The sequence below is a fragment of the Cebus imitator genome, unplaced genomic scaffold (assembly GCF_001604975.1).
Source record: "Cebus imitator isolate Cc_AM_T3 unplaced genomic scaffold, Cebus_imitator-1.0 Scaffold682, whole genome shotgun sequence".
NCBI classification, from domain to species: Eukaryota; Metazoa; Chordata; class Mammalia; order Primates; family Cebidae; genus Cebus; species Cebus imitator.
Window position 1 is genome coordinate 115,092 of NW_016107997.1, and position 72,089 is coordinate 187,180.

Genomic DNA, 72,089 nt, shown 5'->3' on the forward strand with positions numbered 1-72,089 from the left:
CCTTAAAAATCATTATGTTGAAGTCTTAAAAGGCTCATACCTTAGAATGTGACCTTATTTCTAAATAGGGCCATTGCAGATGTAATTAGTTGCGATGAGATTACACTGAACTAGGCTGGGCGCCTAATCGGGTATGACTGGTATTTTTATAAAAAGGAGAAATTTGGACACAGATGTACACATTCAGGGAGTACACCCTGTGAAGATGAAGGCAGAGATCAGGGAGATGATTTAACAGAACAGGGGATGCCAAAGATTACAAGTAAACCACAGAAGATACGGGAGAGACACGGCTTCTCTCACAGCCCTCAGGAAGAATCAGCCCTGAAAACACCTTGATCTCAGGCTTCAAGCCTCCAGAGCTGTGAGACAATACATTTCTGTTGCTTAAGTCACTCAGTCTGTGGCACTTTGTTATGGCAGCCCTAGGAGACTTACATTATATCTCATTCTTCTAGTCTAAAGAATCAGAGGTAACGAGAAGGGACTAAAGGCAGTTGACACGGGTTCTTCAATACCTATTCTACTAGTTTAAAGATTTGCTTGGGTTAATATATTATTTTCTTAAAATATATATATTTCCTTAAAAGGTTATGATCATCAGTTATTTACACGTGATGTCATATTGTAATTTCAAGAGATGGCCACAGTGATAGCTCTTACCCCACATTGCCCTTCTAGAACATCATCATTCTCTATTAAGAAGTAACTTCAAATTCCCTTCTCTTGAATCTCAGTGGGCTTGTAATTCACTGGTAACCAGTATCTTCTGAGGCTAGGTCACAAAAGTGGATGCAACTGCTGTGTTGGGAGCTGAAATACTTGCACTGGAGCATTTCACCACTCTGAGGCTGCCATATTGTGAAGAGGCTCAACTAGCTCTTATGGAGAGAGCATCTGTGAAGAGAGAGATGCCTAGCAAGACTGCAGCTTCTTCAGCTCCTCTGCTGTCCTGGCTCCAGCCTCTCTTCTGACAACCACTTGAGGGACTCCAAACCAGAATCTCCCCACTGAGCCCTCTCTGAATGCTTGACCCACAGAAACTGGGAGAGGTTAAAAATGACTGTTGCTAAATCACTATGTTTTGGGTAATTTACTGGGCAGCAATAGATAATTAACACACCTTAATGCATTATTCTGATAATCAAATTTCTTGACTTTTAAATTAACTGTTCTAGAATTTAATTTTCTCTAGGAAAGGGTGAAAAGCTCAGGAAAAAAAGATGACTTTGTTAACCTAAAAACAACTGCTTTGCAGACGTCCCCACAGCCTCGTGGGCAATTTTGTATGGCACCGAACACTGTCCGTGTTGCTCCCCTTGGCATTCTGCCCTGTCATTAATCAGAATGTGAATGACAACAAGTACCTTAAGAGTTGAAACCACTAATCACACTAATGTTTATGTAAATCAGTCAATTGCAGATTGGAGGGTCCTTTTTTACTCCCTATTGTCAAAGGTGTTCTTATGCAAAATTGTGTCATCAACTGCCTTTGCCAAGAACAAGATCATTATCACGTGTGCCAGTCTTGCATGTTGAATTTGCCAACTTCTGAAGACCTCTATTGTCAATCAGAACCTGGCACTGATTCTAACGATTCTTACTTCATTTGTGATGGGGGTGGGAGGACAGGATAATAAAGGTGTTTGCACTTTGAATAATCCCCAACCCTTGGCGCATAGCGCTGACATAGCTCTGCTCAATTATGAAAGGCCATTTCCCCCAGTCACTTCCTTCCCTTCAGAACAAGCCCAGATCCTTTTGACACTCTCATGTTCTAAATATTCCCTATCTGCCTGCGGCTTGTTTTCTATGGTGTCTTTGATTGGGCCTTCTTCTATGGGGGCATTTGAATAAATAATCCCCCTGCCTCTCTTTTGTTAAGGGAGTTCTTGCCTGCCACTTCTGGTCACCAAGACAGCCCTCAGCCTTTCCTGCCAGGAATTAAGATGCCTGTGAAATCCACTCTTACCCTTCAACTGCCTTGCAATGGAGTCCTTAGAAAACACTGACTTCTTTTCCTTTTTCAGCCACGAAACAGTGGTTTCTGGAAAACAGTCATTTGCAACATGGCTATTAGTTAAGAATCTCTGCAGACAATAGCCAAGGGGCAATAAAGAAAATGAAAAGAAAAGATTTCATAATCTCTTACTTGTGATTTGCAAGTGGTAGCTGCTAAAGTGACTTCTGCGAGCAGGCAGCTGCCTCTGCCATTTACACTTACCCACATAATCATAGAGCTGAGAGAGCCCTTAATTCATCCTCTGCATTTGCCAGGGCCTGCAAGGCTGTCTGAGGAGTGTTCTAGAATCCTCAACTGCTGTCCTCACACCTACAGTCAAAACACACTGGGGAGGAGACATCTACTCCTTGTCAGAACAGAAACAGAATGACGATTTTGTCGCCTAAACTTCGAATTTTCTTGGCGAACAATCTTTGAATGCACATTGACCCTAGTTCTCAAATACCATATGATGTTATCATTCCCCTCATTTCACATATGAGGAAACTAAGGCTCGAAGCGGGGAAAGTACTGGCTAAGGCCTGAAAGAGCTGGAACAGGGTGACCAAGCACCCAGGTTTGCCCAGGACTTAAAGGCTTTCTTGGATTTAGGACTTGCAGTGCTAAAATCAGGACAGTTACGGGAAAACTAAGAAAAGTTGATCTACCTAGGTTTGAACCCGGTCCAGCTTGTCCCTGTGCTGGCCTAGAGCCAGAACCTGAGCAACGCCATTTTATAAAATACAAAACTGTTTTTAAAATAAGTTGCAACGGCTGCCCCATTCTCCTCACAATAACTGCTGGCCTTGGCTTCTGTAGATAGAACTGCTAGTTTGTTCTGCAACCTATGTAAAGCTGCTTACCTTTTCTTATCAGTAACTGCCAGAATTGCTAGCCTTTGCTTACCGGTAATAACTAAAATAAGCAGCCCAGGCTAATTCCATCCTGGCTTCTGTGACTTGTAATAAGTAACTAAGATCTGTGACTTCCACCAGTATCCAGACAATGTGTAAACTAACTTCTGCAAGCCACTTAGGTAACAATTGAAGTGACAACATGTCCTGTAGCCCTTGGAATGTCTGGAGACCCCCACCCTCATCTCTGCCCAGAGGGTGATTTACAGAATCCACTAGCCCTCGGAATGTCTGAAGCCTTTCCATCCCCATCCCCGCTCCTCACGCCCACTCCCAGGGTGGTTTTCGGGTATAAAAAGTCTTGGCACCCTCCTTTATAGGCCACAGGTTGGAGAGACGTGAGTCCTCTGTGGTCGCCGGCATAATAAATGACCCCGCAATCTGGCATACTCTTGTCTTGGTGCTAACTTTCTACGCTCGGTCCAGTATAACATCCCCAAAGCCTTTTCCTCTGAACTCAGACACCACCCTAAGTTGTCTTCAGGCTGAGATTTGGGTCTGGCATATATGGGACATTGAATGGCTGCAACATGAAGAGTCCATTTTCCCCTGTCAGAGAACAAAGTCAGGGGTGTCAGCCTCACAGGATCAATCCAGGACACCAGGTCCTCTTGCAGGTTATTCAGAGCCCACTAGAAAGACTAGTTTGGGAGCTGACTCTCTAGAGAGGTGAAAACCAGGTGCAAAAGTGTGCACCATTACATAACGTGCCACATCAGAAGACATTCTATAAGGGACTCTAAATTATCACCCACAGCACTGGCAGGCCTGCCTGGCTGCAGAAACTTCAGAGATGGCCACGAAGGAGGCAGGATTTTCCTGAAATACACAGAGAAGAATTTCACTGAATTAGTTAACAAAAGCTGACCACAGCATATTTTTGCCAAAAGCAGAAATCAAAACCTTTAGACATTTTTCAGTGATGATCTATAGTTCCTTCCCTCCCTCTCTCCTTCCTTTCTTCCTTCCTTCTTTCTTTCCTCCCTCCCTCCCCTCCTTCCTTTCTTCCTTCCTCCCTCCTTTCCTTCCTCCCTCCCTCCCTCCCTCCTTCCCTTCCTTCCTTCCTAGCCCACCCCAGTTTTCTCTTTCAGGTTGTCTCCCTGGTCTGCAGTGGAGAAGCAGCCACTGAGCAAATGCACTGTTGAGAGGGTTGTGGCTGGAGCAGAGTCCTGGTTGCCCGCTTCCCTGCACATGCACCATGCCAGGTGTCGTCCTCTAGTTCCCGGACCCTAGGAGGTCTGGGGAGGGCCAGGAGGTTGGGGAGAGAACTGGGAGGGAGGCATGGGGGTGGAAGTAGTGTCTCAATGTTGAAACAAACAGCTGGGAAAGCTGTACCGTGCATTAGGCTTTCTCAGCCCTGAATGGGAACAGCTGTCCTACTTAGGTGGTGCTCTGAGGCCCTCCTCCCCATTCACCTGCCCCTGACTCTCTCCCCTGGGAGGACAAGAGATTAAGACTAAATGGAGCTCACAGACATCACCTCTGGTTCATCATCTGGCTTGACTTTTTCCTCATAGAGTTGAGGGACTGAGGCATGGAGAGGAGAAGTAAGATTTTCGAGGTCACCCATGAGTCCTTGTGAGTCCGCCTTGATGCTCTGGGTTAGAGGAAGGAGGAAGAAAAGAGTCTGTAGATTCAAATCAAAACTCTTTCTCTTCCTTCAGCTGCTCCATGATGTTAGCCTAAATAATTTTCAGCCCTCTCTTTCTCCACTGTGTCATGTCAGGCAGGCAATTTTTTGTTTTGTCTTCAAATTATATTTTTGCTAGCTCAGTCCTCCTTTCCGTCTCCTCTCTGTATCCAAGTAAAATCATTCACAGAAGTCAGTGTCTTAAAGAGACAGAACTTGGGGTTGGGGGCACCTTGTGCAGAGGAGGTGGTACCTGCTCTTCCATCCTACCTGGGGCTCCCGTGACACTGTTAGAAGTGGCTGCAAAGGCCATGCAGTGCAGTCGTTCAACCATGGACTGTGGAACCAGAGTGCCTGGGTTTAGTGCCCAGTCAAGCAAGCTTTTTAACTAAGTGATTTTGTTTTTCTTGTCCCCAGCTCCCCACCCCCTAGTTTCTACAAGCACAGGGCCCATCCCTGAAATTTCAGTGGTGGGTGTGGGGATTCTGTCCTCACCCTGTGTATTAGGGAATTACAATCAGGCCAGGTGGCCTCAATCTGCAACATCTTTCCATCAGTCATGGAAGAGGCCACCTCTTAGGTGAGACACCACCCCCACCCCTCCTGAGAATGTCGCCACACTGCTTCTCAGGCAGCCCGGCTGACAGCCGTGAAGTGAAACATTCATTCATAAGCAAAGAAAGAGGCCTCCTCCCCAACTCCTTTCACAGATGAGTGATGCCCCCCACCCCAACCATTGCCAAGGGCCATCCCCTTCTCTAGCCAATCACAGGAAGGGGATCAAGAAGGAGAACAATACTTGTGACCTCCTCATTCATTAAACCCTGGATGAATCTAAATGGAATGAGGAGAAACTGTGTTTCTTCAGCAGAAGAACAAATTCAACATGGGCCACACCAGAGGCGACAACCCTATCCAGGTACAGGTGCTGTTGATGGGATAGAACGTATAACTCCTGGTCATCAACTCACCTAACACTCCATAGGACCACAGATGAATTAGAATCCACAATTAGAATCTAATATACATAGGAGGCCAGATTACAGGCTTGTGCCTGTAATCCCAGCACTTTGGGAGGCCAAGACGGGCAGATCACTTGAGGCCAGGGGTTCAAGACCAGCATGACCAAAATAGCGAAACCTCATCCCTACTAAAAATACTATATATATATATACACACACACACTTTAGCTGGGTGTGGTGGTGGAGGTTGCAGTGAGCCCCGATCACCCCACTGCACTACAGCCTGGGTGACAGTGCAAGACTCTGTCTCAAAAAAAAAAAAAAAAAGGATCTGGTATATACAGTTCCCCGAAAGGATGACTTAATCATTACTATGCCTACAACAAACCACAAAGAATACAGAGTGTGACTATGTCATAGCTTCCACTCCCTCCTCACCAGGGAGCCTGAGAAATCCTCTGCCAGGAGGAACCAAGGGAAACATCTCTATCCTCAGTCGGTTGGCATCCTCTTCTTTGTCTAAGTTCTCTGTGATCCCCTTGGCTGATCGTCTTCTGCTTCCCCTGTCGTTCTAGGTTCCAGCCAGGTTGGGCCAGGAAGGGCTCTCAGGGAGTTCAAACTGCCACAGCATCTGCAGAATTCTCAGCCTCTCTGCTTGCAAGTTCACACCTCGGGAGCAGAGCTCTCAGCAAGCTCGCCTCTGTCCTCTGCTTACCCTCTTCCTCATTTGTTTCTGTACAGGTCAGATTTGGGCCCTTGGGAGGCTTAGAGTCTTCATTGTGAATTTACTGACATGTCTTTGGTAGCTTTGCGTTCCCCAAGGAATGGCTTCTCTCTCTTTGCATCATTTCTCAGGTCCAATGCTCCCTATTCATAAATCAAATTCCTGCACTTCAATAATCTCTAGACTTTGGTAGGAAGAGAATAGCTGTCCTCACTATCCAGACATCCCTGCGTTATATGTGGCTCTACCAATGTCCTGTTCGCTGTGGCACCTGGAGGTTTTGGGTTTAACTATTTTGCCTAAGTTCCACACAAATGACCAAGGGTAGGAAAATCCAGCTTCTTCTTGTAACTTTTATCAGTAGCTACCATTTATTCATTTATTGAGCTACTACTATGTTCTGGGTATTATTCTAAGTGCTTTACAAATCTTATCTTTAGTACTTACAACAACCCTGTGAGATAATTCTTATTGGTCCCATATTACAGAGGAGGAAACAGAAGTTATATAAGTTACCCTTGATCAAATTGGTGGTAAGCAGAAGTGGTGGGACTTCATGCAAGTCTGTAGCATGGAGAAGCCCATACTCTTTCCTTTCCACCATTCATCCAGTCACAGTAAACTCTTACTGAGCACCTTTCTTCTCCCAGGCATTGTTCCCCTCTTGTGGAGGAACATCTCACTACCCTATTCTTCCTCCTAATTCTCTTGATTTGAGACAATAAAGAAAAGAGTTCCTAAAACCTGTGGCAAGGAAAAGGTTTAGAACAGCAAATAGAAAGAAAATAACACTTAGTGTGGGTGGTAATTTGAAGTTCGTGAATCACCAGGAGGGAAAGAACTGTGTGAGAATTACCGTCTCGGCCATACGTCTCTAGTTTACATAACCCAGGTGGCAGCTGGAGCTCTCAGGCAGAGGCAAACATGTGGGATTCTGGAATTCCACTGCAATAGACTAGACAACAGGAGGAGCAGGAAAATGAGTCTGAAACCCCTATAAATTGTTTTTCTTTTGCCATGTTTTTATAATTAGTTGTGGTATTGGACCCAACTTCTCTAAGAAATCGACAGCATCATCCAATCCCATCTGGTACAGAAGACGAGAGGCTAACAGATTGTGTGTGAGTTCCTGGAGACGGTGGTGATGTAAAGACCTGGGATCTAAACCTGCAGGAAAAAAATCAGTGGCCAGTTACCTCCCTTATTTGCAGGCTGTTGAAATAGTCTTAATTTTGCTGACAGCCAAAGCAACTTTATCTCATTGGGAAAAAAAAAAAAAGCACGAAAAGAGAGAACTGACATAGTAAAACCCAATTGCCACCGCTGGACTGGTGCCAAACATGAACGCAGTTTAGACTATGGTATTTTCAAGGCTGTCTTAGATTGGCAAAACCATGGGTAGCACTTTTCTGCTTCTTCACTGATAAATGAATCCTGATTTTGTTCAGATATCAGAGTAATTTTTCTGGAGAAGGTGGATTCTTCCCTTAGGCCCAGGAGAGGAACCACGATCAGCCTGATCCCTTTCCTCTTTGCAAATGATGGATTTCGCTAATGTGTTGGCTAACATAACCCCGTGCTCAGCAAGGAGACATAAGTGAAAGACTCCTAGTGACTTCCTCTCTAACAAAGATAGGAGAAAGCCTGTACCACTTTTCACCTGTCTTTGGATATTTTGTTTAAAGATATGATGAACGGAGCTACTGCAGCCACCTTACCACCATGAAGAAGGACAATGCTGTCACCCTGAGAGCTACAAAATGAAAGATAGAAAAAGCTAGAAGTCTTGGTTTCATCATTGCACCCCTGAACAACTGGCACCACATACCTGCAGAGTTAAGTGAGGTAAAAACTGCTTCATGGTGTCAACCACTTTTAGTTTCATCTCTATGATACACTGGATAAAGAGAAATAACTTGAAGCTGACACATTATGGAAGAGAAAAAGAAATGTCTCATCTGAACCAGGATGAGAGACTGTTGATGCCAGGACGTCTATCTGTTGGGCTGTACTGCCTCTGAAGGAATTTAGAAACTGAGCAAATGGCACATATTTATTGAGCACCTACCAAGTGCCAGTCACTGTGATGGATCACAGGAGTAGACAATGCAGAAAGGAAATTGTCGTCACCGAAATCACATGGAAAGACAGATGACAAACAAACAAACAATTAAGGACAGGTGAAAACACTCCTGGGCTACTTTCTAAGTATTGGTTCAAGTCAGTCCTGAGTGAAACCGTGACTCTGGAATCAGACAGAACTGGATTCAAATTCCACCCCCACCATTCACTGTGACCTTGGGAAAGTTATTTAGTCTTTCTGAGTATCAGTTTCCTCATCTGTAAAATGACAGTAATAAAAAACTAACTCAGCCGGGCATGGTGGCTCACAGCTGTAATTCCAGCACTTTGGGAAGTCGAGGCAGGAGGTTCTCTTGAGCCCAGGAGTTTGAGACCAGCCTGGGCAACATGGCGAAACACTGTCTTACAAAAAATACCCAAATTAGCCATGTTTGGTGGTATGTGCCTGTGGTCCCAGGTACTCAGGAGACTGAGGTGGGAGTGGCTAGGAGGTCAAGGCTGCAGTGAGCCAAGATGGTGTCACTGCACTCCAGCCTGGGTGAAAGACAAAAAACAAACAAACAAAAAACCTCCTAGGGTTACTGTGAGGATTACATATTAAATAAACAAATAAATTCTGTAAAGTGCCTTACATGGAGCCTGACACACAGTCAGTCTAACTAGATTATGGGTCATCGCCATTGTCATCATCATAATAATTTGTGCTGTCATAATAGTAATTTGTGCAATAATAATAATAATAATGCAGTGGGTATCAAATGATAAGCAAGACATAGACCCTGCATTCAAGAACTTGTGGCAGCAAGAACCCAGATCTGGCCATAGACAGTCAGAAGTTAGGCAATGAATTAGGCAGCAAACAAAAGAATTCCTCTGGTAACCAAGGTTGGGTTAACCTGGGTCTCTGTCTCTACTCTTTCCCACACATGTTTTATAACCATCAGCCCCTTTTCTAACAGGGAAAGAGATACTCTAAATGAGCGCTGCTCTTCTTTCACATATGGCTACTGTTCCCAAGAGATTCAAGTGGGCTTTTTCTTTCTCCGGTGAAGTGAAAAACATTGGGTGTGGTTATCGGGATGGCGCTTACTGGGTTGTGCTACGAACCAGCAAATGCACACAGATACTCCGAGATGATCTCACCAGACCTTGTCTCCCTTCCCTCATTCCCTCAAAATCATACCCACCTAATAATGTGTTTAGTGCACTGCAATTGAGTAGTAACTCCCGTATCTAGCTAATAAAATAGATAAACATCAAACAGCTGGGTCCTCACACCCACACACATACCCTCGCCTTTAGAAACTTTTCCACGGACTGTCACCCGAGCCCCTGAACTCTCCGTCACACTCTGCATGCATCTTCCCACAGACTTGCTCACACACTGGCTTTTTATTTGCAAGCCCATGGGGAATCTTTCACCTCTCAGACAGGAATTTCATTAACGAAGGGGAAGGGATGGCAAGAGAAAAGCATAGATGCCGGGAAAGAAATGAGAATCATTTTTGAAGGAGACCTAAAATTGTATCATCCTAGCCCAAATCTCTCCCTTTTAACTGTTCTTTATTTGTACATTCTGTGCCCAAAAGAAAACAACTTTTCATTAATTGGGCAATTGTCCAAACTCTTAACTTGGCATCCAGCCCACAGAGCTGTGAAATCAACCGCACCAGATCTACGCTTTGAAATGCAACATCTAACTGGAAACCCGTTCAAAGTAAGGAGGCGGGTGAAAAGACTCAGGGTCCCTTTTCTCTTCCCCGTCTTCTCTCAGCCACATCTCTCTTATCCAATCTTGGTGAAGAAGCTTGCTTGGCTAGGAGAGAGGTCAAGGATGAGAAGGTAGTGACCAGAAATTTCCATGAAACTCTCAGAGGTCCCAACCTGAACATCAAACCTGAATAACCAGGAGAGACATAACCTTGGCATACTTTGAGTCGTCTTCCTCCTGCCCATGCTGCAGGTTTTTCAGGTCCTTGCTCGAGCGTGCACTCACAGGCGTAAACAAACGTGCTCTCGCAGCCTGCGTCAGCCAGCCTCAGCTATTTAAGCAGGCTGGCATCAGCAAGCACAGCTTCCAAACCCAGCACTTGTCTTTGCCTCTTCCACGTAAGTACCTTTCAAAGGTCTGCCTTTTATGCAGAAGAATGAGTTTGTGTAGGAGCTAGACCAAAATACTCTCATTAACCGTATTTGCTCTTCTGTTGGAAAATGGTAGAGGTAAAAGGGAGAATAGGAATGAAAAGCTTACCCCCAAGGAGAAGCCAGAAAATGCTGCTGGGTGTAAGACATCAGCCTCTTATAAACAAATCTGCATGGAGTCGAGGGGAATTTAGAGGAAGGGGTGTCTGTGCTGGTCTTTTGGCCAGCAGGTGAGATGTTTTTCTTTCTCTCTCCTATTTCGGAAAGACAACTTTGAAACCAGCACTTGTGTGACTGTGTCGGATGCCTATGATTTTCTCATTAAGAAGCAGATTATTGTTACTCTACATCGCAGGCTTTTATCCAAAACCCAGACTTAATATCATTTTAAAATATGTTTTGTGTGTGACGTAGGGAAGTGAGGGAGGTGTCTTTGGATGGAGAAGTGGCTTGATTCTGAATTTGCAGTGCTGTTTATAGTTACTTCTGGCATTCACAATACTTATTTATAACAACAAAAACATTGTTTTTTTTTTTTTAAGATAAAAAGAGATCCCAGGCTCTGGGGTTTAGAGGAAATATTTGTGGTATCTGAGTGGCATCTAAATATTCAGGGTAAACTGTTAAGTAAAGTGGAGTAAGGTCATTGAATAAAAAGGTACAATCTATTGCATAGTTTAGAGGACAAACTCTTAAAGAAAAGAGGAATGCAAACAGTTCCCATGCAGTGGCACTGCCACGGGACAGGGCCCGGTAGTGTGTTTAGTTAAGTAGGGTTAAGTATAACCAGGGCAGGCAGAGAACAAAACAAAGGTGCTGGAGAGGAGGGAAGGGAGGAGAAGGGAGGAGCAGATAGTAAAAGATTTATAATTAGACATCAGAGTCACAAAAAGCAGATAAGAAATTATAAGGAATAGAGCAGGGCATTAATTCCATAGTCTATCCCTTTGTGTCAAGAATCTGGTGAAACCCAAGGGCCTTTTCCAGGTATTCATACCCTGCATCCTGAGCCTTTCCCTCCACCCCACACCCTAACCCACACCATGACTCTCACTTTCTGGACTCCTGGAAGTCCACGCACCCTAAATTAAACTCATGTGCTTATTTTTTAAACTGGGCTGAAGCTGCCGACTGAGGAGTCTCTCTGGAAGTGGTGGGGAGTTAAAAACCTTTAATACGGCAGGCACTTCTTGGCCACGAAACAGTTTTAAGTTCGTGAAGTTCTTATTTCAATCAAGCAAATAATGGGCTGTATCTGAGCAAAGATAAGTTGAGGGCCAAGAGGAAGAGAAAAGAAAAAGTGGATCCTATTCTCAAAGAGCTTGAAATCTAAAGTCCAGGGAGATAATTAGAAGTTATATCCAGGCACAAAATAGGATGTGTTAAGTGATTACATATGTATAAAATGATAGAAAATGCAAACTAATCTATAGCAAAAGAAAGACGATCCATGGTTACTTGGGAAGGTAGGGGCAGGAGAAAAAATGGTTGGGGGGATTTCCAAAGGGCACAGGAAACTTTTGGGTGATGGATATGTTCATTGTGACTGTGACTATTTCTTATATGGGAAGATTAATCAAATTGTATACTTTAAACATTCAGTATTATAACTGATTACCCCCAGCAAACAATACTTTAACAATATAATTTTTACTTTTCTCTCTCTCTCTCTCTCTCTCTCTATATATATATATATATATATATATACACAGAGTCTTGTTTTGTCACCAGGTGCCAGGCTGGGGTGGATTGGTGTGATCTCGGCTCCCTGCAAACTCCACCTCCCGGGTTCAAGCAATTCTCCTGTTTCAGCTTCCCGAGTAGCTGGGACCATAGGCGCGCACCATCACACCCAGCTAATTTTTGTATTTTTAGTAGAGATGGGGTTTCACCATGTTGGCCAGATGATCTCGATCTCTTGACTTCGTGATCTGCCCACCTCGGCCTCCCAAAATTTTTACTTTTTTGAGACAGGATCTCACTCTATCACCCAGGCTAGAGTGCAGTAAGTACCATGAACTCTGTCACTGCAGCCTCTGCCTCCCAGACTCAAGCAATCCTCCCACCTCAGCCTCCCACTCAGGAGGGACCATAGATGTGTGCCACCACACCCAGATAATTTTTTGTAGAGATGGGGTTTTGCCATGTTGCCCAGGCTGGTCTCAAATTCCTGAGCTTAAGCAATCTACCTGCCTTGGCCTCCCAAAGGGCTGAGATTACAAATGTGAGCCACTGTGCCTCACCAACAACATAATTTTTAAATAAGTAAAAGTGTTTCTAAAACTCAGCCTATGTAACATGCCAAACATAAAAGATGAGTATTTATGGGAAAAATTAATTCAATAAAGCATAGAGACCAGACAGTAAGGATCATAGACTTTTATAGAACTGGGAGAAGATTATCTAACCTAGTGTTTATGGGGCCTGGAGAACTTTAAAATTTAAAAAAATCAGCAACTTGAGTGGGGCACAGTGGCTCAGGCCTGTAACTCCAGCAGTTTGAGAGGCCGAGGTGGGTGGATTACCTGAGGTCAGGAGTTCAAGACCAGCTTGACCTACATGGGGAAAGCCCCATCTTTTTTATGAATACAAAAACTAGGCTGGGCATTGTGGCAGCTGCCTGTAATCCCAGCTACTTGGAAGGCTGAGGCAGGAAAATCGCTTGTACCTGGGAGACAGAGGTTGCGGTGAGCCAAGATCACGCCACTGCACTGCAGTCTGGGTGACAGAGCAAGACTCTGTCTCAAAAAAAAAAAAAGTGACTGGGCCCCACCTCTGATCAATTAAATCAGAATCCCTTGGGTGTGCAGCCCTGGCACTGGTTTTTAAAGTTCCCCAGGTGAGTCTAATGTGCAGCTAGGGATGAAAACCAGTGAAATCAAAATCATTCACTTGACAGATAAGGACAGTAAGGCCCAAAGAGAGGATGGGGATGGCCCTATGGCACCTGGCCACCAAGGCTGGGGGGAGGATGAGGCTGGGACGCTCAGGGAACACAGCAACAGAAGCTCAGAGGTAGTAGAGGAAGAGGCTTCTTCTGGGTCCTCAAAGCCACACTCCCAGCTCCAGCTAGGATAGGGTATCCAGCACCTTCCAAGCGAATCCATGGAACCCAGACATGCTCCGGGGCGGCAAGCTAGAAGAATTACTCAGGGCCTCCAAGGTGCATTATTAAAGGATTGTGTTGAGTGAGAAGAGATATTTCAAAACTAAAGCTTCCTTTTGTTCCTTATTAATATCTGGCATAAGCAGAGGATTAGAATTATTGAAAGGAATCTCAGTGTACACACCAGGCACTCCGCTCTGGGGGACAGCCAAGTTGCTCTTTCAAGAAATAGCATTGGCCGGGTGCGGTGGCTCAAGCCTGTAATCCCAGCACTTTGGGAGGCCGAGGCGGGTGGATCACGAGGTCAAGAGATCGAGACCATCCTGGTCAACATGGTGAAACCCCATCTCTACTAAAAATACAAAACATTAGCTGGGCATGGTGGTGCGTGCCTGTAATCCCAGCTACTCAGGAGGCTGAGACAGGAGAATTGCCTGAACCCAGGAGGCGGAGGTTGCGGTGAGCCAAGATTGCGCGATTGCACTCCAGCCTGGGTAACATGAGTGAAACTCCGTCTCAAAAAAAAAAAAAAAAGAAAAAGAAAAAGAAATAGCATGCGTGCGTTCCCAGCATCCGGATGAGTCTATCTGGCAGTACAGGGTCCTTTAATTAGGACTTCCAGGTCAGGCCCAGGCAAAAGCATGAGTGGGTGAAGTTCGTCTTTGTGACTTCTGTCCTTCCTGTCTACGGCTCTTGAGCTCTCTCTCAGCACCTATATGGGTGCAGGTGTTGGTTCAGAGGTGTCTGTGCGACCACAGAGCCTCACTGGCTCCACGCTGGCTGTGTTTCCAATGGGTCCTCATCTCCCCTTCAATCCAAATGTGGCACTTTCCAGGTCTCATTCTCTCAGGGCTTGTTTCATCCATCACTGGAAAACTAATTAAAGTTACGATGTTAACAGACAATAATTGTTTAATGAATTATGTCCCTCCTTGGTATATTAAGTAGGTTCCAGCAAGATCACATATCTAGGAGTTCTTTGAAATGTTATGTAAATATCGGTACTATTTGAATTTTAAAATGGGGCAATCAGGAGAATCAAAGTTTTATGCAAAATGTATCCTCCTATTGGTCAGAATTCCAAGCAACTTGCTGGGGAAAAAAATACCAAGATTGTGGGTTTTCAGTATAATTTTTCAAACCATATCCAGTAGACAACCATCTACAGATTGTGGGCACTGTTAGATTTCTTCTTCTGAATTAGTCCATTCTTTATCAATGCAGTCGAACTCATCAGAAGTAGCCGTATTTCCTGAGTCTTTCTGAAAAACGGAGAGCCACCTTAAGGTTACTATAATGGAGACAGAATGTCAAGAAATTCTGCTGATAGGGATTTTAAAATATTACCTGCTTCTTTCTTGGGAGCAGAAGGCTGGCACCAGCAGAGCAGCGTGGCTAGTCTGAGCGGCCAGGAGCCTCATTCTCTAGGGACCCAGTTTTGCAGCTGGGGCAGGTCCCCTCACCAAGTTAATGTGGCTGTGGACCCATTCCAGTACTTTTGTCCCATTTGAAAACCAGATTGCTGCAGCTCTTGAAAGCAAGTGGCAGCTGCCTGTGGCCAGTCCTGCCTCTGAAGAGGGGCGTGGCCGGGTGTGTAATTAGCATCTCTTCTGGGGAGGCAGAGTCTGCAGGCAGTTGGAGCCCAAAGCAGCCTGCAGCCAGAGGACACATTTTGGGAGCAGCAGTGGGGAGGAGAGAGAGAAGGCGAGCTCCATCCTGAGCCCCTGGGAGCCCTGGCACTCTAGCTCTGGGGAAAGGATTAGGCCGTTGGCATCAGGGTAGCAGTCAACACCAGTTTAATGTCCCTGTTTGGAAGGCAAATGCTTTTTCCTGTCATTCGGAGTTTCTCCAAAATTTAAGAACAAAGAAAAATGAATGACAAATTTTCATGACTGATAAACAAGTTTGTATGACTGATAGAATTTCTTCCTTCCTTGGATGACTTTTCTTTCAACATTTCCCCTTCATATTCATTTCCAAATTCTCTCATTATACAATGACTTAGGTCAAGAGGTCACTTGGACATTTTAAGGCTGTATTATGACTTAACAGCTTAATTTCTGGATGCTGTTGATGGCTTCCTTAGAATTTTTGTTGTTGTTGAGATGGAGTTTCACTGTCACCCAGGCTGGAGTGCAGTGGCACAATCTTGGCTCACTTCAACCTCTGCCTCCCAGGCCCAAGCCATCCTCCCACCTCAGCCTCTAGAGTAGCAGGGACCATAGACATGTACCACCACCCCTGGCTAATTTTTTGTAGTTTTGGTAGAGACAGGGTTTCACCATGTTGCCCAGGCTGGTCTCAAACTCCTGAGCTCAAACGATCTGTCCACCTTGGCCTCCCAAAATGCTGGCATTGGAGGTACGAGCCACCGCACTCAGCCGGTTTCCTTCAACTTTTAAAACGTCAAATGAATAGGGACAGTGGACAGGGCTAAGGAAAGAGGACATTGTTGGCAGAGGGTGACCTGTGGCTTGGAGTGGTTTATAAAGCAGTAACCTGCCCTTTTAAAAACCAACACCTGAGGATCCTGAAGCAGCCCTTGTGTTGTCCTGGACCACAGCCATCCTGCACACTCCTTGGGGCATCACCTGGCAGTGGGGAACAGGTTCGACAGAGGGGCAACAAGCCCGATGCTGCAAACAGAAGGCTCATGTCTCCTGGCGCAGGAGGTGCATGTGTCTGCTGTCTTCCCGGGCCAGGGTCCTGATGTGTTTTTGGCTTTCCGGTGTTGTTGAGTTTGAACACACAGTGCAGCCAAGCAGGTGCAGGTTAGGCTCTCCTTTTTAGGTGCTGGGAAAGTGCCTCCCTCTACCTTTTGCAATATGCTGAACAATCTTCCCCAGAACTCCAGGCTGAGCTATCTCCTCCCAGGGAAGCAGAGGACAGGTCTGTCCTCTGCAGGAATCTGGGTCCTATTTTCTCAGCTGTAATGGAATTTTTAAGCAGCTGTGAGCCTGAAAGATTCGTTGTCCCAGTGGAATTATTAATAGCACCCCCTTTTACTCTAAAAAATACCTGACCTGAGCAATAAACTATATGGTCATCTGTGAGTGCAATCCATGACGATTCAAGATCATAAAGTGACTTGCTGGGAATCCCAGGATAAGTTGGTGTCTGAGCTGGCTCTTGAACCCAGGCAGCCCCAGGCCTCGTTCTGACCTCTGTACCAAGTCATTTACTCTCCCTGTGACTCAGGGTTCCTGCGGGAAGCATTGTATCCCCCCCGCCCAGGCTGAGAACTCGTATGTTTATGTTGGCTAAACCAAAAAGAAGTTCGGTATAAATGTCGGCAGTTCAAGGAATTGTTTATCACAAGATCAGATTACTCTGATATTTGCTTCAGGCTCTTATTAGCTCATGGCCATATTTAGGTAGCAACAGAAGCTCTTCTAAATGTAAAAAAGTTAGCTGGGCATGGTGGTTTGTGCCTATAATCTCAGCAGTTTGGGTGGCAGAGGTGGGAGGACTGCTTGAGCCTCATTGTTGCATTTTTTTTTTTTTAATTAGCCAGATGTGGCAGCACACACTTGTAGTTTTAGCTGTTTGGGAGACTGAGGTGGGAAGATTGCTTGAGACCAGAAGTTTGAGGCTGCAGTGAGTTATGATCATGCCACTGCCCTCCAGTCCAGACAACAGAGCAAGACCCCATCTCTAAAATAAATAAATAAAAAGTAGAGAAGTTGATTTTACCCATCTCCACATAATTTCTTGTAATTTGCTTCTGGTAGTTTTGATAAAATGTGACCTAACATGAAAACTCTGCCAGACTTTTTACAAATGATCTATTCTGTCCTTGCATGTTTAGAACAAAATGAAACAAAAACTTGATGCAGACATTGATTGGTTGTAATTTCTTACAACCAGTGTATACTGGGCAGGAAGCTAGCGGTAGCCACTCTGACTGTTCGATCTAGTCATTCCATCTAGGATCATGAGGAAAATTTCCTGGATTCTTAAGGTCATGAGAGATCTGCTTAGGTAGTCTAATCATTGTTGCTGACGTGTTTTTATTTTCTTCCTGTGTGGCTTCCCCCCAAGGAAATGTACATAAACAACCCTCCTTAGCATTGATATCCCCATCAACCCTTTCCAAATTTTCAGTTTGCTGGCACGCAGGAGCGAAATCTGTTTTACAAAAAACTTTAATTCAGTCGCTAATATTGAATTCAATAACTAATGTTGGAAGTATCTATTACTTTATTATGTATGCCCTACCCTCTTCCTGGGAAGTAGATTACCATCTTTGGAGATGACTGGAACTGGGATTTATGAAGCAGAAATGAAGAAAGCAGGAGCTACCCCTACTTTCATTAACACATTGTACCTGGCTCAGGGTTCCACAGTTGAAAAGAGAGGAGAGTGCTTGAAACTAACTCAACAGTTAAACAATAGTTGACTAAACAATAGTAAAATAGTAAAATTAGGCTCATGCCTGTAATCCCAGCACTTTGGGAGGACGAGGCAGGCGGATCACCTGAGGTCAGGAGTTCAAGACTAGCCTGGCCAAGATGGTGAAGAGAGATAGGAGTCTCTACCAAAAATCCAAAACTGAGCTGAACATGTTGGTGCGTGCCTGTAATCCAGCTACTCAGGAGACTGAGGCAGGGGAATTGCTTGAACCGGAAAGTGAAGGCTACAGGGAGCTAAGATCACAGCACTGCACTCCAGCCTTGGTGACAGAGTGAGACTCTGCCAAAAAAAATAAAAATAAAAAAAAAAAAAAAAAAAAAAAAATCAGATCTATAAGGAACAGCAGAAAGACCTGATGTGATTTATCTTGGACAAGAGAAAGCTACGGAGCCATTGAATGATGGTATTGAAAATCATGGAAGGAGGTCATGGAGGTCAATGACCTTTTGAGGAAAAGGTTTTAAGCCCAAGGGTTGCGGGGGCTGCACTATAAAGGACATTAAATAAGCCATGAAGTATTCTTTCATTATACAAAAAATATGGTGGAAAGAATTAAGTATACCTGAAAGATGGGGCAGTCCATCAATCTTTTAATTTTTTAAGCCTTTTTGTTTGTTTGTCTTTAGGCCTATGATGAGTTCACATAGTCCTAAATTAATGGCATACACGCCCCTCTTAGGTTTTATAACTCATTCCATTTCTCCTGCTCTCCCACTCTCCCTCCTTTCTTTCTTTCTTTTCACTGAGCACTGTAATTTTAAGGTCTATCTATGTTCTTGATGATATTTCTAATGCATGATGATCAATAGTCTGTTAATTGTATGTATCTTTCACTTATTAACTCCTCCAGTAATGGACATCTCTCTTGCCTCCAATTCTCTGAAATGATGCCGTAATGAATATTCTCATGTATATGTTCTACCACCCTTTAGATCTGGTTGGTGGGAAATAGAGGAAGGGAAAGGAGTGGGCTAGAAGGCTTATGTTTTCTTTACACAATATGGAATATTGAACTGTCCATGATAAAAGGAGACATAACGTAACCAGTTCTGGTTTAGGATTTCAAACATTTAGAAGTTTCTACAGGTTCCCTTGTACTTTAATAAGAGATTGAGTGACAAATAGTTTTCTGGAACTAAAAGAGCACGATCTTCAGTATTCTCCCTTCTCAATATAATTTTCTTTTCTTTCTTTCTTTATTTAAATTTTTTTTAGCCAATCAGGCCAGGTGAAGTGGCTCACACCTGTAATTTCAGCACTTTGGGAGGCTGAGGTGGGTGAATCACCTGAGCTCAGGAGTTCAAGACCAGCCTGGCCAACATGGTGAAAATTTGTCTCTACTAAAAATACAAAAGTTAGCCAGGCATTGTGGTGCACGCCTGTAGTCCCAGCTACTCGGGGGGCTAAGGCAGGAGAACTGCTTGAGCCCGGCAGGCAGAGGTGCAGTGAGCCAATATCAATGCCACTGCACTCCAGCCTGGGTGGCAGAGAGAGACTCCATCTCAAATAATAATAATAATAATAATAATTTTTTAGCCTGTCAAATTTAGCAGTGTGGAATTGCATTCAATGTCATTTTCTTTTCTTTCATTCTCTTTTTTTTTTTAGACAAAGTTTTGCTCCATCACTCAAGCTGGAGTGGAGTGGCACCATCTCAGCTCACTGTAACCTCCACCTCTTGGGTTCTAGCGATTCTCATGCCTCAGCCTCTAGAGTAGCTGGGATTACAGGCGTGTGCCACCACCTCTGGCTAATTTTTGTATTTTTAGTAAAGACGGAGTTTCACCATGTTACCCAGGCTGGTTTCAAACTCCTGGCCTCAAGTGATACTCCCACCTCGGCCTCCAAAAGTGCTAGGATTACAGGCATGAGCCACCACACCCAGCTAAATGTCGTTTTCTTAAACTTGACTTTATCAAACTAGAAGCATTTTATTTCTCGATATTGGTCATTGATTACCCAGAGAAAGCAAATGAAATGTTCTAAGAAATCTTATTAGTCATGAGGTTGAGTGAAGTTTCTAAAATGTTTTGCCATTTTAATGATTGCAAAACCTGATGTCATTCAGTTGCCCAATTATATCCTGAGTCACTGGGAAAGCTATATTAGAACCTTAATAATGGTACCTTGTATTTAGTTAGTGTTGATAATTTATAGGCCCATTCATAAACATAATCCACCTCATTGAATCCTACAGCACTGTGTGATAGGTGGGGCAGGATAATACCTTCAATAGTAAATGAAGAAATGGAGGTCTAAAGCAATTAAGAAAGTTGTCCAAAGTTACTTGGAGACTATGTAATAGAGCTGGCAAGAGACTCCAGGTCTTCTGAAGCTTCACTCAGTCTCTTTCTGCAGTATCATGGCTGATGCTCAGAGAAGCAATCTATTGTAGATTCAAAGCTATTCCCTGAGCTGGACATTCTAGCGTATCTCTGTCCTTTTCAATTATTTCATGGCATTAATGAGCCGGCTAAAGCTGCTATTTGTCCTATTAGCTGAACACCTGCTCATCAAAACTACTCAACTGGGGAAAAAAATCAGGTCCATACCACTGAATAGCATGGCCACAAGCAGCATGGGTGACTGGACTTTGGCATAATTTGGAGCTCTGCAAGGTACCAGCTGTGGATCATTTTATCCGTGACCTAATTATAGTCATAAAATAAGAATGGTAGTTGGACCATTAAAATAATAATCTATTAATATATATTTGTGCAAAGAGACAATTCCATTCTCCCAAAGACTATTTTCTGGACTTTTCAAAATACACACCTAACCTGAGGAAGTTCTGCCTACTTGCATTAGACAGGGCACAATGGCCTAAGGAAAGGCATAGGATTGGGCAGCCTAAAAATCTACTGACGGGGCATGAGCAACACCATGCAGGTCTCTAATGTATCTGACTATGGAATTTGAGCTCAGGCAAAAATACTGTAGACCCAGTATATATTTTCAAAAAAAACTAATCATGATGTCACATCTGCAGAATTACAAATGAACAGTTCTTTTCAGAGTGAGGCACTGGGTATGAGAACATTTTTAGAAATAACATTTTAATGTTCTAAGTGATCAGATGTCTACAGAGCAATATGACAGTTTTATCTACTTGATTCTCCATTGCGTGTGTAGCTTATCAGTATTTGATTTTTATTTATTTATTTATTTATTATTTTTTGCACCCAGGCTGGAGTGCAATGGCGCGATCTCGGCTCAACCTCTGCCTCCCAGGGTCAAGCAATTCTCTTGCCTCAGCCTCCTGAGTAGCAGGGATTACAGGGGCCTACCACCATACCTGGCTAAGTTTTATATTTTTAATAGAGACAGAATTTCACCATGTTGGTCAGGCTGGTCTTGAACTCCTGACCTCAGGTGATCTGCCTGCCTCAGCCTCCCAAAGTGCTGGGATTACAGGTGTGAACCACCACGCCTGGCCTAATTAGATTTTTTAAAAATACAAGACTGATTTCTACCATCAGCATTTAAGTTTCTGAGCACTCTTCCTCTTCCATGCAACAAATACATCTCCTTATCCTTCAGTGTATTGAGCTAGTTAATATTCTCCCTAACAAAACATAAGAAGATAAATGGGCAACCAAAAATTAATAACATACTTCAAAACACAAAAGGAATATTTATTAGCTGTTATTTAACTTATTTGGGCCATTTTTCCTCTCTACAAACTATTTAGAAAGTTGATCCTTTTGTTATTTGCTTCCAAGCTTAGTAGTACACATTTCTCTTCTGGTTTAAAGGTTATCTTTAGAAAATATTGAGACTTTTCCCCCATATCAGAAATCTATTTGCCTCATTTATTGGTGTATTAGGACAATAGACATTGTCAAAGAGATTTGATAATTCAACTTGTTTGACTAATCTGCCCCCTTCTCTATTATCTGGTTTGAAAAGCCCTGAGCGCGTGGCTGTGCCCCACAGAAATCTCTAGAACAAAGTGTTTTTGTTTCTCTGTTTATATTTGATCACGGGACTGACTCTGTTGGAGATGTAATGGATATTCGCACTTTCTAAGCATCAGCACAACCATAGCGACAATAACCAAAGCAGGCAGAGGCCCAAGCACAACTCAATCTACCAGACAGATTCCTACCCTACGTATTCAAAGTGCAATAAAAATGAAAGATCAAGAAATTTGAAGCTAAAATGTTTCCTCTTCCCTTTAACCGTAGAGCTGCAACAGTATGTGTTTTCAAGAGTACAGAACAGCCTCCTGTTCATTACTGTGGTTAAGTATATGTTGTTCTGTCCTCCAAGACCCTAACAGATCTGCATTTTGCTAATCTATAACAGCAGTAGCAGTACCTAGGATCAACAGGAGCATTTTTACTATTCTGTACCTAAGAAGTGAGACATTTAACATTTTATGTATAATAAGGGGACTAGATGTCCAGGTTTGCCTGGGACACTTCTGATGTATGCCTGTTGTGCTGGTGTAATGGACACATGCCACCTGCATACAGGTGGACCTGTACATACCTGTACCTGGCTACATCGAAGTCGCACTATAAATCTGTACAGTCCTCAACAGTTCCTTGAAACCCTCTTCAATATCTGCACCAAAACCTCATTTCCCTAAGCAAGATTTTAATTCAAACTACATTTTCTTAAGTATTTTATTTTAAATAACTTATTAAATTTCATCAGGATATTTCAATAGGATCATTTTCTACTTTTTTCCATTACAGATATAAAGCATTTTAGTATATAAATAATCTTTAGTGGGTTAGCCTGGGATCCTGTCTACAACTTATAATATTCTTTCTTGAGAAAACTTTTTCTGAATTCATAACATTCATTGTAGAGCTAGACTAGACCTTTAGAAAAGCAACCTGTTTACAAAATGGAGGACTCCTATCAGGAGATTATGGAAATGGAATTGCCTTCTTTCATTTGCTCATTATTTCTACGAATGTAGACTAAATACTCCACTTATTTCATAGTACATTCAAAGAAGAAACCTGAGGTTTTATGAGCATCTTTGACCATTTCCCCAGGTTTCCATATACAAGATTACAACACGAGTTGGGCTATCAATGAAAAGAACTCAGTGCATATGCAGAGTTTTATGTCCAGGGTTGACTAATGATTCATTCACTGCTGGAAGTCATTCACAGACACCCTTTCCTCCAATAGCTTTTCATAATATCTTCCTGTTTTCAGTAAGTGGCTACAGAAAGTCTGGACCACTGAGAGATTTGTTTCAACATTTCAGGAGGATCCTTAATTCAACAAAACTCTGTACCTCTAGGGATTAAGTGGTAGCAATCATCAGTAAGCTCCAGCTGGTCTGGTTGAAGCCAGCCTTTCTATTCTATGAGGTGGTGTAACTTTTCTTGTTTGTATTCTGTATTATTCACATAATGCCATCTTTCAATGATGTCTGCACCAATTAAAGAAGAGCAAGTGAGAAGGAAAGCCAGCCTGGCTGGTGGTGCCAGTGGTTTTAACTGAAATCACTGGCTAATTCATTGAGGCAGGGCAGAACCATGTGTGGTCACCAACACCGAGAAACATGCCACAGGGAGGGAAACACTCAGACTGGCCCCACCCCATGGGGAGCCAGGGCAGACACAAGGCACTGCCTTCCTTCTATTCTATTGTTTGAGCCATCTGGCTCTATTGCCCCTTTTACCACAACTTCCCATCAAGGATCTGCTGTCTGCGGAGCTATTTGGTGCAAAGAGGAAAGATTAGGAACATGGATGCAGAAGTTAGATTTTCTGGGTTTGGTCTCTGCTCTATCACATACTAGATTTGTGATTTGGAGAAAACTGTATCCATCTCCTTGGGAAAGGTATATAGGTTTCCATCTATATAAGTGTCTACATGTGTAAAATGAAAATTATAAGAACACATAGTGTTGCTGCTCCTCTGATGATAAAATGAATGAATGCATCTAAGGCACTTAGGCACAGAGTAATTATTCAATAAATATGTTGTTGCTGTTTTTATAATAACAGAGGATGGGTTTCTGTAGGTGATTCAGCAATAGGAATCAACTCTGAGTTGTTTGGGGGCACTGAGGATGGTATCAAAAGGCTAGAGAGTTATTTTCTCCAATTTTACATTTTGGGTAGTCCTTGTTGAACACAGAGCAGTCTTGTACCAAGTTATCCTAAATCAAGTCATGTCAAATGCCATTGGTTAGGTTCTGTTCAACGGGCATCCAAGGAGCACCTGTTAAGTACCAGACTCTCCTAATGAATACTGGGGAGATTTAAATGTGTAAGAAATGACACAGCCCCCAAAGGAGAGCATATAATTTAGTGGGGAAGACAGGCCCATGAACAAATTATTTCAAAACAATTTCAGCCAGGTGCAGTGGTTCATGCCTATAATCCCAGCACTTTGGGAAGCCAAGGCATGAGGACCGTGCTGAGCTCAGGAGTTTGAGACCAGCCTGGGCAACATAGCAAGATCCTATCTCTACTAAAAATAAAGAAAATCAGCTGGGGGTGGTGGTGCTCACATGCAGTCCCACCTACTCAAGAGGCTGAGGTGGGAAGATCTTTTGAGCTCTGCGGTTGAGACTGCAGTGAGCCATGACTGGGCCATTGCACTCCAGACTGGGTAACAAAGCAAGACCCTGTCTCCAACAAAACACACAAAGAATTTCCATTACTCTCTTAGGCCATGACAATCTCAAAAAATTGACTCACCAATTTATAAAATATTTGTTCCTGCTTGTTATCAATTTCCTCACTACTCATCTTCTGTCCTATTAATGTCTCCTCACGAACAGATGAGAGAGGATAAACTGGGGAGTGGTGGTGAGGACGGAGCAGAGAAATTATTATTTTAGTGAAAATGCTAACAACTACATACAAACCAATGCACAGTGTACAAGTACATAATGAGAAAATATGCATAAGACATCACATCCCTCCCTGCCATGCCATTCTTGAGCAAATCCATGCAGGGATACATTTTATGATCAAGCAACATACCCGACATTTGACTTTTTTAAAGGGGTCTAATTTCAACCATTGTGCTTCAACATTCCAGAAAGACAACAGATTGTAACCCAGAAGGAATGAAATTTATAAGCTCTTCCTCTACCGGTTTGCCACCCAGGGAATACTTTACTAAAATCCTAACTCATAGCTATTTAAAGAACAGTAATATCAGGCCGAGCATGGTGGCTCATGACTGTAATCCTAGCACTTTGGGAGGCTGAGGTGGTCGGATCACTTGAGGTCAGGAATTTGAGACAAGCCTGGCCAACATGGCAAAACCCCGTCTTTACTAAAAAAAACAAAAAAATTAGCCGGGAGTGGTAGCACATGCCTGTAATCCCAGCTTCTAGAGAGGCTGAGGCAGGAGAATCACTTGAACCCAGGAGGTGTAAATTGCAGTGAGCTGAGATCACATCATTGCACTCCAGTCTGGGCAACAGAGTGAGACTCCATTTCAAAAATTAATAATATCTTCTGAGCAAGCACTTTACAGTTGAGAGACATGTTCCCTATAATAACATCATAAGAACTTTACTAGAAAGCTGTGAACTAGGCAGAGGTAGACATTGTTATATTCCTTCTTTACATAAATGAAATGGAGGCTGGAGAAAGTGACATTTCAGGTAATTAGTACGGAATACTTCTCATTATTTGACCTTCTTTCTATATTAATTCCAATTTCATTTTGTTCTTAATTCTACCGTGTTTCTAAAACAGAGTGTGGTTCCTAAGGCAAGAAGAAAGCCAACCTAGAAAGGAGGACCTGGGAAATACAAAGCTGGTTTAGCAATCACATAGAGCACCTATAAAAGCACACACCATATATGCAGAACTGAAAAATCTAAAAAGACAGCACTTTGTATTTTTAAGAGATGGATTAACTACTGAGACATATACCATCCCGTAGCAGGGCTGAAACATCAAAAACCAAACCTGATGACACCTTGACCTGACAAAACTTGCAGGAATAAGAGGTACTTAGGAGGGTGTGGTCACTGGTGACCAGTGGGAATGGCATGAATTCAAGTATAGTTGTCATCTCTGTCTTCCTGCCTCATCAAGTCAAGTGCAGCATGTTCTAGGAGAACAGCATGCTTGCTTGTCCTGAATTAGCAAGTGGTTCGGTATGTACCTGTAACTGTTACATGAGGTCAAAAGTTAAGAGCTCAGACTTTACAGAACAAAGGAACAACCTGCACAAATTGTCTGCATTTCAATGGACTCTTGTGAAAAATGGAATCAGGACAAAACTTGAAAGATTTCATTATCTTTATTACCTTATGTCAAGTAGATGTTAGGGCTTTTAAAGAGATGCATAAAAGTCTGAAAGAATGCCGCCCCAGTAGCCAAGGTCATGAAGCAGGAGAAGGTTGACAATGGCCTGTCCCCCAGTGAGAAAGAAAACACTGGCTGCCTCCAGTCCCAACTCTTCACTAAAGGGACACATGATGATTAAGTTAGAGCTTTAAGATTCAAATAGGTGATTTGGTGATAGCTTAGAACCTCTGATATCAGTAGGCATGAGAAGAATATATTTGCGGGGCTGGCACAGTGGCTCATGCCTGTACTCCCAGCACTTTGGGAAGTGGAGGCAGGCAGATCACTTGAGGTCAGGAGTTCGAGACCAGCCTGGCCAACATGGCAAAACCCCGTCTCTACTAAAAATACAAAAATTAGCAGTAGTGGTGGTGTGCACCTGTGATCCCAGCTTCTCAGGAGGGTGAGGTAGGAGAATCGCTTTTACTAGGGAGGCAGAGGTTGCAGTAAGCCAAGATCACACCACTGTACTCCAGCCTGGAAAACAGAGTGAGACTCCATCTGAAAAAATAAAAAAAAGAAAATAATATATTTGGATGAATAAATCAATCTTGATGCTTATGAAATCAAGAGCCTTTGCTGCTACAGCTAGAATAAAAGGTAGAATTCTGAGTCTTTCTCTGATCCTGTAGACAAATTAATGTTTTTTAAAGAAACCTGAAAACAGAACTAATTCCATTCTGATTTCTAAGCGAGGATTGTGAGAGAAATGATAATAACTAATATCAAACTACTTTTGAACTGGCTGTCAGCTGTCTAAACATTTAAGCACATTATTTGAATTTACATGTATATCCTTTTTTAAACCCACAGCCTAAGAGTTTTCTGTTACACTTTCTTTTCATTTTTCTTTTATACTTTCTGTCCATCTCTCCCTTATTTCCTCTTCTTTAATTAGTCATTTTCAATCTATGTCTGTGGTTCATTTGGAGACTGATATTTACTTTTGTGGGAGGGATCAATAATACGGCTAACATATTTTAAAGTGCAAAAACAAATCCTGACTCCCAGGAGTTCTGTAGAAGGGGAAATGGTAACATTTTTAGCATGACACAGACAAAAGGTCTTAGTAATTAGTTTTCCATACATTTTATTTGTATTGTTCTTGGCGACCAATGGAAATAACTGGGCTAGCCTGGAAACAGCATCCATAACTCTCACAAAATATCTCCACTCCCCTTTTGGGCTGCAACGGGAAATACTTCTACACAGTAAACAGCAAACATGTGGAAACTTTTAGCCCCAAGATGTCATGCAGGCTGAAAACATAAATAGCTTCAAGAAGGCGTAGATACTATTCATGGATAAAAAGAATACAAAACAACTTTGGCAAAAACTAACTTTGACCTACAAGTGTTGATGAGGATTTGGAGCAAAGGAAATAGTATACACTGACGGTCAGGGGGTAGTTTTGTTCAACAACTTTACAAAACAAGTTGATATTATATTGTAAAGCTAGACAGCACACACCCTATAAACCAGCAGTTCTACCTCTACTGTATATCCTAGAGAAATCCTCATAGGCTTCAGACGGCATGTACAATAATGTTCAGAGAGGCAATGTTCAAATAGAAAAAAAAAAAAAAAAAAGGCCGGGCGCGGTGGCTCAAGCCTGTAATCCCAGCACTTTGGGAGGCCGAGGCGGGTGGATCACAAGGTCAAGAGATCGAGACCATCCTGGTCAACATGGTGAAACGCCGTCTCTACTAAAAAACTACAAAAAATTAGCTGGGCATGGTGGTGCGTGCCTGTAATCCCAGCTACTCAGGAGGCTGAGGCAGGAGAATTGCCTGAACCCAGGAGGCGGAGGTTGCGGTGAGCCGAGATCGCGCCATTGCACTCCAGCCTGGGTAACAAGAGCGAAACTCCGTCTCAAAAAAAAAAAAAAAAAAAAACAAAAAACAACCTAGAGCTCCACCAGTAGGAAAAGACATCTACTACATAAATTGTATATTCACAAAATGGAAACAGCATTGAATATGAATGAACTTCTCTATACACAGAATGTGGATGAGTTCTGGAAACACTGTTAAGTGAAAAAAGCAATTTATAGAAAAATTATATATGGTATGACACCATTTTTGTACAAATGAAGAGCAAAACTAAAAAAAAAAAAAAGGTTCTCTTAGGGATCTATACATATGTGATAGAAATAATTTAAAGGGCAGTGGCATACCTCCAATCCCAGTTATTCGGGAGACTGAGACCTGAGGATCACTTGAGCCCAGGAGTTACAGTGAGCTGTGATTGCACCACTGCACTCCAACCTGAGGGAGACAGTGAGACCCTGTCTCTAAAAATTAAATTGAAATGAAAAGCAAAGGAATTATTAATACAAAATTCAGAATTGTGTTTTTTTCTGGGGGCAGGTCAGCAAGGGGATGGGACTCAGGGAGAAGAATAGATAGCTTCCATAGTCTTGGTAATGCTTTAATTCTTAAATTGAGCGAGGTTCACTAGTGTTTATTTAATTAATTTATGCTTCATAACTTACATGTACATTACATCTATCCACTTGATACCTAAAAGTGTTTGCATGAAAAATGAAAATATTTACTTCCCTAATCTTCTAAGTAGTCTTGGAAAACAACTCTCATACTTTTCCAAAAATGTTATTTGGTATCAATAATCAAATAAAACTTTAAGCAAGGTGGACCAGCTGATCTGATTGAGGACATTTTTATATAGGGAAAATTTTTTTTCAAATCCCAAAGTAATAAATGCTTATTATCGAAAATTTGAAAAAGCAGAAAAATATAAAGAAGAAAATGTTTTAGATTATCCATAGTTACACGTAGATATAACCCACTGTTAGCATTTTGTGGGATTTCTCTCCAGTTTTCTAAAATATGTAAAATTGAAATCAATAGAGCATTTTAAAATGCATTTTCCTATTTAGATTTGGGATCTTGTTCCCGTAAAGGTAGCAGTGATGCTATGTATTTGGGATGTATTCAGAGGAATGTTCAGTTCTAAGTTCTATTAAATATGTTTGGTGAGTAAATAATAATTTAAATTTTAGCATTTCCCTCATTGGGAAACTTAAGGAATTAGAGAACAATCATACTTAAGATTGCCAAATCTCTTCCATTGGGATTTCTGGCTTCTAAGTCATTTACTTGAAATATGTGTGATGAAGTGGAAGGAGTTTTCCTTCTGATGATTTGCTTTCTTAAACTCTGATCTCAACACACGAATGCATGAGTGATCTCAACACAGAATGCATATTTCTGAAAGGTTTTTAAAAGTGTTTTATTTCATTTCTGAACTTTTTTCTTTTGCTAATTTATAATTTTGAAGGCATTTTCCCCATTTCTGACCACATATACAAAAGATTAATAGCATTAGGTTTAAATTAGTCACTTCAATATCTACTTCTTTTTTTTTTTTTTTTTGGTACAGAGTTTGCTCTTGTTGCCCAGGCTGGAGTGCAATGGCACAATCTCAGCTCACCACAACCTCCGCTTCCGGGTCTCAAGGAATTCTCCTGCCTCAGCCTCCCGAGTAGCTGGGATTAGAGGCATGTATCACCATGCCCCATTAATTTTGTATTTTTAATAGAGACAGGGTTTCTCCATGTTGGTCAGGCTGGTCTCGAACTCCCGACCTCAGGTGATCCTCCCGCCTCGGCCTCCCAAAGTGCTGGGATTACACTCATGAGCCACCACATCCAGCCTCCAATATCTACTTCTAAAAGCTTATTCTTTTAAAACAACTTCAACCTACCATCTACTTAAATGTTAAGATGATATACAGCATTAGAGCAGGCATAAGGCATAAGAATATGTATGATTGATTTTAATGATTAAGTTGCAAATCTTTTAAGAGCTGAAATACTTTTTGTGTCTCTCCTGTGCAAAGTTTCTAAAATGCAGTTCTGTTTCAAGAGGTCTATGGTGGGCTTAGACATTTCCACAGGTAATTCTGAAGCCCATCCAGGCTTGAGAACACTGCTGTTAGGTTAAGGATACCAACCACGAAGTTTATACTTGAAAGAACAATTCTCTCTCTCTCTCCAGCTCTTGTGCTAGCCTGGAGAGGCAGATCAATACTCCACTTCTGTTTTTCAATTTTTCAATTTCTGGGGGGCCTTGATAGCCTGAGTGATGCCCCTCCTACCCACTTCAGAGTAATTGAATAAGTGACGAAGGGGAAAACCCCCACGCCTTCCCAAGGCCCACCAGTTCTCTTGTGGAACTGGCCACACATCATTTTTCTTACTTAGGAAAATACAGAATGTTTCAAGAGCCCACTGCTTCCAGGAAGTTCACAGTGAACATAAAAGAAATACAGGCTAAAGAATAATCCACCTGCTTGTTTCCTTTTTGGCCAACTTACCATAGGACTCGGGATTTATGGGGAGAATCTGCCACTGATAACCTTTTTCTCTTGGTTTGATATTAGTGCCATTACAAAGGGGTCAGAATGGCTGGAAGAGGCAAGATAAGATGGCAAATGTGAGCCCAAGGCAATTTTTTGGTTACTACCTAGGTAACCAAAGATTCCCAGTTGACAGTGCTACAGTGCTTTTTGTGAGCTAGTTTATATAGGTAGATAATTTAAAAAATAAATGATTATAGGATTAGGGGACAAAAGTAGAGCCATCGGCTTGACACAACTGTGTACCCCAGGCATTGGAATTTAGAAAAAAGCCAGCAGTTTGCATTTAACCTCTTGGAAATGCTCATGCGATGTCTTCCCCCAACCACAAAGGAAAAATACAATCACAGGACAAATTACTCTTTGAATGTTTGATGAGATATGAAGAGCCACAACAATAAAACTTGTGCTAAGATTAACATTTGAGTAGCTTTAAAGTATTTTTAGTTCTTTTAATCTGAAATTGTTTAGACTATCTTCAGAGAAACTTCTTGACTGTTGTCTTGCTGGAAATCATTGAGAAGCTTTGTAAGGCCAAGGTTACCCAGGCAGTTTGATTTATATCTTCTTTAAGAGAGACAGAGTGAGAGAAGAAACGAAGTAACAGCAAACATTTGTCAAGCAAAGGGCTGAGAGGTTTGCAGACGAATAACAGATGCATTTGACTGTAGAGATATTTCACCTTTGTTTCTAGAAATCAAGTTTGTTTGGTGTACCTTGGAGAAGTAGGCGCTTTCAAATGGTCCTCCCATGCGTCTTCTTGGCAGCCAACAAAGGCCAGTGGTTCTCAGCCAACTAACCCAATGAGTTCTTTAAAGTCAACCCGGACCTCCCCACAGAATCTCACACAAACACCTGTAACAGGAAGCCATAGAAATCTAATAAAATAAAATGTGCTAAATTAAACGTAAGACCAGTAGCAGCCCTTGTGTTTTATAATAGGAATTAAATAACAAAAAAAGAGGGTGATGTATATGCAGAATCATCTGTTTAGAAATCTAATATTTCTGAAGGACTGAGGATTCTACAAAGAAAAAGCCAAAATTTTCCTGGAAGAGCCTGCACAACTATGTTAAGTGAAATTAACTGGAACCTTTCTAAGGCCAGAAGTAAAATCGGAGGCAGCTGTCTCCCAGCCCTTGTGTTCTTTCAGGCAAAGCAAGCAGTGGTGGGTGGTTTCCGTGGGCAACTTTGGCTAGACTTGGTGTCCTACTAGAGCAGTCCATGCCCATTCAAAATGGCAATGAGCTCCTGCCTGCATTATGACTACTGCCCTCCTGGTTTTTCCTACCACACTAAGGGCAGACTGCCCTGCTGAGAAAGGTCTAGCAGAGCACAGGTCTCTTAACTAGGCAATATTCAGAAAGTTAGTTTTCCTATGCTCATTTTCCTGGGCTGTTAGAGAAGAGGACTGGAGGAGGTAATTTCCAAAGTTCTTCCCAGCTCTGAAGTTGTGTGTCAAAGGAAGGGGCAATGGGTGCATACAGAAGAGGAAGTGCTTCTGACCTAGTCTGACCCTCTCCTGCCTCAGCACCGCGACAGGAATCAGTGCTACAGATTTTTGGGTGGGAAAGCATGGAAAGCGTAGAATCCCCTAAAAACATGGGATTTCACGGTGGCTTGGCAAGTGACTTGAGCCGGACTCTCACAGTAGAATGACTTCCTGTTGTGCCTCCAAGCCCCTTCAAAGTGACCTAGAGGAGAGGTAAAGACATTTATTTAGGAAGTAGAAAATGCAGGATACAGTGGAGAAGGTTATGACAGCATTGGGTACATTCTCCTGGCCCATCAGTGAAATATGGCTCAACCCAGGCACAGACCATATCACAACCTACTCAGGATTGTGCTGGATGATTTTGCAATTGTTTGTTAAAAAAACAAACCAACGTGATTCCCACGCTTGCGCTTGTCTTTTACTGTCAGCGGCAGTCAAGCCCTGACAGACGTGTCAAACCCACAGCCAAGAATGTCTTGAAGACTCCAGCTTTCTACACCTTCCTGCCTCTTAAATTAGGAGGAGGAGGTGGACGGGGGCGTTACATCTGCAAGTTTTTAAAATTTTAAGTTTTTGGTCCCAATTCAGAGACCAATTCAGAGAACCCAGCAGGAAGTCATGTTGCCTCAAATTTGCTAGAGTAATGTTTGGCTCTACAGTAAGGAGATACGAGAGATCTTGAAGCTTGCGATGGGCCCATTTTCCTGACTTTACAGTACATTTTCGTACAATCGCAAGGGAAGTCTGAAATTATAAAAGACGGTTGACTGGATCCTCCTCAATGGGTTTTGGCTCCATCCTGCAAGTCCTCCCACCCGGGAGCAGTCAGTGAAGCAGGCTCTCTGCCGTAAATTGTGGACTAGCGGGGACTCACTAAAGTGTAGTTAGAAAGAGGAGGGGCAGAGGATTGAAGGAGGAGGTCGCAGAGCGCAGAGTGACCCGTGAAGGCCCCCGAGGTGGAAATTTCTCCTGTGGCTCAATTCCCCACCTTAAATCACTTCTCTGCGGACCTATCTCCAGCTCTGTAAAACGGAAAGACATTAAAAGCACCTCCTCCATCTCCCCAACTTTGAGAAGTAACTTGTCTTGCGGGGAACTGTTTTTGGAGGAAGGGTGGGGTGTGCAGCCCTGCCTGGAGAGGGCCCCAAACCGCCAACCCTGCACAGGCACAAGCCCGCGTACCGGGGAGCCCGGCTAGCCGCGGACTCGGGCGAACCCACCACCCTCGCGATCTGTCAAATCTGTCCCCAGGGGAGGTCCCCCTTTCGGGAGGAAGTTTTTAAGACGATTTCTCAAAATTACCCCCGTGCCTCCTTCACTCCTTCCTTAGAGCCGAAGGGAGGTGAGGACCTGCGCAGTTATCTTCCTCACCCAGGTCGCCGGCCGGGATCCAGGGGGAATTGCTGCAAGGAGTCCCCGGGGGGCACAGGAGGCGCCGCACGCGAGGCTCGGCCGTCAGCCCGCAGCATCGCTCGGTCCCGGGAGGGAGGCCCAGGTTGGGGCAGCCCTAATCCCCCCTCAGCTTGCAGCCGCCGGGGACTCGCGCGGCCTTGGCACCGCGGGAGGGGGCGGCCGGGGCTGGGGCTGCCCGGGTGGCGCCGCGACCGCCTCCCTTCGCTGCGTCCCGCCCGCCGCCTAGCTCACCGCCGCCGCTTTTCCCCGCCCTGCAGCGCGCAGGGACCATGTCGGCGGAGACGGCGAACGGCCCCACGGAGGACCAGGTGGAGATCCTGGAGTACAACTTCAACAAGGTCCACAAGCGCCCGGACCCCACCACGCTGTGCCTCATCGCGGCCGAGGCCGGCCTTTCCGAGGAGGAGACCCAGGTGCGTCCCCGCACGCGCCCTGCGCGCCCGACCCCTGCCGGGGCTGGGCCGTCTCGCGGCTGGGGGGTCCCGGTCGTCCACCCCTCCCGCCGGGCTGCCCTCCCCGCCATCTCCCATCTCTTCGGCCCACATCCCTGCAGCCCGGACCCTGCATGGCTCCCCCCGGCGCCTCCCCGCTTCCCCGCTCCCATGGGCGCCCAGTCTCCCCGCCACCCCCAGCCAGCCGTGGTTCCCCGGGGGCTGCGTAGAAACCCCGCGGTGGCCGGTCCTTGCCTGTCCCCGGCAGCCTGGGATATGGGATACACGCTTTCCCCCCTCGGGGTCGGGAGCAGCGTCTCTCTCCTGTCGCTGTCTCGCTTTCCCGGCTCTGCCCGCTCTGGTCTGCCTGCGAAGCCTCCAGGAAGATCTATTCTAGGCGGGAATGTCAGAGCTGGAAGGCACCCCAGAGATCAGCTAGCCGTAAATTCAGTCCTCCGGTTTTGGCAAACGAGGAGGCTGAGGCCGGGTGGGAGGGCGCCGTCAGGATGGCAGGAGCCGTGAAGCATGCTCTCTCCACCACATCACACTGCAGCGTCCCCGGAGCTGCAGAACTCACACTGCACGATGCCAGGGAGATTTGGTTACGATTTTAAAAAAATATTCTCTGGCTCTAAGGTTTAGAGGCCTTTCCTGGAGTTTTATAAGACGGCAGATAGCTGACATTACAGCTGATGGGAGCGGCAGCCAGTGTCCCCCTAAGTGCATTCATTGATTTATCTATATTTTAAATGTTCCCATATTGTCCCCCAAAATGCCAGGTAAAGAATGCGACACTGCCTGTGGTTGTTAACCACAGGTGCAATGCTGGAGCTGTTAGCCGACTTCTCAAACGCTGTCCAAACTCTGACTTCTCTTTTCCCTTTGGTCATGGAAAGACAATCCTTTATTCATGATAGACTCCTTGGACCTGATCTAGCATTTCTCCTATTTGGCCCCAAAGCACTTCACACCTCTAATCTCAGCTCTAAAGCAGAGATGTTCTTATTTTTCCCATTTATATACCAGATCATCAGGCACTTGTCCTGTCACTCTGAGCCATGGTTAGTTGAGGTTTAGAAGCTTGCAATGGATCCAATAGACCCTACAACCAAGATACTGGACCCCAAGTCCAAAATTATTTTTACTAATCAAGCCAGAGGCACACTTTGGAGAGTCTGTCCATAGATGATCCTGTCATTTGCAGGTCAGACAGAAAGGCAAAAATATCTATTTTTAGCAAATGGAACAGCTGTCTGACCAACCAGAACCAGAACTTAATGGAAGGTGATTTACTGTAACCCAAGTCTAACAGCTCATGTTTCTTGGCATCCCTTGGGAAGGCAGCCTGCTGAAATTTTATCATTTGAAATCCCATGCTATGCTTAGAAAAGAGGAGTGATCACAGAGGCAACTTATCTTTTAAAAACAAGGCTGTGAAATATTGCGGGCACAGCACCAACAGGAAGTCCAACCCCTTCTCGGCCCCTGATTGTCCCTGGCGAATTGTCATCAGTCGCCTTACCTATAAAGCAGCATAATTACATTGACCTTTGTAATGGCTAATACTTGCCAGGCATTTTTCCAGGCACTGTCCAAGTAGTAAATCATTTATTTGTCACAAGAATACTGTGAGGGTAGATGCTATTAGCCCACTTGTCCAGATAAGGGAACTGAGGCACAGAAGGATTAAATATACTTGCCCAAGACAGCAGCTAGAAGGCAGCAGGACCAGGATTTGAAGCCCAGACTCTAAACCACCATGCTATGCTCTCTCCACTAAGGAGGAATAGAAATCACTAGACAGAGCAGGAGGAAAGACCTGGCAACTCACTTGGTGCTATCTTTCCTCTGCATTAAGCAACAGCCCTCCCAGGCTATATTCAACCTTTCCTTGAAATTGAAATAAAATCTGGTTAGGGGTAAGAAGAAGGAAAGGGCACCTGCCTTTTTTTCTGTGACTGAGCTCAGCCAATTCAGATCTCTTCATAGCAGTTCCTTCTGACCTCTCAGGCAGTCTTTCTCCCATTTCCCCTCTTCTGCCATCCTCAAAAAAACAAATGGTAGACCCAGCCCCAAAATGAGTGGATGTGGGGTGAGTCAGCCTCTTAGCAGGGCCCCTGGCTTCCTCTTCCTGCCACAGAACCAACACCTCCTTCCTCCCTACAGCAACCACAGCTTGGCTTGCGCCTCTGTCTTCCTGCCTCAACCTGCAGGGGAGCATCTAGAACCCCAGAGCTTAGAGACAGGCAGCACTTAGCAAGTGCAGGGAAAGGGACTTCCTAGGAACCACAGGCTACCTCCCTGCCCTTACTGGATTGGGTCTCCTCTTTCAATTTCCCATTCTTTCCCCTCCCATCCCACTACCCCACGGGCACTGGTGAATGAGAATGATTTCTTCTTTCATCTTCTCAAACGACATTTATATATTTAGAGTATCTTCTAAGAAAAAGAAAGTGTCTGGCTGGCTGGATGTGGTGGCTCACACCTGTAATCCCAGCACTTTGAGAGGCTGAGGCAGGAGGGCTGCTTGAGGTGAGGAGTTTGAGACCAGCCTGGGCAACATGGCAAGACCCTGCCTATCTCTAAAAAAAAAAAAAAAAAAAAAAAAAAAAAAAAAAAAAAAAAAAAAAAAAAAAAAAAAAAAAAAAAAAATTAAAAATTAAAAAATCAGCCAGGTGTGGTGGTGCATGCCTGTAGTCCCAGCTACTCTGGGGATTAAGGCAGGAGAATCCCTCGAGCCCAGGAGTTCAAGGCTGCAGTGAGCTTGCCACTGCACTACCCAGCCTGGGTGACAGAGGGAGAACCTGTCTCAAAATAAGTAAATAAAAATAAAAATATTAAACATTTAAAAATATTACAAAAAGAAAGTGTCTTCTGGAGACATATGCTCAATAATGAACTTTCGGCCATTAAAATTATTTTTGTTTATAGCAGGTCTTGTAAGGGCCCTTTAAATAACTCCACGGAGGCCAGAGCCTGCTGGGCCTACATATAAGTAGTGTCTGGTATTGACACTTTCCCTGTTTCTTTCTTTTCTTTTCTTTTTTCCTTATTTTGAGACAGTGTCTCACTCTGTCATTCAGGCTGGCATGACCATGGCTCACCTCAGCCTCGACCTCCCAGCCTCAGACAATCCTTCTATCTCAGCCTCCCAAGTAGCTGGGACTATGGGCATGTACTACTACGATGCCCAGCTGATTTTTAACATTTTTGTAGAGATGGGGATCTCACTATGTTGTCTAAGCTGGTTTCGAACTCCTGAGCTCAAGCAATCCTCTTGCCTTGGCCTCCCAAAGTGCTGGGATTACAGGCGTGAGCCACTGCTCCCAGCCTCCTCTCTGTTCTTACTAGTGTTGCCCCTTTCCATGGGAAAGGGTCACCAAAGCCCAACTAACATTTGTTTCATGTGCCTGAGTCCCCATCCCACCCAGCACCACCCACCTCCAAAAATGGTATTGTATTCTTAACTTTCCTAGGACAGGTAATACTTCAGTACAAGAAAAAAAAGCCCGAGCTGCCCAGTGCTCTTGCAAGACAGTTACTACAACTGATTCACAGGGCTGATACTTGGGCAGGGACAAGTGGGACTAAGAAGTTGAAACATTCTCTGTCTTGGGAGCTTTGCTGACCTCTTTATAACTGTCCCACTGCAGGACAGAATTATCTGTGGGGCTGGAGGTGGTACCTATAAGAACTCAAAGTAAAGTGAAGGGTGCTGTAATTGAAATAACTTTCTAAGTCGCATTTACTGGGATGTTAGAATGGGTTTTTCTCATGACGGTTATCTAAATATCTCCTATATTTAAATTAGATGAAAACTTAAAGAATCCCAGCCCTATGTCTTTTATTTTGAAGTCAGTGTTAGAAGAGGCTGGGAAAGCTCCTTCTTCAGCCCCCTGGGAGGCTGGGATGATCTGGTGTATTCTATTCTCTCTCTCTCTCTCTCTCTCTTCAATTCAAGCACAATGTAACTGGAATTGGTTCTTAGGGAGGTCTCCAAGTATTTTTATCTCCTCCTGATATCCTGACCTTAGTCCCAGAACCCAGTGGTTTTAGTCACTGGATGTTTTATCAGAGGAATAAAGACCTCTAAAGGTCTCTCCGTGAAAAGAATGAAATGTTAGTTACTAGAGAAAAGGACAGGGACAATGTTCCTTTGCCCAAACCCCTTCCCATCACAGTGTCTAATTATCATCTGTTTACTCTGAGTAAATAAATCTCCATCAATGGGCAAGGGTAATGAGGGCATTCATTTATAAGTAAGCAAGGGATGAATGTCTTTCCCAGTGGATGACTGAAACAAAGAAGAGAAGGATAAAGCCAGGTGGAAAATTAGCACTGATGTGAGTGAGATGTGATCAGGTACAGCTCTAAAGGGGAAAAAAAAGCAAGCAATGTATTTAATGATTTCTGCTGGACTGCAACTGGTTTTGCTAAATTATTACATATATACTTAATTTAAAATATGCATCTTCAAAAAACAGTTAAGCTCTTCTTGAACCTCCTCCCATCCCCGAAGCGCTAGGGCTCAATTTGTTGAGCATTTGGGCACCAACTCACAAAACCACAAATGTGGTCCCTGCTGAAGTTATTTTCACAACAGTCCATCAATATTCTGCTTCATGACGTAGTGTAAAGATGTGGGTGGCTCTTTTAAATGAGACCAGCTCAACCATTTTGTCTTAAATGATATCTGATAGAAAGTGAGATTTTCCTCCTCCAGATTTTAATTAGTCAGTCTTTACAAGGCTGCCATTTATTCAGCCCTAGTAACTGGAAATCCTATTTAATCAGACCTTGTATCCTTGAAACCCCCCACAGAGCTGCCTCATTAATGAAACTGGAGCCTTGCTGCTCTCATACCAGAATCCAGAGTTAGTTAAATACACACACACACACACACACACACACACGCACAGGTTACAGAAGAAAATGGGCCCACCCTTAGCAGTAGAATTTCTGTTGAAGATGCCAAAGTTACATAAGTTCTCTCTTCTGATGAAGGTTAATGATCGCTAGGAGGAAAATATGGTACCTAGAAAGCAGCCCTCAAAGGGCCACACGATAGTCTGCTGTCCCTGGCTTTAGATTACTTTTCTCTGCTGCCACCCCAGTGTAAAGATATATAAGATCTTGACAACTGTGTAAGGCATTTCAGTGTGTAAACTCTGCTGTACAGGTGGGTGAGGGATAGGTGTAGTCCCATGCTGTTTAGCCAGCTTAGCATTGATATGGAGCCCAAAACAGCCCTGCAGAGCCTCATCCCCATTCAAGCTCGACAGCTCTCCTCTAGGACTTGCTCCTTCTTCCCCTGTGGTTCTTACTCTTTCTTCTGATCTTGGACTTATGCTGAATTCCCTTTCAGCTTCCTAGAGCCCATCCTGTTCATTCAGAATGTCTGGACAGGCATCAGCCCATGCTACGTGGGGAGCCCTCTAGAGGTTTCCCACCATCCCGTCTCCATCAGTACATCCCAGATCTGGCATCTCATAGCTGTGATCTTCCTGCTTCCTTCCTGTTCCTGGTCTGCTTACCCCTAGAATAGGTGAATTATAGAAGAACCAGAAGGGACAGTAGAAACCCCCTAGATTTACCTTTTATTTACAGATGACTGGCGCTCTATTTTTAGGGACTTCCTCAAGTTGTCATAGCCAATTAGTTATTCCAGAGCTTCCTGGGCAGGGCCCAGGACTGCAGAGCCCGGCGGGGGGAGGGGAGGGATCACCGATCCACACAGACTGCCTACACACCAGTGACATCCAAATCTCATCCTTCTCAATGTACCCCATGACATGTGAATGATTGGAAACCACAGGAGAACAGGGCTTGCAGGAGGTGTTGACCTTCCGTAGAGCTCTCTCCTCATCCTCTCCAATGGAGGTCAATGCTTGCTACTTCTGTTTCCTCAGTAGTCTCGCTTCAAAGTTGTTTTGTTTTGTTTTTTATTCCCAGTTTCCTCTTGGAAAACCTCGTCCAGACCCCGGCCCTATCCCCAGCATGGTTCTTCTATTCTCCTCTTTGGGGAGCTCTGTACCACCCCAGTTAGCAAGATAAAGGCAGCCATTGACTTCTCAAGAGTATACCACACTGCCTGACAACATATAGACGTAATCTGCGCCTCATATGATACTGTGTCTAGAAACATCCCATCTGGGACCTTCTGTACGTCCCTGGCCACTTCCATGAGGTGTGAATATTTGAGTCCCTATACAGAGCTGAGAGACTCTGAGTAAAGCCGAGGCCCACTTTAGCTTCTCGGACTGCTCAGTGGTCCTGGGGCAGGATAGATGAGGCTGACCTAATCCATGCATCCCCCAGGGAGTGCTCTGAGCTTGTGTAGTGCTCAGTTACCCATTAATCTTATCCAACACATTCTTACTGACTGCTACAATGAGGAAGGCCTTTGGTGAGATGAACATACATTGATGAAATATAGCAGCCATAGAGATCTATCTGGGGCATTAAGAAGATGCTTTAGCTTCTTTTATTTATTCAGCCAATATTGATTAATCTCTAACTCTTAAACCTTTGTACTAGGGGCTAAAGATGCAATGGTGTTAAGATGAATACAGTCTCTGCTTTCATGGATCTTACATTCTAGAAGGGAATATAGATGAAAAACAAGCGAATCCATAAGTAAACCATGGCAGATGCTAAAAGTTCTGTGCAAGTAACAAAGTACTAAATTGGGAAGTAAGGAGATGAGTGGGAAACCCCCTTTGGATAGAGTGGTCAGGGAAGGCTTCATTGAGAAGGTCCTGCTTAAGCTGAGATGTGAGGATGGCAGGGAGAGCATCAGATAAAGAATAAAGAGAGCATTCTAAACACAGGAAATAGCATGCACAAAGGTCCTGAGGCAGGAAAGGTTAGTGCCACAGTGTAAACCATCCCTATGGACTCATTCCTTCATTCTCTCCTCTCTACTTGTGCCGCAGAGACTACCTTTTAGAAAGAGAATGGGTATTTCAGTTTTTCTGTATGTGATAAATATTTTTGCTCATTTCTCTCTTCCAGAAATGGTTTAACAAGCGCCTGGCTGAGTGGCGGCGGTCAGAAGGCCTGCCCTCAGAGTGCAGATCCGTCACAGACTAAGGAGATGGCCGGCATTGACAGCTTGACTCCATGAAGATCATCTGCTGTTTCTCTCCTCTGCTTAACCAAGCTGCTGTCGTTTTTCAGTGTAGCACTGTATGTTTCATTGCTAGCTGTCCTGCTATTTAACACAGGGTTGTATTTTTTTCTAAATGTACATAACTAGAAAAGAAAATAACAATAGGAAGCTATGTGTATCTTCTGAGTAAAGCAGTGGCTTGGCTGGAAAAGTGGTGTGGCTTGCCTCTCCCTTTGGGTCATGATGACAGATGGTGTGAAAACCATCTAAGTTTGCTGTTGACCATCACCTCCCAGTAACAATTTGCTTGCATAACCCATTTAGAGCAACACAGGCAACTGTTGAAAAGATAATATGAGGGAGGAGGGAACATATTTCCTTCTGAACCTACTTCCCTAAGTTGTTTCCTTAAGTTTTGTCTAATACAATGATGGTTGAGTGAGAATGCAGATGGGGTGTTTGAGTTTTCAAATTGCATAAAACACTTCTATGGAATAGAGCTGCATTAACTTGGAGAGAACCCAGTTAGGCTTGAAGACAGAAACTACAACTGGCAAAAAAGCAAGCATCTGAGAAAAAGATCTACCAAAGATCTTGAATTCACTGTATTTAAATGCATTGGTTAAATTAATTTTGCTAAATAAAGTGAACTGCTTTTTGTCTCTAAAATGGTATTCTAAATAAAAGCTTAACTTTTTGTTGAAGATGCACTGAGTGAGTCCTCTACAGGTTTTTAACCAAATAAGAAACATATCAAAGAGAAGCAAAATAGCTCCTATGTGGTAGGAGCTGACTGACCAGAAGAGCTGCCATTTTCTAAATCTTTGCTACTCAAAGTGTGGTCCAATACCAGTCTCATCAGCATTAGCTTCAAGCTGGTGAGAAATGCAGAGCCTCAAACCCCATTCCAGACCCAGTGAATCAGAAGCTACATCTGTAACAAGGTCCTCAAGCGGTTTATGTGCACATGGAAGTTGGAGCAGCGCCGTTCTAACAAACTCTACAGTCAGTTTGCACCCATTTACCTTCACAGCACACTAGATGTCTGCTATGGCCTGAATGTGCCCCCACCATAACCCCGCACTATTCATATGTTGAGACTTCATCCCTAAATCCCTAAGGTGATGATATTAGAGGAGGTGGGGCTCTTGGGAGGTGACTAGGTCATGAGGGCTCCACACTTATGAATGGGATTATTGCCTCATAAAAGAGGCCTGAGCAAGCTTGTTTGCCCTTCTGTCATGGGAGGATACATAGAAGTCACCTGGGAGGAATGGGCCCTCACCAACTTGAGGGTTCACCATAGTCTGCTGGTGCCTTGATCCTGGACTTCCCAGCCTCCAGAACCATGAGCAATAAATTTATGTTGTTTACAAATTACCCAGTCTAAGATATTTTGTTATAGCACCCAAGCAGACTAAGATACCATTCTAATAGTCTGTCAGTTAAAACTGTGCTTGATTGCATGGAACAGTAACTTGATTACAATGGATTAAACAAATAGGCTTGTTTCTTTGTTTTCTTTTCTTTTTTTTTTTTTTTTGGCAGAGTCTCACTGTGTTGCCCAGGAGTACAGTGGTGTGATTTTGGCTCGCTGCAATTTCTGCCCTCAGGTTCAAGTGATTCTCCTGACTCAGCCTCCTGAGTAACTGGGTTTACAACTGCACATCACCACACCCAGCTAATACTTTATATTTTCAGTACAAATGGGGTTTTGCCATGTTGGCCAGGCTGGTCTTGAACTCCTGGCCTCAAGTGATCCACCCACCTCAGCCTCCCAAAGTGCTGGGATTACAGGTATAAACCACCATGCCCAGCCACTTTGTTGTTTTCTTGATTGTTTTTACATAAGACATCACCAGGTAGGTAATCCTGGGCTATTAGAGTAGCTCCCTAACGTTATCAAAGAGCTGGGGTCATTCTATCTTCCCACTCTACCATCTATAGCACACAGCTTCTGTATTCATGGACACCTGGACACTGGGCCTGCATTTCAAGCAAAACAGAGAGAGAGGGAAAGCACAGGGCAAATGGCAGCTAAGACTTTCCTATCTAAAAAGATTTCCTGGAAGCCCCCACCTAGCAGCTTCCACCTACATCACATTAGACAAAGTGGGTCACATGGCCACACCTAGCCGCAAGGGAGTCTGGGAATTGGAGCATTGGTAATGAGCATAGCAGTGCCTTGAGCAAAATTAGGGTTCTGTTAGTAAGGAAGAAGGGAAAGATGGATATTGGAAAGGTTACTAACTACACCTGCTAATCCAGCCTGGAATGACACTGGTATACACTTCTGAACTCTTACCTCCAGTTCAGGAAAAGTTTTTCCAGTTCTCTAAAATTAAGAGCCCAAAAATGGAAACACTAACAATTAAGTGGAATACAGATGTTTACAGGATTCTATTAAACATCCCCGGGCAAGCTTCCTCTTCCTCTGTCTTTAAACATTTCTTCTGAAAACAAATACACAGTGCACCAGGGTCTTAGCAAAACAGACTCATATTAGCATCCTCTCCTGCAACCTAAGTAGTGGTGATCTGAATTGTGGACAAAGCAGACTGAGTATGGTGATTAGTCCATGTCAGGCAATAAGGGGAATGCGAAAACATGTCTAAGATCCAGGTCAGAAGTCTTTCCAACACACCAGAGACATGATTCAAGAACAGTCCAGAATAATAGCCAGGTGCGGTGGCTCACGCTTGTAATTCCAGCACTTTGGGAGGCTGAGGCAGGCAGATTGCTTGAGCCCAGGAGTTCAAGGCCAGCCTGGACAACATGGTGAAACCCTGTCACTATTAAAAACACAAAAATTAGCGGAGAGTAGTGGCATGTGACTGTAGTCCCAACTACATGAGAGACTGAGGTGGGAGGATTGCTTGAGTCTGGGAGGCAGAGGCTACACTGAGCTGAGATCGTGCTGCTGCACTCCAGACAGGAAAACAGAGTGAGATCCTGTCTCAAAAAAAAAAAAAAAATCCAGGACAAAACCAGCTGGGCAGAGAGTATGCCTTTAGCTTGGGGCACAGAAGCCCCATTTATGGCCAAAGAGTCACTTCCTCTGTTCAATAGTCTAGAGTCCTTGAATGGCATGTGATGGGAGGAATGAGGGGTCAGCGTCTTTTTAATTGCAAATATGTTACCAGTACTGATCTCCTTGAGTTTGCTTTTTCAACTGTGAAACACTGATAGCAATATTCTACTAAATGTTAAAAAGCACTTTGTAGGGAGTTACAATAATTGCTACTGCTACAAAGTACTAATGGACAGGGCAAGGTTTACTTTGATGCCTGTGCTAAGTCTTCACAAGAACCTAGAGCTCTGATTGTCAGGAGTCTCTTTTGGACACCCAGGGTCATACACGGAAACAATAATACCCACCCTAGACTGAGAAAAACTGCACAGCGCCCTCTCTCTCCACATTGTATCCTGCGTGTGCAGTTGCAGACACTGTTGGTTAGCTGGACTCATCATCATACCCAAGCCCCTTCTCTGTTGCCACCTTTCTCTCATGAGACTTTCAGGGCTGGAAACACTAAATCCTCCCTTTTCCTTTCTCCCTTGAAGCTGTGTGGTCATGTGACACAGTCTAGCCAATAAGGATCAGGCCAAAGGCTGGAGGTCAAAAAGCCCTTGGGGAAGGCTTTTGCATTTCTTGATGAAAGCGACTTAGGCAGCAGGCCCTGTTCTTTACTCCTTTCTTGCCTTGTACTATTTTCACTTGTTCATTGTAGAACTAGAAATAAGCAAAAAAAGAAACGGAAGGCAGAGACGGAGGGAAGAAGGGAGGAAGGAAGGGAGGGAGGGAGGGAAAGAAAGGAAGAGAGAAAGAAAGAAAGAAGAAAGAGAGGAAGGAAGGAAGGAAGGAAGGAAGGAAGGAAGGAAGGAAGGAAGGAAGGAAGGAAAGAAAGAAAACCCCAAGCCCATAAAAATCACCCATGATTGGGCTCCAAAAATTTGGGGGAGGGAAACCCCTGCATAATGAAATTAATAAATGTTTAAAACACTGTAAAAAATTACCCATGATCCCACCACACACAGAGGTAACCTCTTACTAACCTTAATATAATGCTATATCATATTGGGGGAAGGCATGTTTTCTATCCATAAATATACATGCAATGAGGAGAAGAAAATTCATTCTGCTAGCAGCAGTCTGAACCATTTTTCTGAAAGGATGGAAGGATGCTTCCTAAGAAAAATTGGCTGCCTTGTTCAAGAAAACTTTTTTTTTTTTTTTTGAGATGGAGTTTTGCTCTTGTTGCCCAGGCTGGAGTGCAATGGCTCAATCCTGATCACTGCAACCTCCACCTCCCAGGTTCATCAATTCTCCTGCCTCAGCCTCCTAAGTAGCTGGAATTGCAGGTGCATGCCCCCACACCCAGCTAAATTTGTATTTTAAGTAAAGATGGGGTTTCACCATGTTGGCCAGGCTGGTCTCAAACTCCTGACCTCAGGTACCCGCCCACCTCAGCCTCCCAAAGTGCTGGGATTACAGGCATGAGCCACCACACCTGGCCAAATTCTGTCTGCCTCTTTTCTTTACATTTGGGGAACGGCTTCTGCTTCATGTGGTCCTGGTATAGAGCCGTTAATCACAGTGCCCCAGATTCCTCCCCCTGTGACAGTTAGACCCAGGCTGGTCAATGACAGTGTCATATCCCTTGGCAAACATGAACTGAACAAAGTATAGGCTCTCAAACTCCCAGGTTCAAGGGATCCTCCTGCCTTAACTTCTCTAGTAGCTTGGGCTACAGGCACGTGCCACTATACCTGGCTAGTTTTCTTTTCTTGAGACTGAATCTCACTATGTTGCCTAGGCGGGACCAAAGTCCTTTGCCAGAATTGTTGCAACTGGACCTGGAGGGAAGGTTCTATATTATCACCTTTCATGGAGAGTTGTGAAGATGGAGGGCTGGGGTTGCAGGTAGCCTTCGACTCAGCCTCATGGAGAAAGCCATTCTGTAAACGAAGGCTTTCGTTTACTGATGAGATAAATGAAGCCGGGCAGATGGGAATGAGGAAGTCCTGAGGCCTTGGTTCCCACTCTTAACTGAGCTACTCCAGCCTTCCTGGCTCTGTGAACTAGTGAATCCCTTTCTTGGTGTATCTGTCATTTGTAATAATAATAAAAAAGAGTGCTGACTAATTAGGGCGAATAAAGCAAGAGAGACAGGCATGGAGGGAGGAATCTCAGCCCCTAGGGCAATTAAGAATGCAGGGGAACCAGAAATTCATAGTAAGAGGTAACCAGAAGTAGCACTAGATTTTTCTCAGCCAAAAGGAATTTGAGAAAAATTATTTTTGCATACCAAAAGATAACCACTGACAAGTAGATAATTTATGGACCTCAAGAGTTACATAATTTTTTAAACTATATACAAATGTATGGCAGATATGTTACCCTCGTCTTTGTTTATTTTAAGAGACAAGGCCTCAGCTGGGCATGATGGTTCATGCCTGTAATCCCAGAAATTTGGGAGGCTGAGGTGGGCAGATCACTTGAGCCCAGGAATTTGAGACCAGCCTGGACAACATAGTGAGACCTCATCTGTACTTCAAAATTCAAAATTAGAAAACAAAGACAGAATCTTGCTCTGTCACCCAGGCTACATAGAAGATGGTGGTGCAATCATAGCTCACTGCAGCCTTGATCTCCCTGGCTCAAGGGATCCTCCTGCCTTAGCCTCCAGAGTAGCTGGGAATACAGGCACCTACCACCATACCTGGATATTTTTTTTCTTGACATGGATTTTATCTATGTCACAAACTTCTGGGCTCAAGCAGTCCTCCCATCTTGTCTCCCAAAGTGCCAGGGTTATAGGTGTGAGCCACTGCACCTGGCCTGCTACCTTCTTGGAGATTTTTGCTACTTTCTCTTAACTCTTGTGCTTGTGTGTAAACCTTGTTTCACCACTGAAAGGTCCTTTAAAAACCTCATATCAGCTGTTCAAATGTATCATTGTCTCAACTCCACGCCAGAGTGACTAGCAACAATAATGGTAATAATACAAATAATTTGAATTATTCACATTCTTTTCCTATGATGGAAGTGCTAAGAGGTAGTGAAGGGGACACAAGTCAGGCAGGGAGCTGGGACATCAGCCACCGCTTACATTGGCAAGGCAGGAGATAAGGTATTTTGGTTTTATGAAGGCTGGCACTATGAGCCTGGTTTGCTCTGTAGAAGCAATTACAGAAACAGAGGAGCAAACATTCCTACAGACCCTCTCCTTTACCTTCACCAAGCCAGTTGTAGCATTACAAATAGTGAGTGCTCCTGCACGAGGAATGTGCTCCTGTAAACAAATGTCGATGTGGCTTCTTAGAAGAGTCTGCCAACTAAACTTAGAAAAACATAGGAAATGTTGATTTGAATCTCAACTTATGTAACTCATCCAACTACTTAAATGCAATGACAAACTGACTCATAGCTCATATGAATCATCCCTAGCATTCCAGATTAGTAATGCAGAAGGATTTCTTTCTTCTTTCTTTCTTCTTCCAGATAGAAGCTCCCTCTTCCCACTCCTATTAAAAAAAAAAATCTCTTTATATAGAAACTTGGCATTCTCTGGGAGTGAAGAAGGCAAGTGTCCTGGGATAATGACCCTAAGAGGAAGAATCCTCAGTGGCATAGGAACTGTAATGCAGAGGCATAGTTTTTTTTTCAAGTATTCATGTATGAAAAAGAGACTACATGTATATTTATGTAGCTAGAAGAGCAGGCTGAGGGAGAGAATTCTGGTTGACTCCTAGCCCTTCTTCCCCTCTTTCAGTAGTTTTATCTGGGAGCTGGCTGCCTGTCTAAAGGCTAAGTTTTCTCGCCTATTTTATAGTTAAGTTTCAGGCAGTCCCCAGGATGCCTCCAACAATGTCTGCCTCCTGGTATTCACACCTTTGCATAGTCCCTGCCCACATTGTACCAAAAAGTTGGTCTGTGTGACTAACACGATTAAGCAGAAATAATTCTAGGTCACCTCTGAGATTAGGTTCTAAAGGACACTAAGCTTTCTCTCTCTTTTACTTTCTTTCTCTCTCTCTCTGTCTCTCTCTCTCTCTCCCCCCTTCCCCCTGGTATTACTTGCTCTGGGAGAGGCCAGCTACCATGTTGAGCAGCCCTACATGTTGAGAAGCTTATGTGGCAAAGAACACAGCCAGTGAGGAGGTGAGTTCTGCCAACAACCATGTAAGTGAGTTTAGAAGTACATCCTCCAGCCCCTGTTGAGCCTTCAGATAACTGCAGCCCCTTAGTCACAACAACTCAGCTAAGTTGCTCCTGAAATTATTTGATATCATAAATGTTTATTGTTTTAATCTGCTAAGCTTTGGGATAACTTGTTATGCAGCAATAGATAACTAGAACATTACATGTAGCCAAGAAAGTAACATATGCCAATTCAGGGTCATGCCTCTAAAAGGAGTAAGTGTGCTCTCTTGTTTCTCCTTCCAACTTCCTAGAATGCAAGCATGGTAATGAGCCATGGGGTGACACGTGGGTGACAGCAACACCTTAGGGTTGGAGGACAGCGATGTAGAACGAGCCTGAGCCTCTGCATAATTCAGGAAATACTATGTTTAGCTGTACTAACAAATAACTTCCAGTCTCAGTGTCTTCAAAGCAGTGGTTCATTTCTTACTCCCTCAAATCTGCTGCAGCTCTGGGCAATTTTTCAGGATAGCTGTCCTTCATGTCAATAGTGCTTACACAAATCTCAGCAGAGGTGAAAAAAAGAGTGAGAACCTTGCACTGGCAACAAAATACTTCCATGACACACATCTTGCTCACACACACACTTCATTGGCCAAAATAAGTTGCATGACCATCTCTAACCCAAAGTGGGCAGAGATGTACAATTCTCTTTTATTCCAGAGGATGGAGAATTGGAAACACTTTTTCAGTAAAACTAATATCTACCAAATAGCTCAACACCATCATGTTACCACATCAGCCCTGGTCTCTTATCCCGGAAGGTACCTAGATGGAGAAATAAACTTCTATCTTGGTTAAGGTGCAGTGTTTGGGAATCTCTTATTATAAAGCCCAGCCTATATCTTAAGCAATAAAGGCATATAGCCTTTAAATAATTGATCTAGGGCCTGCCTACCTACTAAATGGTTCTAAAGTTATTGACCAGGAAAAATGAAGGTACACAAATGAATAATCTCCATTTGCCCTCCCAGATTCATTCTCCATCCTTTTCACCCTGTTATGTGGCCAAGAAGGCTGACATTATCAAATTGCTTCAATCAGGCTTCCTTGCCCTCTGACTTCTGGTTAGGTTTAGCCAATGAGAGACACTAGCAGGAGTTCACAGGATAAAAGTAGATCAGTGTCAGGGTAGTTTTTCCCTGACTCTGTCCATCTAGAGTTGCAATTTGACAGTGACTATGTTCTTCTTCCCAAGACAACAGCTTCTATCAGAAGCACCCTCTACACAGCAACAAGTTTCTCTGGCTTTCAGTAACACTTCCTCCCTTTGACCCTCCCCTTGACCCAATCCCAGAGGTGGTAACTGCTGTTAGCCCCAATGCTTCACTGTCCCTTGTTGGTTTCCCTTAATATTCTTCATTCCTTTATAGAGTTCCTTCATTAAACTGTCTTCAGTTATCTCTGCCATCTATTTTCTGTCAATATGCTGACCAATCCAGTCTTTCTCCCTCAAATGATAGCTACTAGTCAAAACAGCCAATGACATAAGAAATGGAAAGACATGTAAGTCCCAAAGGATGATCTTGTAGACTATCAGTAAACAGAGCAAACATGCACTAGCACTCAAGTCTCACGGTGCATAGAAAAGATGTCTCCTTTGTTGTCATCATCAAGATAGTGAGAAGCAGCGGCATCTAAAATATTTATGAATCTAGGCTAAATTATTCCAGTAAAAAGCTATTTGACCTACTTATTTCAAAATTAAAGCCTATTCAAAAATATTTTCAATATTCAGTTCAAGTATCATTGACATACCAATTTAATTCCTCACTGATTTCAGGCAGGAAGCTCTAAATTAGGGCATAAAGTTTGCCAGGTTTCTATTTGAATAAGTGTATTAGTCCATTCTCACACTGCTACAAAGACACTACCCGAGACTCGGTAATTTATAAAGAAAAGAGGCTTAATTGACTCGCAGTTCCACATGGCTAAGGAGGCCTCAGGAAACTTACAATCATGGCAAAAGGCAAAGGGGAAGCAAAGACCTTTCCATTACTGCAGATAAAAGAGAGCTAGTAAGAACGGGAAAACTGCCTTACAAAACCTTCAGATCTCCTGAGAAATCACTCACTATCATGAGAACAGCATGGGGGAAACCACTTGCATGATCCAATCACCTCCCACCTGGTTCCTCCCTCAACGCCTGGGAATTACAATTCAAGATGAGATTTGAGAGGGTACACAAGGCCTAACCATATCAACAAAGTTCAGGGAGGCCTCCAAAAATCTCACCGGCCACAAAGTATAGCTCAAAACAACAAAATATGAAAGAGGGAGAAAGAAAGAGAGGAGAGAGGGAGGCTTATAAGGTTCATAGAAAGAAAGATGACTCTTCAAACGGGAGATACCACTTCTACATTAAAAAATAAACAAACAGAAAATCCTCATTTGGAAGTGCTCCCTGAGGGACCACAGGTAGGGGACCTAGAAAAAGATAACCTCATCTAGAATAGACAGTGTGACTTTCCTCCAAACGTATCAGCTTACAGTAGGGAATCTGTAGCGGCCAAAGTGGGAGCCGACAAGATCATGGAATATGATTTTTGTCCACAAGCTGCCTGGGAAAGAAATTCCTGTAGGATCAACAACACAGCTAGGAAGGAAATGAAAAAGTCAGATTCTTCATCCATTTATTGAAACATTCACCCAGGCTGGGCACAGTGGCTCATGCCTATAATCCCAGCACTCTGGGAGGCTGAGGTGGGTGGATCTCCAGAGTTCAGGAGTTGGAGACCAGCTAGGGAAATATGAAGAAACTCTGTCTCTACAAAAAATGCAAAAAAAGAAAATAATCAGCTGGGTGTGGTGGTGCATGCCTGTGGTCTCAGCTACTTGGGAGGTTGAGGTGGGAGAATCGCTTGAGCCAAGGAGGCAGATGCTGCAGTGAGTAGAGCTTGTGCTGCTGCACGCTAACCTGGGTGACTGAGACCCCATCTCAAAAAAAGAAAGAAAAGAAAAGAAAGAAGGAAAGAAAGAGAGAAAGAAAGAAGAAAAGAAAGAAAGAGAAAGAGAGAAAGAAAGAAAGAGAAAGAGGAAGGGAGGGAGGGAGGGAGGGAGGGAGGGCGGGCGGAAATAAATTCACCCATTCTAATCCACAACAAACAGTGAAAACAAAATCCAAAGTCATTTAGCTACAAGTGACTGAATATTCAAGTGAAGGTGATGTATTAGGTTTTCTGTTTTTCTGTAGGCCATTCCAGGTTTAGTTAATTCTACAGCCTGACTAGCCAGAGCTCTCAGTCATCTTTTCTGGATTCTCTTCTCTTTTTCCTCATGGTCCTAAGATGATTGCTCCAGTTCCAAGCATCACATCCCACATGACATCATCCAAACACAGGAAGGAAAGGCCCTGGCTTTATTTTCAGGCATCTCTCATTTTATTTTATTTTCTGGGAGCCTTTTCCCAGAAGCTCCTTAGCAGTCTTCCCTTAGCTTGCAGTGTCTGGAAGTGGGCCACATGCCCACTCCATGCCTATCACTGGTAAAGACAATCAGCACTGGGAACAGACTGGCACATAGCAGGAGACTATTAAATAAGTATTGAATGAATGAAAGGCGAATTGGATTACCATGGTTGGCTTAGACCAATTATAACCCATTTCCTAGAGCCCATTTTCCTAGAACTCATTGTTGCTTAATGGCTGAAGAAAATTGGCATTTTCTTACCAAGGAAGAAGGAAAGAATGGCTACTGGGCAGTCAATAGTGTATGCCACATTATGCTATTTCTTAAAGCGGGGAACCAGAGCAGACCCATTAAAAGGGCTTATTGTTTTCTATTGGTTACTTTGTAAAAAAAAATGTTTTGGGATTTAAACAAATTGTTCATGCAAGGAGTATCTTATTAGCAAACAAGCTACAATATTCTAAAGAGAAATGAACATTTTTTTTTCTGCCCCAGCTTAGAGATCAGTTTGTACAGGATATTCTCCCTGCATAAGCCCCATCTGGGTTGAGTCTCCTTCCTTTACGTTATGAGGCACTCTACCTCCCCATGTTACAGTTGTTACCACACTGGCTTATATCAACTTATTTATTCTTCTCTCCTGCAGTACAGGCTGTACTGTGTTCACCAAATCCTGTTTGTGCTACCTTCTCAATCCCCTTTGCAGTTAGTTGTAGCCACATGATTGGGTCTGGTCAATAGAATGTGACTAAAGTAGTGTATACCACTGCCAAGTCTGGCCATAAAAACGATCCATGCAATCTCCTGGCTTCCTCTTTCTCAATCTGCTGGTTTAATGGAGAAAACTGTGGACTTAAAAAAATGTGGAAGTAGGCTGGGGCCCTGAATGACTGCGTGGAACAGAATACCTGTCTTCTCAGCAATCCACACTATTCTAAGATGAAATTAGTGAAGAATGCAGTTTATTGTACTAAGCCACTGAGAATTGAATATTTATGTATTTTTGTTATGGCTGTTATCCAACTGTAAATAATACAGTTCCTCATTAGGATAAAAACTTCTTGAAAATATAAACCTCCTCTGCCTTATTCACCACACTCTTTCTTGCCGTAGCACAATATCTGTCACATAATAGGCATTTAAGACATTTTCAAACAATGAAATAAACATGATTATCCCAACATGAATCCAGTACCCACTAAATGCCAAAATATCTTGAACTTCGTAATGCCATTGAAAAACAAAACCAAAATATTTCTCCCCAAAACTTTGAGTGGTTAAGTCAAAGACACAGAAAACACGGAGGAACGCTCTGCCTCAGCCTCCATTTGCCTGGTGGCAAACCCTTCCTTCCTTACTGGGGTCCAGAGAGGGCACCAGTGGGCACCAGAGGATTCTGGGAACAGTTTTACGATCTTCCCACATTTTCCTGGCTTTTAAAAGACTGGGGCCACTCTTTCCTTTGTCTTGTCACTATGTCGGATTTATGGCTCTTTGTTAATATACTATTTAATCTAGGCCCCAAGCTAGCTTGAGAAATACTTTTAAACCGAGGCCTCTCCTGCATGGTGGGTGAAGCACGCACTAATGAGCTTCTGCTTGCTTTCCTTTTGTTAATCTGAGTTTTGTTTTCAGGACAGTGTCTCAACTAAAAATAGAAAAAAAAAAAAAGAAATTGTGTTATTCTCCCCTACATTATATTGGTAATTTTTGATATCGCTTCATAGTTCAACATAGAAACAAATGTCAACAGAAGAATGATGAAGTTCATAATTCAGAAAGGAGAGCTTTATTTCTCTAAAAAGTTTGCATCCTGCAGGGTGGCCATTGTGATGAGCCGGTGTAGCAACCAGCCAAGGGCCAGAAACAGCCACTTCAAGGGTGGAAAGAATAAGAAGAATTTATGCTGAGCAGGATGGCCAAATATGCATATTCAATGAGGTATAGGAGGAGTGATGAATATTTACGAGAGGAGGAACTTGCGCTCATGAGCAACTGAGCTTCCTGTCTCTCCATGGGACCCATGTTCCAAAATGGCAGTGTTAGCATTGATCCGAAAGTGGAGTGTGTGTGTGTGTGTGTGTGTGTGTGTGTGTGTGTGTGTGTGTGTGTGTTTGAGACGGAATCTTGCTCTGTCACCCAGGCTGGAGTGCAGCGGCGAGATCTCTGTTCACTGCAACCTCCGCCTCCCGGGTTCAAGTTATTCTCCTGCCTCAGCCTCCTGAGTAGCCGGGACTATAGGCATGCACCACCACTCCCAGCTAATTTTTGTATTTTTATTAGAGACGGAGTTTTGGCATGTAGGCCAGGCTGGTCTTGAACTCCTGACCACAAGCGATCCACCCGCCTGTGCCTCCCAAAGTGCTGGGATTATAGGCGTGAGTGACCGCACCTGTCCCAAGAACGGAGTTTTCAGTCCTCTGAAGTCAAAAGATGGAGGAGAAGACAAGGAAAGCCTCACTGCGCATTCTCCATAGACTGGACAGACCCAATCTGTGCTCTAGTGAGGCGTGTCCCACCTCCCCATCCAGTCTTGGCCAAGAGCTCAGCTTCCAAGGCTTCACTGGCGTCCCCTTGGCCGAAAGATAGTCCGTCCAGTCAATTAGGAAGTTTAGGATTTTATTTTTATTTCTCATTTGACAATAAATCCCTTAAAAAGAAGGGCTGAGAATTATCTATCGTCATTGTCCTTTTTGGCAAAAAGGAAGGTAGGAAAAAATCTCATCTCGTTTTTTAACCTGTAACTAGGAATAAGAACTCCAAGGGACAAAGTGAATGGTGGAAACTTTCCCCAATTTTCGTGTGTCTGAAAGGACACTCAGCAGCGCGTTTGTTGGCCTGTGGCTCTGTCTCTTGCTTCAACTATGCTTGGATGAAACAGAGCCTGGACTTCCTCTCTTCCAGCCTCTGGCTGCCCTCCCATCTCCTCTCCACCTGGAGAACCACCTTCTCCACCACCTCCTGCTTCTGGGGCTGTTGCAGGTCTTTTTCTTAGTTCAGCTAAAGATGGGGAGGTGGGGAGTCTTTCTCCCATGGCCATGAAAGTTTAGGCTTGCAGACGGTTTTAAGGGTGAGTAAAGCAGGGGTTTATTGGGTGAATAAGAAAAAAGGAGGGGGAACAGGGATTCTCAGCCAGGCCAGAGTTCCTACTGGTGTGCTTCCCACCTCGCAGTTTGAATCCCAGGTTCCACCCAGGAAGAGGAGGGTCAGGCTCTTCCCTGCTGCAAACTGCGCGAACTTCTCAAGGCTCTGCCCTAGTGCACAGGCTAGTTGGAGTTTTTCTGGGAACCCTTCCCACCTGACTGTGTTAGGACCAGCCACACCATTTTTGTGGTTAGCTCCTTATTGTTGACCGACCAACCATGAGCTCCCAGATGCATCAGAATTATTCCACCTAGGTGGAGGCAGTCATCAACTGCATCTGTGGGCTTTCTACAATTACTTCTCTCTGGGCTTCTATTTCAACCATGATGATATAACTCTAGAAGGTGTGGGCCCCTTTTTTCTGGGCGGGCGGGGGGTTGGGGAACAGGGTCTTCCTCAGTTATCCAGGCTGGAGTACAGTGGCAGTGGCACAATCATGGCTCACTGCAGCCTGACCTTCTGGGCTTAAGTGATCCTCCCAACTTAGCCTCTCGATTACCTGGGACAACAGGTGTGCACCACCACACCCAGATAACTTTTTATTTTTGTAGAAAGTGAGTCTTGCCCAGACTGGTCTTGAACCCCTGGGCTTGAGTGATCTTCCTGCCTCACCCTCCCAGAGTGCTGGGGTTATAGCCAGGAGTCACAGTACCCCTCCTACTTCTTTCACAAATTGGCAGAGGAGAAGCATTAAGTGTGCCCAGTGTCTCTTAAAGACGCAAAACCAGTTTGGTGGTCACGCCCCCTTCCAGGACGCCCAGAGCCATGTAAAGATAAGTCGGTAGGCAAATGCAGTGATCTGTCCTCCCAGCACTCTGGGGGGCCCAGGAGGGAGAATCTCCAAGGCCAAGAGTTTAAGATCAGCCTGGGCAACATAACAAGACCCTGCCTCCAAAAAAATTGTTTTAATGAGTAGGCATGGTGGCATGCACCTGTAGTCCCAGCTACTTAGGAGGCTGAGGTGGAAGGATTGCTTGAGCCCAGGAGTTCAAGGTTACAGTGAGCTATGGATCACACCACTGCACTCCAGCCTGGGTGACAAAGTGAGACCCTATCTCAAAAAAAAAAAAAAAAAAAAAAGTTAAAAATGCAAATCAAATTTGTCCCACCACTAGGATTATTGAGTTAGAACCTCTGCAGTTAAGGCTTAGGAATCTATATTTTTAACCAGCTCCCTAAACATCCTGATGTCCAGTGAAATATGAGAAACATTGCTGCATACCCTGCCTATGTTTGCATGTTTTTCCATAAGTTAATTGAAAACAATTTTAGCAACTCCCATTCCATCAGATCCCTTTCCCTTTTAACCAGCTAATGTCCATGCTGGGAAATTGCCTAAAAATCGCTTAGGGCTTCCTTCCTGCTGGCACTGGTGGGGGTGGGACAGTTGCAGACTTCCCCTCTGACCTCTGTTTTTATTGTTTGTCTTTCATCAGTCAGCTGCAAAGCATTCTCCATATCTCACAGTTCCTTGAAAATTCCATACCAGGACTTGGCCAAGGTTAAGGTAATTGCTGACTTTCTTTTCATCTCAAAAATGACCACAAGAATTCTCATTGTTGGTGAAAGTGTAAAATGATACAATTTATTTGGGGAAACTGTTTGGCAATATCTACTAAAGTTAAATATGTATGTACCCGCCCCATAACTCAGCAATTCCAGTCCTAGCTATATATCCAAGAAAAATGAATGTGTACATCCACAAGAAGGCATGGACACCAATGTTCATAGCAGCTCATTCATAATAACTGCAAATTCAAAACAACCCTCTGGGTTTGTCCAGTCACAGGAGAATGGATAAATGTTATGACATATTTATACAATACTATATGGAAATAATTTAGAAAACAACTGATGCATATAGCAATATAGATGGACCTCAAAAACATCTCATGCAAGAAGAGACATCTGCAAATGAGTATATACTGTATTATTCCATTCATATGAAGTTCAAGAACAGGCCAAACTCACCCATGGTGATAAATTAGAATAGGAGCTACTTATAGGTGAGGGGAGGGGGCTATTGAACTGGACAGGGTATGAGAGAATTTTCTGGAAACATGGAAATATTCTATTAATAAATCTTGATTTGGCTAGTGGCCTCAGAGGTGTATTTGTGTAAAAATTCATTGAGCTGTACACTTAAGATGTGTGCATTGTACTATAATTCTAGATAGATGGCTGGATTCCATTGCTATCAAAAGACAGATCTAAAAACACAGCTTGTTACTTCCCCACCCTTTCTTGTCTGAATTTCTTTCACTCCACAGGCCTCTATAGTTTTTTGTGTTCTCATGTACTTGCCAGACATTTCTTGCAGCCATGAGTCTCTTCTCTATCTCTCTTCTAGAGTTTTCTCTCCTTGCAGTCGCCATGAGCAGCACCAAAATTGGTCGTCTGTATCCATCTCCTTTTCCTCCCACCAAGGGAGCGAAGGGTGGGTCACTAGCTACCTAGAACCCTGGAGGCTTGGCCTTTCTATAACCCAAAGTAGCTGTTGCCACTTTTTTTTGTTGTTGTTATTGCTGTTGAGATGGAGTCTCTCTGTTTCCCATACTGGAGTGCAGTGGTGTGATCTCAGCTCACTGCAACTCCACCTCCTGGGTTCAAGCAATTCTCCAGCCTCAGCCTCTCGAGTAGCTGGGATTACAGGCATGCATCACCATGCCTGGCTAATTTTTTTGTATTTAGTAGAGATGGAGTTTAACCATGTTGCTCAAGCTGAACTCTTGACCTCAGGTCATCCACCCACCTCGGCCTCCCAAAGTGCTGGGATTACAGGTGTTAGCCACTGTTCCACTCCTTTTGGCTCTTTAAAACCTTCCATTTCTATTTCTTTGCGCATTTCCATCTTTTTCACAAATTGGCTCCAGCTTCTGGGGATGAATAAAAAAATGTTCTACTTTGATTGGTAGATTTAATTAGGACCGCTGTGGTTTTGGACACAATCTTATAAAACACAGTGAATGTGGCAGCAAAGCAACGTGGTGAGCTGCTAACAATGGAGGATTTAGAACACCAAAGCTGGGAGGCCAAGACTAAAGATGGTTAAATGAACTGCTAAAGTTGGATGATCAATACAGAAGAAATAGCACAGGCGTGTGTAAAAGTCCTCACATATATGTTGTATCTTAATTTTTCACTCAGAGCTTTACAAATGAAAAAACTCAGGTTTTTCAGAGCAGAGGTGCCAACATATTTGGACAGAATCTGACTTTTGTTCCAAAGTGGAATAAATGAATCTCTGCCCACAGTTGAATCATTGCAACCTAATCCAAAAGGAGAAAAAAACTGTAAAGCTAAACTACTGAACATTTCTGAGTCACCCACAAAAATGAAAGGATCAGTTAAACAGGAGGAATTAAGGAGCCATCTTGACTTGGAAGGGGAGTCTTTACTTGAGGGCATGCAGCTGTCTTTGCAGATTGTTGTTCTTGGATAAAAGTAGGGAGAAAGAGCAGTCACTTTTCAAGTGACCCCAACCTGTTAAGAAGGCATGATGCTCTAGGCTGGTGGTGCTCAACCTCGGCTGCATCCTGGAATTACATGGGGAGCTTTAAAAACCACTATGGCCTGGATCCCACCCCAGAGGTTCTGATTTAAATGGTCTGGGTGTAGCCTGGGCATAAGGATTCTTAAAAGCTCCCATGTGATTTTAATGTGCAGCCAAAGTTGAGAACCACTACTCTAGACTCTAGAACCTAGACTCAGCAGGGTATGTTGCAGGCTGCTAAACATTCAGTAAATATGTGTTGTACTGGTGATAGTAATTTTAAATGTTTTCTGTTGAGATGTAATTCACATAACAAAATCCACCATTTTAAAATTTGATTTGCTGATTTTTCGTCCATGTATCATGTCATATAATCATCACTCCTATATAATTCCAGAACATTTCCATCACCCCTGCTATAGACTAAATATTTATGTTCCTCCAAAATTCATATGTTGAAATACTAACCCCCAATGTGATAGTATTAGGAGGTGCCTTTGGGAGGTGACTAAGTCATGAGGGTGGAGCCCTTATGAATGAGATTAGTGCCCTTACAAGGAAGAGACACAAGAGTGCTCTGCTCTCTAGTATATGAGAATACAATGAAAAGACAGTATCTGCAAACCACTGACTGGGCTCTCACCAGACACAAGACTGCCAGCTCCTTGATCTTGGACTTCCCAGCCTCCAGAACTGTGAGAAATAAATGTTTGTTGTTTAAGGCACCCAGTATATGATAATTTGTTATAGCAGCCTGTATTAGGCTGTTCTTACATTGCTGTAAAGAAGTACCTGAGGCCAGGCACAGTGGCTCATGCCTGTAATTCCAGCAGTTTGGGAGGTTAAGGTGGGTGGATCACAAGGTCAGGAGTTCAAGACCAACCTGGCCAAGATGAAACCCCATCTCTACTAAAAACACAAAAATTAGCCAGGCTGGTGGCAGGTGCCTGTAATCCCAGCTACTGGGGAGGCTGAGCCAGAGAACTGCTTGAACCCAGGAGGTGGAGGTTGCAGTGAGCTGCCATTGCGCCACTGCACTCCAGCCTGGGCGACAGAGCGAGACTCTATCTCAAAAAAAAAAATAAATAAGTAATAAGAAGAAGAAGAAGAAGGAGGAGGAGGAGGAGGAGGAGGAGGAGAAGGAGGAGGAGAAGGAGAAGAAGAAGAGGAAGAAGTACCTGAGACTGGGTAATTTTTAAAGAAAAGAGATTTTATTGGCTCATGGTTCTGCAAGCTTTACAGGAAGCATGGTGCTGGCATCTGCCTAGCTTTCAGAGAGGCCCCAGGAAGCTTACAATTATTAGGAAGACGAAGGGGGATCAGGCACATCACATGTGAAAGCAGGAACAAGTGAGAGAGAGTTGAGGGGGAAGCGGCACACACTTTTAAATGACTAGATCTCATGTGAACTCAGAGAGAGAGCTCACTTATCATCAAGGGGATGGCCCCAAGCCATTCATGAGGGATCCACCCTTATGATCCAAACACCTCCCACCAGGCCCCCCCCAACACTGGGGACTACAATTCAACATGAGATTTGGGCACAACATCCAAACCCTATTACAGCCCAATATGGTTTGGCTGTGTCTCCACCCAAATCTCATGTCAAATTGTAGTTCCCATAATTCACATGTGTCAGGGGAATGACCAGGCAGGAGGCAATTGAATCATGAGGGCAGTTACCACCATGCTGTTCTCATGATAGCATGATAGTGAGTGAGTCCTCACAAGATCTGATGGATTTCTAAAAGGTTTTCCCCTTTTTGCTCAGCATTGCTCCTTCCTTCCACCATGTGAAGAAGAATGTGTTTGCTTCCCCTTCCACCATGACTGTAAGTTTCCTGAGGCCTCCCAGCCCTGCAGAACTATAAGTCAATTCAACTTCTTTCCTTTATAAATTATAATTACTGTAGGGCAGCTCTTTATAGCAGTGTGAGAATGGACTAATACACAGCCCAAACTAAGACAATTCCAAAGAGAAACTTTAGACCTGTTAGCAGTCAGCCTCCATTCTCTCCTCCCCTGAACCCTCAACCACTTACATATTTTCTGTCTTTGTGAAGTTGCCTGTAATAGAATCATAAGATACCTTGTCTAGTGTCAGGGTTTTTTTTCACATAGTATAATGTTTTCAAGACCCATCCATGTTGTACACCACAAGGTCAAACAGTAACCATTTGGAATCTTCTGCAGGTTTAGAGAATTCAATTCCTTTTCAATTAGGTGTTAAACAAAATTTATAGCAAGGCATTGTTTTGGGCTAGCCTCCTGCACTAGGCCCCAGCAGACCAGACCAAACTAAAATGGAGTCATTTGTGCCTTTAACTGAAGCAGGTAAATCCCCAGGTGGACCAGTGTTTTCTTGAAAGCAAGACATTCACAGCAACCAGAAAAGGCCAAGTTTGCCTGAGTTGGCATAACGAGGAAGTCCCCTCAACTTTAACCCTTATAAGAAAAGTGACCCGTAGTAAGCTTATGTTAACCATCTACTTTTTAAAATTGTTGTTTCCTCTGTTCCAATTATGTACTCTGAAAAAAAAAATCACAAAAATTATTGTTTCCTTGTTCCCACTTACAAAACCCATTCTGCCATGCCCAGGAGAACACTCATTCTGCTCTATAGATTGAAACGTTGCCCAGTTATAGAATAGCAAATAAAATTCATTTAGACTTTTAAATTAAATGTGTCATAATTTTATCCTTTGACATAAGTTGTCCCATTTGTACCAACAATTGAGAATTGTTGAGTGAAAACCCCACCAACAGTTTTAGATTCTGTAATTAGTAAATAAGTCATAGGAACTTTCAAAATAATAGCAGCAACCTAAGAGGTCCTGTTGACAGGATTAGCTGAGCTAAATAAGGATAATAATCAGGGAACTTGCTTTACACTGTTGCGGCAAAAAGCCACAGTAGGGCCAGATGTAACGCATATCCCAGAGAGGATTCTTTCTGCTTTAAGGAGCTGAAGAGCTAGCCAGAGGGAAGAGAGAACCTTCAGTATTTTCTCCTGCTCTGCCAACATCGTCATTCCTTTCATCTTCTCTCATAAGGAATCCACTATGTTGTCTAGTCCCGGTACAAAATACTTATTCCATAAAAGCACATGAGTCTCCAGCCTGACAATCAGAAGGGACTTTCCCTTCACTCTCTCCTCTTTTGCGCTCTGCACTCCTTAATGCTTGGGGGATGTGGAGAGCAGTAAGAAAAGCAAAGCCAAAGAATTAGGATCCCTGGGTCATTTAATGAAGCTAGTTTGTTTATTATTTATTTATTTATTTATTTATTTATTTATTTTAGAGCCTGAGACTTACTTGAAGATATTAAAAGGTCTGAAAGAGTTTATCCAAATGTGGAGTAAATGCAGTTTCATTTCAGTACAGTAAACATTGCCAGAGTTGCTACAAGGTGGCAGACACAGGGCTGGGCACTGGGGTGCCGGGACAAATGGGGCCTTGACCCTCCTCTCACTAGATGGGTTCACTCAGCATCTGGCCCCAGAATTTAAGCAGATCTCCCAGGGGCCGTGTATTTCTGTCTTGTATACTAGTACAATTGCTCTCCAAGTCTGCATACACCTTCAGAGCTGAGCTCAGATTAAGGATCAAGCAGAAGCTCAGATGTGGTTTCAATAAGCGTGTTGGCCTTCCATGCTTAAAGGTGCAAAACCAGACGTGTATAAAGCTCACCCTGTGGTGAGACATCCCTGCAGAGCCTCCTTAGCTGGTTTTCACCACATTTTGATCAGGACACATCTTAGAGCCACTTACTCAGGAGGTGGAGAGGGAAAGGCTACCTCCCCCTGCCAATTCCTGCACTTTCCATTCCCACTGAGCAGCAAGAGCCTGGGAACCCAAACAGCTTATCTAGGCTCAGCTGTGAGGCTAAGATGACATACTGTCCTCTCTTTAGATAGACTGGAAAGGCTAACAATAAGAGTGCTAATGGCCTTGACACCGTTTAGAGCTGCAAGGAACTGTGGAGAACATTTGAGTCCTGAGCAGTAGAAGCAGGAGGGGAGTGGTGAAAGGAATGGCCAGCTGGAGCAAAGAGCTTGTTGTCATTGTCCTTCTTCTCCATGGGCATGGCGCCTCCCAGCGGTGGGCCACCCACCTGGGCCCTGGGGCTCCAGCCCACTTGGGAAATCCTGGAGCCAAATAATGCCACTGAGGCATTATTTGAGTAGAGATCGAACAAAGCTTTCATCAGACAACTCACAAAAAAGAAAGTCAGCAGGCTCACACAATCCCCTTTCCACAGAAGCAGGGCCTATCTTGGACAAAATTATAAATTTCTGGACTGGTTTCTGAGATCCTTTTTAACCACCCAATGGGTGCGTCTTGCTGGCTGCTCAGATAGAGCCAATTTATTAGGGCAGGAATTGCAGTAGAGAGTTTCATACACACAGAAGACCAGAGTTTTATTATTACTCATATCAGCCTCCCTGAAAATTTGGAGGCTAGGATTTTTTAAAGATAGTTTGGTGGATGAGGGCTGGAAAATGGGTGCTGCTGATTGGTTGGGGATACATTCTTAGGGTGTGAAAAAGGTCCTCCTGCACTGAGTCTGCAGCCACAGGACTCGTTGAGTCAGGAGTGGAGTCATCAGGTTGTCAGAAATGCAAGTCAGAAAGGACATCTCAAAAGGCTAATCCTAAATTCTACAATAGTGATGTCACTTACAGGAGTAGTTGGGGAAGTTACAAATCTTCTGACCTCCGGAACAATGGCTGGTTATCATTTAACTATGCATACCCCTTAGCAGAATTCAAGCCCCTCTTATAATCCTAACTTTGCAGACTTTAATTAGTTTTACAAAGGGAGTTTAGTTTTGGGGAGGGCTACTATCATCCTTGCTTTAAGGTTAAACTATAAACTAAATTTCTCCCCAAGTTAGGTTGGCCCATGCCCAGTAATGACCAAGGGCAGTTTGGAGGTTAAAGTCAAGAGGGACTTGGTTAGCTCAGATCTCTTTCACTGTCATAGTTTTCAGTTATAATTTTTACAAAGGCAGTTTCACTTTCATATTTTATTTCTCATTCCAGTCACCCATGGGAGACTGTGGCCTTTTCTTTTCCCTATCTTCATCTTCTACCATCAAAACTTATCTGTCCTATGTCTCATTCCTTCAGTTTCCTTTCTGCCGAACTGTGTTGAGAGGTATCTAATGTCTTCAAAGGTGACCACATATGTAATGGTTGGCGTCAGCTTGGAAGGGAAATCTTATGATTTAGCAGCAGGAACCGGTGTGACCGACCCACAGAGTAGCCACAGGCTTTCTTGAAAGCTTTGTGGAAAAACACCAGATATTGTCAGGGAAGCACACCTTCTGACTTCACTCTGTTGAGAAATAACTCCTGCCATCTGGAAGCTGAAATTTTGCTGGGGGAGATAAGACTTACATACAAATAAAATATATGGCCTATATTAGTCTGTTTTCATACTGCTAATAAAGACACACCTGAAACTGGGAAGAAAAGGAGGTTTAACTGGACTTGCAGCTCCACATGGCTGAGAAGGCCTCAGAATCACAGTGGGAGGTGAAAGGCACTTCATACATGGCAGCGGCAAGAGGAAAATGAGGAAGAAGTAAAAGTGAAAACCCTGATAAACCCATCAGATCTTGTGAGACTTATTCACTATGACAAGAATAGCATGGGAAAGACTGACGCCCATGATTCAATTACCTGCCCCTAGGTCCCTCCCACAACCTGTGGGAATTATAGGAGATACAATTCGAGTTGAGATTTGGGTGGGGACACAGTCAAACCATATCATTCCACTCCTGGCCCCTCCAAATCTCATGTTATCACATTTCAAAACCAATCGTGCCTTCCCAACAGTCCCCTAAAGTCTTAACTCATTTCCACATTACCCCAAAAGTCCACAGTCCAAAGTCTCATCTGAGATAAGGCAAGTCTCTTCCTCTTATAAGCCTGAAAATCAAAAGCAACCTAGTTACTTCTTTGATACAATGAGAGTACAGGTATTGGGTAAATAAAGTCATTCCAAATGGGAGAAATTGGCTAAAGCAAAGGGGTTACAGCAAAAGGGTTATAAGTCTGAAATTCAGCAGGGCAGTCAAATTTTAAAGCTCCAAAATAATCTCTTTTGACTCCAGGTCACACATCCAGGTCACCCACAAGAGGTGGATTCCCATGGTCTTGGGCAGCTCCACCCCTGTGGCTTCACAGGGTAAAGCCTCCCTCCTGACAGCTTTCACGGGCTGACATTAAGTGTTGGTGGCTTTTCCAGGCACACAATGCAAGCTATTGATGGATCTGCCATCCTGGGCTCTGGAGTATGGTGACCCTCTTCTCACAGTTCCACTAGGCAGTGCCCCAGTAGGGACTCTCTGTGGGAGCTCCAACCCCACATTTCCCTTCCACACTGCCCTAGAAGAGATTTTCCATGAGGGCCCTGCCCTGCAGCAAACTTTTTCCTGGGCATCCAGGTATTTCCATACATCTTTTGAAATCTAGGTGAAGGTTCTCAAACCTCAACTCTTGACTTCTGTGTACCCACAGGCTCAACACCACATGGAAGCTGCCAAGGTTTAGGGCTTCTACCCTCTGAAGCCACAGCCCAAGCTCAATGTTGGCCCCTTCAGCCAAGGCTGGAGCAGCTGGGACACAGAGCACCAACTCCCTAGACTTCACATAGCATGGGGACCCTGAGCCCAGCCCATAAACCACTTTTTCCTCTGGGGCCTCCAGGCCTGTGATGGGAAGGGGCTGCCATGAAGGTCTCTGACATGGCCTGGAGACATTTTCCCCATTGTCTTGGGGATTAACATTAGGCTCCTGGCTACTTGTGCAAATTTCTGCAGCTGGCTTGAATTTCTTCTCACAAAATGGGTTTTTCTTTTCTACTGTATCATCAGGCTGCAAATTTTTAGAACTTTTATGCTCTTTTTTCTTTTTTAAAACACAATGCTTTTAACAGCACCCAAGTCACCTTTTGAATGCTTTGCTGCTTAGAAATGTCTTCTGCCAGATACCCTAAATCATCTCTCTCAAGTTCAAAGTTCCACAAATCTCTAAGGCAGGGGCAAAATGCTGCCAGCCTCTTTGCTAAAACATAACAAGAGTCACCTTTGCTCCAGTTCCCAACAAGTTCCTCATCTCCATCTGAGACCACCTCACTTGGATTTCATTGTCCGTATCATTATCAGTATTTTTGTCAAAGCCATTCAACAAGTCTCCAGGAAGTCCAAACTTTCCCACATTTTTCTGTCTTCTTCTGAGCCCTCCAAACTGTTCCAGCCTCTGCCTGTTACCCAGTTCCAAAGTCACGTTCGCATTTTCAGGTATCTTTTCAGCAATACCCCACTCTACTGGTACCAACTTACCGTAGTAGTCCATTTTCATGCTGCTGATAAAGACATACCCAAAACTGGGAAGAAAAAGAGGTTTAACTGGACTTACAGCTCCACATGGCTGGGAGGCCTCAGAATTATGGTAGGAGGTGAAAGGCACTTCTTACATGGCAGCAGCAAGAGAAAAAAATGAGGAGGAAGCAAAAGCGGAGACCCCTAATAAACCCATCAGATCTCGTGAGACTTATTCACTATTATGAGAATAGCACAGGAAAGACCAGCCCCATGATTCAATTACCTCCCCCTGAGTCTCTCCCACAACACATAAGAATTCTGGAAGATACAATTCAAGTTGAGATTTGAGTGGGGACGCAGCCAAACCTTATCATGGCCAAATAAGACTTTGAAATGTGGATTTCTTTCTCGTTCTCTCTGTAGGGCTCCTCTCCCTTTCTTTGAGAAGGCTCTGGCTTCATTGCCTAGCAGAAGAAATGTAGCAAGGGAGAACACAGATAAAGGTTGAAAGTGGTTTTTTGCTCCTTGTTCCAAAAGCTTACACCCTTAGGGAATCCAAGGGGTGGGGCACTGTGGAGGAGATTAAAGAAAAAGAATCGGTGTCATCCCTAGATTGGAAAGAGTTTTCCATGGGTAGGGGTAAAGAAGAAAAAAGGAGAGGCCATGGGTTCTAGGAGCAGAAAGAATCATGCCTGACTTTGCCACATGCATTACTTAGGAAAAAAACCCTAGAGAGAAAATGGCTGTGTCTAAGCAGAGAGAATTAAAGGAGCTTCACCAAAGGCTCCTACATCCTGGGCAGGCTAGAAAGGCAGCAGGAAGCTGCAAAACCCAAAGGGAATATATGGTGAAGAACACATCCTAGCCTAGCAGTCACCTGTGTGGACCAGGGCCCAGAGGATCATCCCGATCCGCCTTCCCTCCATAGCCTCCTAAGCCCAGCCCTCCAGCCCCACCACTCAACATCTTAGCACTTGGGAGGTTCTTAAAAATTCAGAAAGGTTTGAGGCTGTTTTTCCACCAACCGGGTGGTGGGGAAAAAGGCTCAAAGTCAGAAAGCAAACTGAGTTATGGAGAATAAGGTCATACTTTTCATAGACCTGAGTTTACGGCCATGATTCAAGGCAGAGAAGGCAGCATGTGGCAAGGGGTAGAAGGATATGGTGTCTTTCAGGCTGGAGGAGGTTGGAGTCTGATTGTGGAGAACCAGTTTGAGTTCTCCTGAATTAGCCAAACTTCCACCACAGGGAGGGAGTTGAAGACTTGGTTCTTTACCTGAGCAAAAGCTGTATGTTCTCAGAACAAAATGAAATGCGTTATTGCTGATCAACAAGATATTAACAGTAAAGCACTTTGTTAAACACATTCATATATGTTTGTTGATATGGTGAATCCTGTAGTGAGAATTGCTAAGATACAGTGTTTACTTAATAAATAAGCTGAGGGAGATTTGGAACTTTGCCTATAAAGGGTGAAATAGATTCATCTGGATAGATTTAATGTTCATGATAGTGAACCAAATGAGAAAGCTTATTTTGGCAATGAATGCAAGGTATTTTTATTGCTCTCATTTGGTTCTTATTCCTTATTGCCCTTGCAAAATAAATAATGCTGCTTCATGCAAAATAAACTTCAAGCATGTTTTAACCTGATTTGTGTGGATGAGTCAAGATTTCCCCAAGAATCTATCCTGCCGCAGTCTCCTCTTCCACTAATGTATTTTTGTAAAAAAATTAATAAACTTTCTTTTCTGTTTTAGCATTTTAGGTTTACAGAAAAACTTAGCAAAAAATGTAGAGTTCCCATATACACCTCTGCTCCCTACCCCCCAATTTCCCTTATTAATATCTTGCATTAGTATGATACAATTGTTTAAAAAAATTGATGAGCCAATATTGATCATTATTATTAACTAAAGTCCATAGTTTACACTAGGGTTCACCGTTTGTGGTATATATTCTATGGATGTGAATAAATGTATGATGACATGTTTCTACCATTACAGTATCACACAGAGTGATTTCACTTCCCTAAAAATCCTCTGTGTTTCATCCATTCATTCCTCTCTCCCTTTCATCCACCAGCCCTGGCTGCCACTCCAATTTGCTTTTATTAATCACACAAACAACTATACAGCAAATGAAATGAGAATCCAGTGAATACACCTTTACATCGTATATCTAACCTTTTACATCAGTTTACATTGTCCCTATCTTTATCAGCAGGCAAACTTATATTTTTCCATAGCTATAATACCTGTGCATATTATTTTGAACTCTAATCGTGTTCAATCAATATCACTTCATAGATCTATTCCTATGTACAAGTGGAGTCCACACATATACCGTCTTTTTATTTTGGCATGATGTCTAAGAATGAATTACCTTATAGTTCTTATGATTTTTCAGGATAAATTGTCTTCCCTACAGTTATGTTTGTTCAAGTTCTAGCACTGCAAAATGAACAACTGGTACCACCATACAATTTGATTCTTGTGAACTAAACAGTCTCATACAGAGAGGGTCATTTTTTTTTTCAAAGAACAAGTTTTTGGAGCTCTCCCATAATTCAAGATTTGTTTTTCCCTAGGAATAAATAAACAGTATGAGAGATGCATTCTTGGAGTACAAAAACGTATAACTATCAGAGCACATGTTCTCTTTAATGTTGCTTTTCATTTTTTCGCACTATTTTTAATTTTTCCTAGAGGGCAGACTCCTAAATTAATGGCCCAGTAATAATTTTCCCTATTCATGCCATTTTACAATATGTAGCTTTTATGCTGGACTTTCTGATTTATGGTTGCATTTTTTTGGTCCAATTTTAGCAACATCATCACTTGAATAAATTTTTACAAGATTTGTAAAATCTTTCAAATTATAGTAATAGTAAATATTGGAATAACAGTGTAATAAATAGTAATCTCACTTACAGAATTTCAGATGTCAGAATAATCATGGTTCTCCTGACATGGAGAATGAAGGATTACAGTTTGGTAACTGAAGGGGCACTCTCAGATGCTACGCAGCAAAAGAGAACAGTTTACAAGTCACTTCCTTACAGTGAGACTTAATATTGTTATATCATGCTACATTTACATTACTTTAAATAGAGTGCATTTCCACAACAGAATGGATGCAGCTTCAGCTGGCCCCACTGAATTGCCTGCACCTTAAAAACAACTAGAAAGTGGTTTTGTTCCCTTTAAGCTGCAACTCACTTTTTATCTTATCGTCCCAAAAAAACCAAAAAGTCTCTTTCGGAATATAAGCTTGGGGTTTTCTTTTCTTTCAACATAAAAACTTCTAAGGAGCTGGACAACAGTAACTCATTTAAAGAGGTTTCATCCTGGCTGTGCAAGCCCCAGTCTGATTCTTGGGTCCTGACTTTCCTTGTGAAGTGACTCCAAAGTGCGGGCAAGGCTGTGGCCCTGGTCTAGCATTTCACACACAGGATTTATAGCCTTGCTGCTGAAGGGATGCCTAGTAAGATGCTCTGAAACAGCTTGTTTAGGTTAAGTGTAGATGCTGCTGAGTCCCAGCCAGCCTTAGCTGTGACTCTGCAGTGCCTGGTAGAGCTGCCTATGACATTTCTCAAGTCAGCCCTGCAGACCATCCTACAACAGCTGCTCCATGGAGATCAAAGCTATGTAAGCTAGTTTTTTTTGTTGTTCAGTTGGTTTTACTATTGAGTTGTAGGAGTTCCTTCTACATGTTGGTCTAACCCCTTATCAAATAGATAGTTTGCAAATCTTTTCTCCCCACTTCATGGGTTGCCTTTCCACTCTGCTGATTTTGTTCGCTGTGCAGAAACTTTTTAGTTTATTGTAGTTTCACTTACTTATTTTTTAGTGTTGTTGCCTCTGCTGATTTTGTTTGCTATGCAGAAGCATTTTAGTTCATTGTAGTTTCACTTACTTATTTTTTAGTTTGGTTGCCTGTGCTTTTGATGTCATATTGTGAAGATGTGGAAACAGCCTAAATGTTTATGAACAGATAAAGAAAATGTGACACATATATATACACACAACTGAATATCCTTCAGCCTTAACAAAGAAGGAAATCCTGTCACATGTGACAGTATGGACAAAGCTTGAAGACATTGCGCTAAATGAAACGAGCCCAACACAGAAAGGCAAGTACTGTATGATTCCACTTACTTGAGGTATCTAAAAAGTCAAATTCATAAAGTCAAAGAGTGGAACGGTAGTTGCCAGCCACTAACGGGAGGAGGAAGTGGGAAGTTACTAACAACAGGCATCAAGTTTCAGTCTAGCCAGATAAATAAGCGCTAGAAATCTGCCACATTGTACCTATACAATAGTTCCTCCTTAACTGCAGTTTTGCTTTTAGAGATTTCAGTTACCCAAGGTCAATCACAGTCTAAAAATAGGTGAGTAGGGTACAATGCAAAATTTTGACACACAGAGAGAGAAACCACATTCACATAACTTTTATTACAGTATTCTATCATAATTGTTCTATTTTATTATTAGCTATCATTGTTCATCTCTTACTGTGGCTAATTTATAAATTAAACTTTATGATAGTTGTGGTGTTATAATTAGGGAAAAGGAGTCAGGATTGTGGGAGAAACCCATGGGAGGTAATTGAATCATGGGGGCGGTTACTTTCATGCTGTTCTTGTGATAGTGAGTTCTCACGAGATCTGATGGCTTTGTAAGAGGCCTTTCCTTTTTTGCTTGGCACTTCTGGGTTCTGCCCCACCCTGAAGAAGGACATATTTGCTTCCCCTTCCACCATGATTGTAAGTTTCCTGAGGCCTTCCCAGCCCGAAAGAACTGAGTCAATTAAACTTCTTTCCTTTATAAATTATCCAGTCCCTGGTATGTCTTTATTAGCAGCGTGAGGAATGACTAATACACCTTCGTTTCCTTGCAGTCTACCCCTCTTTTGCTGGTTCTGCCTGCTGACCCCTGGCAATGTATTTTCATACTTTCTTTAATAAATCTGCCTTTCTTGTCTACAACTGTCTTGGTACATTCTTTTATGCCTTACTGGTATGGGAGTGCTGGGAAGGGAAGAGCGTGGTCCCTTTAAATGAAAGGGAAGTGGGGAAAGGAAATGCTAGGTAGAGGAAGGCGTGGTCCCTGGCTAGGGCTCTACCCTCACAGACCCAGGTGAGGACAGGCACTTCTGCCTTCCCACCCAAATGTTGCATTTTACAAGACCTCCCAGGCCCTGTAAAAATCCGAGACCCTAGCAAAGCAGAGACACAGCAACTGGACGTCATGAGGAACACATTGGCAGAAATCGCAAGCGGTTGGCTGTCAAGAGCACACTGGCGACAGGCACCAGCATACCAGCAGGCCACGGACCAGCAGAACCATGTGGAGTTTGGCCAGAGTAAGAGCCAGCATTGATAGGGCTGTTCTTCTTTCTGTTTTACAGATGAGAAAATTGAAACCCAGAGAGGTTAGTTAATTTATCCAAAGACATAGATCTAGTAAGTGATAGGTCCTGCATTCAAATCCTTTCTCATTCTGGAATGTACAATTCTAGTCACATGTCTACACTGCCTTCCCTGTACATCTGAAATCTTATGATGCAGTCACTTGTTTTTTCTCCACCAATAGTCAATCATGTGGTAATAATCCCAGAGAAGCTGGAATTTGAAATGGTTCCCTGACTTTAGCCATGTTTTAAGTTTCCTGAAGCCAGCATGGTGGTGTTTTCCAATGATCCAAGCTCCGGGACATTCCTGCCTGCTGAGATATTACACAAAAAGAGGTGTGCTAGCTGAGGTCTGTTATTGCTTTCCTTTGATGTCCACCTGCTGAGTCACAGCCACCCTTGCCTTTCCACAGAGCAGCTGCTCATCTACCACGATTATGTCCCAGCATCTGGACGGGGTGGGGAACATTGAAATCTACAGCTTCTTTCTGCTCCCTCCATACCAAGCCACTTTCTCCATACCCAGCCCGATGCCTGCCCTGTCTTGTAATCCTACCCAGGATGCCCAGCATCCTGAAAGTCCTAGCAGACCACACCTTGGCAATAGAGAGCAGGCAGGCAGGCAGATGCATGCAGCTGATGGGTGGGGAAGGCACCTGGCAACCCCTCCCAGGTGGAAAAGAAAGAGCAGTGCAAACTATGGCAGAATATGTGTCTTCAGGCTCCCTCCGCTTACTGCCTGTGACATGTCTCTGCTACCAAGGGTGGCCATGGTCCAGCACCTTCTCAGACAGGCCCTTAGGAAGTAAAACCCTCTGGGAAGAAGGGGGTGAGTTACATAGGGGAGAACAAAGGCTAACCACTGAAGACAGTTTGGGACCCTTATGGGCCTGGATGTGATGAGATGGAACAGGGATCCCTCTTAGCAGTTTACTGGGCACTCCAAGCATGGAAATAAAGAAAAGGTTTTGAGTCCCTTCAAAATGCTGGGATAT

At 43.5% G+C, this 72,089-nt stretch overlaps 1 protein-coding gene and 1 long non-coding RNA gene across 5 annotated transcripts; one reads left to right on the top strand and one right to left on the bottom strand.

Moving 5' to 3' along the window:
- Positions 1–9,821: 9,821 nt before the first annotated feature.
- On the top strand, positions 9,822–41,803 carry HOPX (HOP homeobox). Of its 4 annotated transcripts, none has more exons than XM_017518515.1 (3): positions 9,822–10,031; positions 33,812–33,967; positions 41,000–41,803. In XM_017518515.1, the coding sequence occupies exons 1-3, from the start codon at positions 10,002–10,004 to the stop codon at positions 41,075–41,077; spliced, it is 264 nt and encodes an 87-aa protein (XP_017374004.1). In that variant the 5' UTR covers positions 9,822–10,001; the 3' UTR covers positions 41,078–41,803. The 4 variants fall into 4 exon arrangements, with proteins under 4 accessions (XP_017374004.1, XP_017374005.1, XP_037590821.1 ...); XM_017518516.1 differs by having other exon boundaries at positions 9,986–10,423; XM_037734893.1 differs by lacking the exon at positions 9,822–10,031 and adding an exon at positions 30,163–30,184.
- LOC119469503 lies at positions 31,003–33,116 on the bottom strand. The gene is made up of 2 exons (XR_005198324.1): positions 33,016–33,116; positions 31,003–32,340 (listed from the first exon to the last, which is right to left on the bottom strand). It is a non-coding gene; the product is annotated as an uncharacterized LOC119469503 (long non-coding RNA).
- Positions 41,804–72,089: the final 30,286 nt, after the last annotated feature.

Bases quoted from the DNA above. Each gene is read 5' to 3' on its own strand.
- HOPX (XM_017518515.1), top strand. From the start codon at position 10,002: ATGCAACATCTAACTGGAAACCCGTTCAAA. The intron at 10,032-33,811 runs GTAAGGAGGCGG...CCCGCCCTGCAG, and splicing joins TAACTGGAAACCCGTTCAAA to CGCGCAGGGACCATGTCGGC. The intron at 33,968-40,999 runs GTGCGTCCCCGC...TCTCTCTTCCAG, and splicing joins TTTCCGAGGAGGAGACCCAG to AAATGGTTTAACAAGCGCCT.